This window comes from Vigna unguiculata, chromosome 9 (genome assembly GCF_004118075.2).
Source record: "Vigna unguiculata cultivar IT97K-499-35 chromosome 9, ASM411807v1, whole genome shotgun sequence".
Classification (NCBI taxonomy): domain Eukaryota; kingdom Viridiplantae; phylum Streptophyta; class Magnoliopsida; order Fabales; family Fabaceae; genus Vigna; species Vigna unguiculata.
In genome coordinates, this window is record NC_040287.1 from 13,170,511 (window position 1) to 13,242,599 (window position 72,089).

At 36.2% G+C, this 72,089-nt stretch overlaps 2 protein-coding genes across 2 annotated transcripts; one reads left to right on the forward strand and one right to left on the reverse strand.

Moving 5' to 3' along the window:
• Nucleotides 1-23,919: 23,919 nt before the first annotated feature.
• Nucleotides 23,920-26,727, reverse strand: LOC114163470 (cation/H(+) antiporter 15-like). The gene is made up of 3 exons (XM_028047779.1): nucleotides 26,668-26,727; nucleotides 25,291-26,292; nucleotides 23,920-25,176 (listed from the first exon to the last, which is right to left on the reverse strand). The coding sequence occupies exons 1-3, from the start codon at nucleotides 26,725-26,727 to the stop codon at nucleotides 23,920-23,922; spliced, it is 2,319 nt and encodes a 772-aa protein (XP_027903580.1).
• A 17,418-nt stretch (nucleotides 26,728-44,145) lies between these two features.
• LOC114163471 lies at nucleotides 44,146-44,799 on the forward strand. The gene has a single exon (XM_028047780.1). It carries the CDS (start codon nucleotides 44,146-44,148, stop codon nucleotides 44,797-44,799), a length of 654 nt encoding a protein of 217 aa, XP_027903581.1.
• Nucleotides 44,800-72,089: the final 27,290 nt, after the last annotated feature.

Below are 72,089 nucleotides of genomic sequence, written 5' to 3' on the forward strand. Positions count from 1 at the left end.
TACTGATGATGCATTTTCTTGTAGTGATATATTTGATAAAATTTAGGGTTAAATATGTTTTTGGTCCTTCAAGTTTCAATGAAATTTGTAATTAGTCCATTTTCGAAACTCTAGACCAATTTAATCCTTCATATTTAAAAATACGTAAATTTAGTCATTTTAACCAAATTTTGTTATGTTTATGTGACGTTTAAAACGCGATTTACGATAATATTTGAACTAATATTAAAGAGAAAATGTGTCAACAGGCATAAATATTTCAAATACTAACATGAAATGCGCTTGAAACGTTAGTTTAACTTAACGAAATTTGGTTAAAAGGATGAAATCCACGCATTTTTAAATATGAAAGACTAAATTGGTCTAAAGTTTCAAAGATGGACTAATTCCAAATTTCACTGAAACTTGAGAGACAAAAACATATTTAACCCTAAAATTTATTATATTTGGATTAAAATAATTAAAAACGGTGTTTTGGTGAAAGTAGTTCATTCAAGGAACAATTAGGAAAAAACAATCTATTAAAACAGTAGACAATGAAATTCAACAAAGTGTTTTATTTAAGAACATAAAGAGTCCTATTTTATGTTTGATTTGATTTAGTTTCCTAATGTTTTAGATTTATCTATTTTTAGTTTATGCTTTACATTATTTTGTATGGATTTTGACATTGATAATGCGTTACACAGTTCTTTAAGAGTATTAATATTGATAATTGATATTGTTAATATTATATTAGTGACTAGTAAAAGAAAGAATAGAAAGACTGCAAATGAAAATCAAAATATATAATGGAAACATGTTTTTATTGTGTCTTATAAATTAAATTGAACATAAATACTTGATTTTATTGTAAATTTAGTAAAATATATTCTTAAAAAGTTGGAGTGTGATAACAATATTATGGGATGTGAGAATAGTAACCCTTCCAACATATACCAGCCCACAACCTAAACTGGTCCAATGATCAAACCCGTCTATTTAATAATTGCAAACAATAAACAAAAAAATAAAAGCACATGTGGTTAAATCATATGCTAAATTTTACCACGAGAACATTTTTCTGTCATTTTGATTAGAAAAGTGGTCAAAATAAAAATATTTATTAAATAGTTTTTCTTACAAAAATAAAAAATAATAATATTATAAATGATTCATTATTAAAAGAATATACAATTTCAATATCGAATAATAATAAATAAATTATAATTTATAATAATATAAATTTAAAGTAGATTATAAAATAAACTAAAATATTTTAACAATTTAAACATAAATACACAGTTTTAATTTGTATTCTCATGCTCAATTTAAATAATTAATTGTTATTTGTAGTTAAGCTCACTAGAAATCAATTTAAATATTTTATTTTTCAACATGAGAACTAATTCTAAATATAGCTTTCCCATCTAAGGATCTGCTTAATGGAGAAGATGAAAATAAAAGGAAATACTACCCTCTCAATAGTAATAAACATTTTCATTTCTTAGTACACTCCAAAAAAAACAGCATGTGCTCATTCTTTTTAGTTACATTCTAAAATACTTTCCACAAGGTAAAAAAAGGGGTGAAAAATGATTTTGTTATTGACTGAAATGTATACATGATACTCGGGTTCAAAAATATCATCTTATGTTGTAAAAAGAAATATTATATGAATTTTAAAAGTGATTAAAACATCCTACAAATTAAAGAAAGAAAACTTAATTAAAAGAGAAGTTAAAAAGTGTGAGCATATATAAATAAGAGTGTGATTAGTTCGTGAGGCTAGCTTTTTGTGGCTTTGACTGTCTCTTGGTCGAATTGTAAAAGGTCGCTTTTAACCTTGTAGGTAGATGGACTGGTTTGTCATGTTGGCTTTGGGCAGAACTTGGGGTAATATATATGAAGGAAGTTTCTACATATCCTAGCAGGTATTTTTGAGTGTCGTCAAATGCTTTAGAATGTGTTGTCGAGTTAGGGAGGCTTTAGAATGTGTTAATGAGTTAGGCAAGCTTTAGAATGGGTTGTTGACTTAGGTAGACTTTAGATTGTGTTTTCAAATCAGGCTGACTTTGAGACGTGCTACTGAGCTAGGCAGGCTTTATTGGAATTGTGGAGCATTAATGAAGGGTTTTCTTTTAAAGTGTCACAATGATTGTGTTGTCTCGTTGCATTAAATGTGTTAATCAAGATTTAGCGTGCCAATATAAGAGTGGTTCGTGCTTGGGAAGTGAAGCGTTGAATGTAAGACTCGAAAAAATTAAATAAATAAAAAAATATTTATTTAATTAATGTGAGGGCGGGAATCCCTAAGTTAGTTATTTTGGAGAGTTAAGATAAGCAATAGTACTAGCTCAAGTAATTGAGAGTACTTGGTTGTGTGTTGAGATAACTTGGGTTTGAGTCTTATGTATGCCATTATTGTGTTAATTTAATTGTTTTATTATTTTGCCTGTATGTTTGATCATGAGGTGTGATAATATAATCATAGATGTATAACAAAACATGGATTGGTTGATTGGTTGTACATTGGCTTGGTAATTGTGTGGTTGTTTGTTCAAACCTTGATTGACATTAAATATGTTCTTTTCACCAAATTCCTTTTTGTCTTGAATTTGAAGGTTTAGAAATCCTACCCGAAAGACTGAGAAAAATCATCAAATTTGTTATTTTTAGTAATTAAATTGAATTAAGTGCTGAAAAGTGACGAGAAAATGGGATTTGGTGAAATAGAGAGGGAACAATGAGTGTGGCAACGTAGGGGAATCCTCAAAGTGTTATTTTGGACCTATAAGGAGAATGAATTGCTTGGAAAAGGGCTGCCATTACGAGAGGTCAAGAGTGGACCAAACCTTGGGCAAGAGAAGTCCTAGAAGCACTCTTGGAGCAAGGAAACTAGGTTAGGGGAGCTGTAATTGTATTTTTATCTTTTTCGATGTAATGACATGATGTAAGGATGCATTGGGTGTTTCTTTGCTCTATAAAAATTCTGGTTTCATTGAGTTTATGGAAAATTTTCAGAAACCACCTGACGACAATTAAGGCCCACCAGGTGACTCATGTGATTCAACCCAGAATTGTGGGTTCTGCATAGAACCACTTGGCGACGAGAAAGAACCACCAGGCGACACGAACACGAATGTTTCGGGTTCTGCAGTTTTTGGAGTTTTGTGATGTTTTGATTGCACTAGAAATGCCTATGATCATATGCGAATGATTGTGAATGTAAATTATTGAAAATTTCTACGATGGAGGGTAGTTTGATGATCGAATGCTCTTAGGAGGTTGGGGGTTTTCAACAAAGGTGGGGAATGACTGGTATACATGATTTTGGATTCTAAGGATAGTAATTTGGTAATTTGAAATTGATATGGGTTACATAAGCATGCGATACAATAGGATTGGATGGGTTCTTGTGTTAATTGGATGAGTGAGGTGAAATTTTAAGGATTTAGGGTTTACTCGCAGGTGCAGGAAATTCTGGAAAATGCTAGAATTTGATGCATTACCTAGCGGCATATCCTTATCACCAAGCAACACATGGAAACCAGCAGCTTGTGTTGGTTGTGTGGCCTCCGCGTTGGGAAAATTATTGGGGGATTTAAGTGGAAATTAATTAGGTGGAAATAGGATAAGATTGGATTGTAGGTACCTTGTGAATGTTAAGTAGTAAACAACATTGAAGGACTTGGATCAACTAGGTGTGGAATGGAATAAGAATTGGAACAATAAGGAAAAAAATGGGTTGGTGAAGTGGATGGTGTGGTCTGAGTTATAAAATATTTTAGTGGCTAGTCATGTCTTAGTTGTAAGAATGGTGACTCATTCCCTAGTTCAAACTTGTAAGTATTGGAATTTTATGTATAAGGGCTTGAATAGGTGGGGATATTAAGGTGTGGTTAGTATGTTGTAGAGTGATGTTGATTACACTTGATGTGAACTGGTATCCTTCATAAGTTGAAGCAGAATGCTAATCTTGACTTTTAAGTAAAGGAATAGATGTATTAACATGCATAGAAAGGGAGGCACCAAAGATAGTACGGGTTATTTGAGTTGTAGTGGGTCATACTAAGGAGGATTGATGTTCTGGATGTGTGAAATTGCATAATTGATGTGCCTACAATTTTTGGAGTGCCTAAAACCAATACAGTGCGAGTTACTGGTGTAGCGCTTGTCGGCGAGGTTGGAACCGATAGGCGAGAGCTACAAAGCAGGAGGTAATTGGAACACTTAGCGCCTGGTAGTGGGGCTGATTCCGCCAGGCGACAACTCTGGGAGCAATGGCCATTGGAACGTGTGGCACTTGACGGTGAGGATGCACCCGCTAGGCGATATTTGTGAAATATGAACCTTTGGAAAATGTGTGGTGCCTTGCGGCGTGTGGTGACCGCAAGGCAGTCTGGAACGATGTTTCGCTTGGTGACGCTAGAGTTGCATCAAGCGATTCAACGTATAGAGTGGGGTTGTGTTGGAGGATTTTTTACACCGCTTTGGATGAAGGCCTTGAGGATATTACTTGTTGGTGGCCCATTTATGAGTTGTAGCTTGTAATGGCGAGTTAAACACGTGGCCATTTAGGTTGGAGCTTGATGGTAATGGAATTCTGGTGTGAGTGTGCTCGTTGTGGCTAATATTGATGGCTTACTTGATTGCTCTTCACAATGGGAGTCGGTGAGGCTGAAAGTCTTGTGATGAATACAAATTGTGGTCTGTATTGGGGAGATCCACTCGGTGTTACAGATTGTAGTCTGTAACTGGATAATTTCCATGTGTGATCTATAGGCGGTGGTCGGTAGATGGTGGAACCATGAGTTGGAGCTTGTGGCAACAAGAGTCGTCTTAAGGATATCATCAAAGGGTATAGAGTCAGGATATGCATGGTGGTGGTCGTGGTTACTTAATTCTAAGGATGGGAGTCCTCGGAGGGGTCATTAGTTTAAACTTAATAATCAAGATTTAAGTCTCATTGTATTGTTTATTCTTTCTATTAATTTTAGCTCACCCTATTTGTTTGTGTTTAACGATGATCGTGTAACTTGTTACATGGAGCAGATGGTGTTGCATGTGTGAATGTGGATGCTTAGTGCTGGAGAGAAGGCTAGCGGGGAATTAATTTAAATACTTGTATTTTCTTTTATTTCAATTTCAGTACGATTATGAGATTTGAAATTGTAATATTTTAACAGGTGTATGGTTTTGGATTTAAACGCTCAAAATAATGTTTGAAAATTGTCCCCCGTTTTGGGAAAAAGGTTTACTATATGTTGATTAATTATTAATTTTCTATCTTGATTTATTGAAATTTGTAATATCCGGCTAGGATGTTACATTTGGTATTAGAGCCATGATTTTAAAGGATTTTTGGGTCCTTGGGAAGTGAGCTTATCGCGTTTTGATTGTGAAACTGATGTGTTGTTGTTGATTGTAAATTTTGTTGCTTAGTTGGAATTAAGTTGTTTGATTCATCAGTTGAATATGTGGTGTATCCAAGCAATGACAAACAGAAGGTGAAGAAATAATGCCAAAGTTGACGAGATTGCACACGCAATCCATCGAATAGTAGGCGCGATGCAACCTATTGCAACTCAACTGAGAGTGATGATTTTGCCACCTCAAGCGATTAGGATGGAAGATGTTCTGAAGCATAAGCCGTCTAAGTTCAGTGACGAAGCGCTCCTGACGAAGCAAATGCTTGGCTCAAGGAGGGTGAGAAGATATTCATGGTGTTTACGTGTACTGAGGCGCAACAACTCACTTTTGCCACCTTTCTCCTTATTGGAGATGTTGAGCACTAGTGGACGAGGATGCAACAACAATTGCAGACCCGACAAGAAGAGGTGAACTATGCCAACTTTAGGACGAGATTCTTGGAGAAGTGCTTTCTAGTTACCGCCTAATAGGTGCTGGAAGCTGAGTTTCTCACCCTATAGTAGGGCAACCGGTTTGTTCAGGCCTACGTGGACTGATTTAAGTACCTGGCAAGATTCTACTCGCGGGCGATTGTCGAAGAGTGGCATTGCAAAACGTTTAAGGGAGGCTTGAAGCACGAGCTGCGCAGGTTTTTGGTACCACTGCGGATTAGAGAGTTCCTAGCTTTGGTGGAGAAGGCCAAAACTGTAGAGGAGCTGGAGATGGGACCCAATCTGGTCACAAGGTCGCATAAGAATACATCTGAGACTAGGCAACAAAAGACACCGTACAACCGTTCTCAATCTTTATCTTAGGGGTTGTAGTGCGATAATTGTGAAGGCACTCATCATTGCAGAAACTGTTCCAAGTTTGCCAGTAACTCAAGAGGCAGTTTCAGTATAGTGAAGAGTTAGAGCTTGTGGCAGCAAGAGTCATCTTAAGGATATCATTAGAGGGTGTAGAGTCAGGATGTGCACGGTGGTGGTCGTGGTTACTTAAGTCTAAAGATGGGAGTCCTCATAGGGGTCATTGGTTTAAACTTAATAATCAAGATTTAAGTCTCAGAGTATTGTTTATTCGTTCTATTAATTTTAGCTCATCATGTTTGTTTGTGTTTAGTGATGATCATGTAACTGTAAGATCCGGAAAATTAGAATAAAAAATAATAAATAAATTAGAAATAAGTGTGGGTGGGAAGTACCCTAAGAGAATTTATTGACAAGTCCTAGGTAAGGAATAATACTAGCTCAAATGGTTAAGAGTACTTGTGGTGTTGAGAGGACTTGGGTTCGAGTCTTGTGTGTGCCATTAGCGTGATATTGTAATTATGTTTTATTTTGCCAATATATTATTAATGCGGAAACATGGTTTAAGCTTGTATCTATGTGTGAATTGACATGAATCATGTGATAGTTTGTTTGTTTGCATGTGCTTGATGGTTTGGAAGGATATGGGTTCAAATCTTGGCTAGAGTGAAGTAGGCTCTCTTTATGTTTTAATAGTCATAGTGAACCATCAGAAAAGAGAGTGAAGGAGACTAAGAAACTATGAATTAGGAGAATTGTTGAGCGAGTCATAGTGAACCATCAGAAAAGAGAGTGAAGGAGACTGAGAAACTGTGAATTGGGAGAATTGTTGAGCGCTAAAAGGAAGTAGAGTGGAGACAAGGGTTGAAAGCCTTGGAGACAAGAAGGAATCATTGGGATTGCACTCGGAGCAAGGAAATAAAGTAAGGGGAGTTGAACCTAGTAGCCTAGTCTATCTTTTGTTACTATTGATGTTTGTTGTATGAAATATATCAAATGAGATAAGTGTTGTTTGCATTTTGCTGTGTGTTTTTCTCTACGGGCTGTGATTCCAATTTTGACATTGCACACCACTATTCTCGTGCGTGATGAAGATAGTAATTTGTTTTATGTAGATTTTGTTGTTTTGGTAGTCTTTTTGGACTCACTCGCGTGTAGTGAGATTGTTTATAAATCGTCGAAGGACCATGAGTTTAGCTCCTGGGGATATATAGCTGGTGGTTTAAAATGAAGGTTTATCAAGTGAGGGGGGGGGGGGGAGTGTATGGAATCTTAGGGTTCTGTGATCAAGCTCTTTTGCGATTGTGAATTGTTGTTATAGTTTGTTTTGTCCTTGGTGCGTCAAGAACCCAAACTGCATGTTGTTCGTTTTGCATCAGTAGAATGTTTGGTGCGGTTTCGTTGCCACTAATCATCGAGGAAGTTTCTAGGAGGAGAAAATCCTAAGGTGGCATTGGGCTTTTCCCTTCTTTTTTGCACTGTTGCAGTTTCGTGAACTAGTCATGGTATTGTGCAACACATGAGCACTTTGCTCTCTCATTATTTGTTGGGTGTAGGCCATGTAAAGTGGTATTCCTCTTCCCTTAAGTGGTGCGTTTTGGAAGGAAGCAAGGGTCATTGAACTTATGTTTCTTAGTTTCATTATTATTTTATGTTTTGTGAACTTATGTGATAACATGCATGGCCATGATGGTGATTACGTTTTGCAGCTTTGCTCTTTTTTACCACACGCATTTTGGGAGAGAGAAGGTACCAACCCATTTGCATATATTTAATCATTCCCTATTTTCCTCCTTTAAGCTTTTGGTGGTGTGGTTCTTACATAAGTGCATGACATTGTTTCTTTAGTCACGTCCACACTCCTTATTAGAGAAATGTTTCTTTAGTCGCGGTTCCCACTCCTTTTTAAAGGTAGTATTCCTTCCTTTAGTCAATCACATTACGTGATTTTGGGTGCAACCATTCCTTTCTTTAGTTTTATTTTTTTATTTTTTTATGAAGTGGTTTTAAGAAGTAGGTTCGTAGAGGTTGACTATGGGCGGGGAGGTTCGTAGAGTTGGACCACGAGCGACTAGATTCGTTGAAGCATGATAATCCCTAAGGACCATGGTTGTGAATGGATCTTTCTCATATATGTCATGAGATTGGGGTGGAACTTTATAAAGGAGTCGATGAACTAAAATTGGTTAACATAGTCGGATATGAATCTAGGTGAGAATGTTGATGCTTAGAGATGGAGCGGGGAGAACCACGTGGGTTTCCTTTATGTTTGAATTATAGACATTTTGTAATGGGTGTTATTTATGTTTTATCTTCTATTAAGGACTTTTAACTAGGATGAATTTTACGTGTTTGAACTTTCACGCAATAAGTTTTAAATTTTCTCGCGTTTGGGAACTTTATATATTATTTCAATTCCAAAGAAATTATATGATAATTGATTTATCTAGTAATATCCACCTAGGGTGTTACAGTAACTAGTTACACGGGAGCAGATGGTGTTGTAGGTGAGGATGTGGATGCTTAACGTTGGATAGAGAGCTAGTGGGGAATTGATTTAAAGACTTGTATTTTCTTTTGTTTCAGTTTCAGTACGATTTTTAGATTTGAAATTGTAATATTTTAACTGGTTTATGGTTTTTGATTTAAAAGCTCGAAATAAAGTTTGAAAATTTTCTCGCGTTTTGGAAAAAAAAGGTTTATTAAACGTTGATTAATTATTAATTTTCTATCTTGATCTATTTAAATTAGTAATATTCAGCTAGGATGTTACATTGATGGATTGTGACTGTTCTTGGATCAAAACGACGTCTGTTGAGGCGTTTTGTCTTTTCAAATTCTTCTTATACGTTGGTTCCTCTATGATCGCTTTCGTCTCCATTTCTCTTGCTCATGTTTGCGTTTGTTCTTCTCTGTCCAAGTTTCCATTTCTCTTCTTCGACTTTATTCTGCTTCCATAGGTATGTCTTCTTCTTCTTCCTCTTCTGGCCTTGTTTTTACTGGTCGTCGTTGACAACATCCAATGTTGGAGCAGGAGATCACCCCCAGGAGTGAGGTTTATTCTCTCGATACTCCTTTTGCCTCGAGCGAAGGTGTTTCTTTTGCGGAACCTCTTTCCTTTACTCCTTTTTTCGTGGCTTCTTCCAGGGCTGTTGTTGTAGCCCTCAAAAGGAAGAAGTTGGTCAAGGATAAGGTTGTTACGCCTTCTGTGACTTAGGCTGAGTCGTCTGCCCTTTCGACTCTTAAGTGTGATTGCTTTCCCCTATTATGGATCCTATGTATACATGGATTCTAGACAAGGTGGCCTTTTATGCCTCCGAGTTCGTTACAGAGGTGAACTTAACAGAGTTGATGACTACCTTCAATTTCTACTCTAACGAACTTCTTGCTCTCTTGTGTTCTCTTAGTGATAGGGTTTTCTTCCGGTAAGGGGTAAGACGTTTGTGTGTACGCTTACGAGTATTTTCGAGGCTTTGATGTCTTCTTTCCCTTATCTGACTTTGAGAGTGGCCTTCTACCAGCTCTGTTTGTGGCTTTGATTCAACTTTATCCCAATAGTTGGGGTTTTGTGAAATCATTTGATATTGTCTGTGACCAGCTCGGTCTCACTCATATGCCTCGCATGTTCATGTTTTTGTTACCATAAGTGACCTTGATGCATGGATTTGATGAAGCAAGTGCATGAGATCATGTGTGGTTTATGAAGAATTGATGAAGATTTGTTGGTGAGCAAGCTTCTGATCTGTTGGATCTAGAGTTATGATGAAAATTTTATAGCTTGAAAATTGTATTGTATTTGTAGACTATATGACATGATAAATGTATTTTGTCTTGTGTTTATCCTTTCCAATATGTTAAAAAGGTTTTTAATTAGTTAAAAGACTTGTTGTATATAGTTCTAGTATTAATGTATTCAATTAGTTGAATTGTTATTCAATTGACTGATTTCAATTAAGTCAAGTGAAATCAACAAAGTGTACAAACAAATCAACATGTTGAATGCACTTATGACCAAGCTATATAAGCTTATTTTTTAGATAGTGGAGTAACACTTGAGATTTTTTAGCATGAAAAATAGTGATACAAATTTAGAAAACTCCCTCTCTCTGGATTACACAGTGTGCAACTGGTGTTTCAAGATCTTTTGAATCTTAAAGGAATTTTGCTTGTGTTGAGGCTAGAATAACACGTGTTTTGGTTGGCTAGGGAGAGCGACAACTCAGGTTTGGTTGTTCTTGTGTTTTGTGCATGGTTCCTAGTGTAATTCATAGTCTGTAAGTGGGATCTTACAGTGTAGAGGATAAGATTCTTGTGAGATTCAAGAATCTTGATATTTTGCTTTATTCAAAATTGTAATCTTTGAGTGATTTTGTAAAACTTTTGATATAGTGCATGATTAGGCTCATGTTGTCCTGATAAACTAGATGTACCTCAATTTTGAGTGAACCAGTATAAAAATCTATGTGCTTGTGTATGTATCTTTCCTTCTCTCCTTAGCTCTTAATTTAAAGTTTCAAGAAATTTTTGTTTAGTCTTTTAATGGTTCTTGAGTGATTTGAAGTTATCTAACTCATGTATCTCTATTAATTGTGTTGATTGAAATCAATCTTGATAAGTTTTAAGCATTGTTTCTGAGTTTATCTTTAAATTCGTAATTTTGCAGAATTTCCAGTATTTCAATTAATTGTTTTTGTATTTTGATCTATTGAAATATACCGATGTGTTATTTGTTTAATAAGTCAATATGTTATCCATGTTTTTAATTGATTGAAAGTGTATCGTTCATTAGCAGTTGAATTATGATTTCGTGGTTGGTCTGATTCAATTTAATGGGTTTTAAGAAATTAAAAGTAATTAAAGTTTTCAAAAAAGTCAATTCACCCCCTCTTTCTTGGCTAAATTAGTCATTTCATTACATACAATTGGTATCTACACTACAGAAAAAAAAGATATTTTAGCGGGGGTATTTTAAAGGAGGTTGTAATAACCTCTGATAGACCAACCCGTAATGGGGGGTTTTCTAAACCCGTGATATGTGACAATGGTTTTATAATGAACCGTGTTATCTACCTAAAATTTTTTAATCTTCGTCGTTTAATCAGGAAGAACAATCTCACTCTCTGGTGCTCGCAACTCTTCGTCATCAATCTTGCTCTTGCATCTTTGAATCGAAACATTCAATTAGTAAACGTAAACGATTTCACTACTCTTTTGATTTCTAAATTTCTCATGTCTTAAATCTCAACAGATTTTTTTCTAGTGCATCTTACTTCAATATTTGTGGTGTATTTGGGGTGATATGGTGTCTGTGTCACTTGTTCACGACAACTGCTCTGGTGAAGTTTTCATGGTTTGAAGCTACTTCGAATGCTCACAACGTGTTGCAGGTTCACACCCTTTAAGTGTTCCTAGCCACTTCGCAAGTTCATTGTTGCTTTGAAGGTACGCGACTGCGTCGATGATGATTTACTATTGCTTCAATTTCACGAGTGTGGCTTTCCCTTCTAGAGTCAGGTTGGTCTCTTTTTTGTTTTTCTCTGTATAACTGGATCAAAATGCCTTGTTGTTTCGCCATAAGCCACCTTTCTGGTTCATTGTCAACCATGCCAATCATTAGTCTTTTTATCTGTTCAGTTTGTTCCTGAGTGCTTTGATAAATTGCCAAGTCTTTTAGAATATCATGCAAGATGACAAAACGATTATTGTGGACATGCGTAAAAAATATTAAGTTCTTTAGAGGATTTCATTCACTTTATTGCCAAAATTTGTATACTTTTCTATTTGCCTCTGTAGACATATATCATTTGCTATCACTTTCACATTGGCAATTGTTCTTCAGTTTTCAATGTTTACGATTTCAGAATGCTCTTAATGGGGATGCCAAAGGATTCGCTAGAAAATTTTATTCTCTATGTTCATCCTTTGCTCTTGGAAATATGAATCCTCGCTCTAAATTCATATGACATTAGAACAAGGTTCTTGTCAGTTTTTGCTTAGTTGCAATTTTTTTGGATCCATTATTTTTCTTCTTACTCTACGTTCCGCAGTTATGAGTTATATATTTGTTTTCCTTTTATTCAGTCACATAAATTTTATAAGTTCTAATGACATATCTTTCCCTGCAACAGTGAATATTAAATTTGCATTTCTCTGGTGCAGGATCATAATTGTATAGTTATCAACTGGAAATTGAAAAAAGCACTTGTTATAGTTAGAAGCATGAATGACTTTGTATATTCCCTTCACATTCCTCTCTAAGTAACTTTCCAGTAACCATCTTTTTAGAAGTTCCCCTTCTCTAACTTTTTTCATATCCAGATATTCATAGAATAACAGTTCTTAGTTTCAAAAACATTTTTATTAGTAAAATGTTATTGGCTTTGCATGAATGAATATTCTGATAAATGAGCTAGAAGACTTTTTTACGCTATTTTAACAAGCTTTAGGCCAATAATAGAACTATTATATTAGGACTTTCTCATTTTTTACCAAGTATCACAATACTTATTAAGTTAGTTTTCTTCCTTTCTAAAAATTTCAGGCTAAATAACTCTACCAAGTTGCCTTGTCACAATGTGGTAATGTATTTTATTCCTCCTTAGAGTAACACACACACACGCACGCACACACGCACACGCACACACACACATATGGTTTATATGTTTATGTATAAATGCTAACTTTTTTCTGCTTGAAGAAGCAGATTTAGGGGAGCCTAGTATCGCTACAATAGTGATGAATTTTGAGAACAAGTTTGATCCTTTTAGAGCAATTAGCCCCCCCCCACTTTACCAAACTGCTACTTTTATATAGGTGAAGCTTTGATTTTGTATACTATCTTGTCACAAAAGATCCTATAGCTTGTTTTTTTAATTTATTTATGTAACTTTTGTAATGTCCTAGCCGGAAATTACTTATTTACAGATTAAAATAAGAAAATAATAATAAAATCGCATTTATTAATAAATACTTTCCCAAAAACGCGAGAAATTTAAAACTTTATTTCAACGCGCCAATTTTCAAATCCATACAGCATTCAATTATTACAAATATAAATGGTTCATAAAACCCATTATAAAATATCCCCTAAACATTATTAAGTAAAAATCCCCGATTGGCCCCACTCTACGTCTAAGCCTCCACTTGCTCACCTGCATCAACATCTGCTCCCATCTAACGAGTTACATGATCATCACCAAACACACACATATAGGGTGAGCTCAATTACAATAAAAATTAATACATGCAATAGTAAAACATTTAAAACCATGACTCATGTTAGCACCCCCACTACTCAATCCTCGCTTCCAAACCTTCTTTTGGACGCCTCTTGATTCTACGTCCTTTGATAAGTACACTGATTGATCTTTGTTGCACGAGTGTCTGCTCGCCCCTCTGATTACAGACCACCACCTAATAGTCCACATGCGGGAATAAAATTGCCATGACCACGATCCGCGACACCAAGTAAAATTCCCCAATACGAACCGCATCTGTATTTGTCCCAAGACTACCAACTCAATCAGTTACACTAAAGAGGGCAATCTTCCAGAATCCATCCATACGAGCCATGATCTCGCACACTCCACTGGACTTCCAAAACCATCAGGCTACAACTTCGAGTGGCCACATGTTACCCCAATACAAGTCACACTCGTAACTAGGTCCCACGCAAAGCATCGCATCATGACCTCCATGCAAAGCTATGTAGGAATCCTCCTCGCGATCCAACTTTGCACCCAAAATTGCTTGGCGCACCTCTTGCATCGCTAGGCGGAACTTGGTTCCAGACCACCTGGAGGTCTTCTCCCGTCGCCAGGTGACAAGCCTTCCCCCCCAGTGCCTTTATTAGCCAACTCCGCCTGGCAGAACCTCCCCAGCCGCCAGGCGCTACGCGAATCTAGTGGCCACTGCCACTATTTTGGTTTCTATCGTCTGGTGGCTCGTCCCACGTCACCAGGCGCTATACCAGTAGTGCAATGCTACTGGTTTATGGCATCTTTAGATATGTTCTCTCGAACCTCAAACACGCAACACCAATAACCATGGCACAATTACAAATCATACATAATCACATGTTTGGATTGGAATTTAACATACACATCATGAATACACAAGTTGAACTCAACCCATCTTTTATACCTTCTAAAAATATAGTCCCCATACTTTTACCAAATAAAACATACCACAATGAATTTCATCCCACATTCACTTCAGTACGTTATAACAAAGTTCCATAACAAACCTTATGCACATTTCACTTCATGCAAGCTTACCTTCACACTCTTTGATTACATTCATCCCACAATTATGCATAGACACAATCCTATTATTTGTAAGTACGTTATTCCTATACCTTATTCTTAATTATCTATATTAGACACCAACTACTAGATAAACTCCCCTAGAACGCGAACCACAGATAAAAATTCAAAACATCATGTTGTCTAATGTGTCGCCTAGCGGCAGTTCATGTGCCGCCAAGCGATGCATACATTTCCAGGTTTTGCCTAGATTTTTCTTGCACCGATATGAACGCCAAATCCCCCAATCCTCAATTATGTCATGTAATTTGGCACCCCTTTTGTGTTCAATTAAACTTATAAAATTTGTGCTTACTGAAATTAATATCATTTTCATGGAACCACACTCACATCATAAACATAAAATCATATCTCCTCATTTTCCATGCCAACATGAACCCTAATCCCAAATTCATGCAAAAATACATATCATATCAATGAGAATCTTACTTGCAAGCAATTATCCATAATCAAATTCACACACGCGCACATGATGTATCAACTCAAGCATCTCAATTATAGTAGAAATCATCGCAAACCAAAAACTGCATAAAATAATATGTGTTGCTTGGTGGGTCACATGCAGTCACTAGGCGGTTCATAGGAAATCCCAGAAAACTGGGTTAGACACATGCGTCGCTTGGTGGCAGTTCATCTGCCGCCAGGCGGTTTCTGGAAAAATTCAGAAACGCAAAAAGAACTCGAGAATGGCAAGGACATACACTTCAAGCATTCCATACAATACATATTCATACGATTAAAATCAAAACACGAAGTGGAACTCCCCTAACCTGGATTCCTTGCTCAATTTGCAAAAACCTTGAGTTCTCCCTTGATCCACACTAGTCCCCTTTGTTCTTCCACAATTCTACCCTTCTTCTCACTCCCTCCTCTGTTTTCTATGTAGAATACCTTTTTCTCATAATGCACACTGATGGCAGCCCAAAAATTATGCTCTCTCCCTCACAATAGACCCATTTACCATCCCTTAATGGTGATTAATTGTAGGAAACGAAAATGACAATAAAGTTGAGTATAATTGCCATTCAATGGCTATTTCATGATGGTTTCTAGCCCCCATTTGGCTGTCCTTTATGCCTATTAGATTTTATCAAATCATTCACCTTCCGGCAAAAAAGAATTTGGCATAAAAAGAAAGTTTACTTTGGGTCTACCAAGCTTCAACGCACAACCATGCTATTACCAAATCTAATGCACCACCATTCAACCAATTCCTATTTAGTGATAATCCCTATACATATAGGATTATATTACCACTCGTCGCATTCTAACATTTTCCTAAAATTATATAATAAAAAAATAGCACAATTTGACATACTTAGGACTCAAACCCAAGAGCTTTCAACGCAATCAAGCACTCTCAACCATTTGAGCTAGTACTTTTCTACATCATACCAATTGGAATTAAATGTCATAAAAGCTCCCACTACCCGCCTTTAATAAATAATTATTTATTTAATTATTTAAATTCCCCGGGTCTTACAACTTTGATACTTGTTTGAGTATTTAGTATGTTAAGTTGCCCTATTAAATATCTTTCATTTAACATCTCTATGATATGATAATTGCTAGTTTTAGGAATTTTTTTTACTAGAAGAACTAAAATCAGAAACACGGAACCCAAAAGAAGAAAAGTTCCGTGAAGTATATTGAATACTTATTAACAATTACAACACTGGATTATAATTATGAAAAACTAACTGTCCAGTGAAAATCCATTTGCCATTTATACATGTAAGTGCTTCTTAGAGAATACTTTGATATTCATACTCTAATTTAATGAGAAATCAATATTAATTATGGAATTTCAAAGGAGAAAGGGAATAGATTGAGATTCCTGTGCAAACATAACACGTCATAGTTTAGTATGTTGTTATACCCTCCATTATTTATACTATAGATATTTGTATTTTTTTTTATGAAACACTACTATTGTCTAACACTTGGTAACAGGAGGAAAAATCACTTTTATTGCATAACGTCCTTTTCTCTTGATCTTATTGCTTGGCTAAGACATTTAATCTTGCTTATTAAATATAAATATATCGAGTAATCATTTTAATGTTTCATATATACTTACAAATAATTTTGATGATGTACATATATGACAAAGAAATAAGACTTAAATATTAGAGGTAAAAAGTAAACATGTAGAATGTGAAATACTATATGTATACATCTATAATTATATTATTTAAAGGTATAACTTTTTACTGATTTTGCATATGAAAAGCAAGGAAGTGACAACTCGTTATTATAATGTTGTGTCTAAGTTTTTGCTAGTGGTGATTTAGGTGTAGAAGCCCCCAAATACTTTACTAGCTAACATCCAAAAGATTAAGAAATTAACTCATTTGTCTAGTTCTCTTGAGGTGGGGATAATTTGGAGAACTAACATTTACTTATGAAGACGATGGAATTGATCAATGGTAGAATTGGAATACCTATTGCTATGAAATATTGTTATTTAATACCTCAGGCAGTAGTGAAGGTTTTGGAAAACCCTAGGCAATAGTAGAGGTATCAGAAAAACCTCAGGCAATAGCGGGGGTTTAAGAAAAAACTCAGGTAGTAGCGCGGGTTCAAATACCTCAGGTAATTTATGCTTTACCAAGGGTTGCTAAAAATCCCAAATAATTTGTTAGCCACGCTAGCCCTTCTAAGGGAATTACAAACCCTTGGTAAAGCCATTAGTGGGGGGTTAAAACCCCCAGAAACGCCAAATATAACCCCCATTAAAAACAATTATTTTTTTAGTGCTAGAGCAAGGTTCTTGAAAATTATTCAAGTTGATCCTAAAATTGTTTTGAAATGGCTGAAAACAAGTTTCCTTTTGTAGAAGGTGCCTCTATACATAGACCACCTAAGTTTAGTGGTGTTAATTACCAATTTTGGAAAATTCACATGAAAATTTTAATGAATCAATTGACAAAGGCATTTGGGATGCAAATATGGATGGACCATACACTCCTAAACATGTTGTTAATAACAAGTAGGTTGACACCTCTTCATTGAATATGTGTAAGTTCTTCAGAGTGTCTCAATGCAATACAAAAGACATGTGTGATGTGCTTGAAGTCACTCATGAGGGAACAAATTATGTGAAAAAAGCAAGGAAGCATGCTTTGATAATAGAATATGAGTGGTTCAAGATGCAACAAGGAGAATTAATTAATGAAGTGCAAAAATGATTCACACATATTGGCAACCACCTTACAAGCTTAGGAAAATAGTTTGATAAAGAAGAACTAAAGTGTCTTGATAGAAGTTGGCAATCCAAGGTAACTACCATCTCAAAATCAAAGGGCTCTATCCATTATGACCATAACTGCTTTGTTTGATAAGCTAAGGGAGGACAAAATTGGGATGCATAGGTTAAATGAGCAAGAATAAGTGAGAAAAAGGTGAAAAACATAGCCTTGAAGAGTAGCACCAAAAATAGGGATTCACTATTCCAAAAGACATTTTCACTCTTATTACAACTCAGAAGAAGGAGTTGAAGGAAAACAAGAAGAAGGATTTGAGGGCTTTATTTACTCTTCAACAAGAAGTTGATGGCACAATCTTTCCAAGAATAATAGGTGCCACAAGTGCAAAGTAAGCCTAGAATACAATCTAGGAGAAGTTTCAAGGAAGAGATGAGGTATAAAATGTTAAACTTCATTCTCTAAGAAAAGAGTTTGAATTAATAAGAATGAAAGTATATGGAACATTAAAGACCTATTCTAGAATACAAGAAGTAGTTAGTCAAATGAGAGCCTATGAGTAAAATATTCTTGACAAAAAAATTGTTGAGAAAATTTTAATATCTATTCCCCAAAAAAAGGATGCAATCGCAACTACGATTGAAAAAATAAAAGATTTGGCTATATTGTTAGTAACACAACTAATGGACTCTCTTGAAGCTTATGAACAAAGATTGAAAATATGTGAAGAAGACTCGGTTGAAAATGTCTTTCAATCAAAACTAAAATTACGGTCTCAGAATAAAGAATATGAAGAAAATAAAAGGTGCGATCGAAAAAAAAATAAAAGATTTGGCTATATTGTCAGTAACACAACTAATAGACTTGCTTGTAGCTTATGAACAAAGATTGAAAAGGTGTGAAGAAGACTCGGTCAAAAATGTCTTTCAATCAAAACTAAAATTATGGCCTTAGAATAAACAATATGAAGAAAGTAAAAGTGATGGAGAAATTTCTACAAATAAAGAAAATTCTAAAAGCATTTCTATGACCCATTAAGTAAAATATCCTTCATGTGCCATGTGGAAAAAGACAAGACACTTGGAAAAAGACAATGTCAATACTACAAGAAATTTGGACAATGTTAGTATAATAATAGAAGGTTAGAAATATTTCATGTAAAAATAGAGAAGGGAAATATAATATAAGCTTTAAACCTATAACTAATATTGCCATGAAGGTAGAAGTTGATGAGTCATGGCTTTGGCATAATAGATTTGGCAATTTCAACACACATGCCTTAAAGCTTTTAGATAAAAAAAACATGATAAGAGATATTCTATGCTTAAAGGAGAATAATGAATCATGTGAAGGATGTCTCCTCGACAAACAACACTGATTACCATTCTCAACAGGAAAGCATGGAGAGCAAAAGACTTACTTGAGTTGATCCATACTAATGTTTGTGGACCAATGAGGAGGCCTTCACATCACAACAACAGATATTTCATCCTCTTCATTGATGACTTCTCTAGAATGACATTAGTCTATTTCTTAAAGACAAAGTTAGAAGTCTTTAGAATATTCAAGAAATTCAAGGACCTTATCAAGAAGCAAAGTGGAAAACGGATAAAAGTACTTGTGATCGTGGTAAAGAGTACACATCTCACAAGTTTGACAAATTCTGCAAAGATGAAGGCATAGAGCAACAACTTACAGTCATATATACTTCATAACAAAATGGTGTGTCAGAGAGAAAGAATTGCATAATAATTGAGATGGAAAAATCAATGCTAAAAGAGAAAAGTATGCCTAACACTACAGTTTATATTGTAAATAGATGTCCAACTAAGACAGTCCAAGACAACACTCCTATTGAAGCTTGGAGTGGAAGAAATCCATCAGCTAAACACCTACGAGTATTTGGATCTATCTGCTACATACATATTCTTGATCAAAGGAGGCACAAGCTTGAAGATAAGACAATACAATGAATATTACTGGGATATAGCACACAGTCAAAAAGGCTATCGAGTCTACAACCTACAAAAAAAAGACTCATCGTTAGTCGAGATGTTGAGGTTGATGAAAATGCTTATTGGAATTGGGAAAAAGAAAATGTTGTTAAAGGCAAGATTTTAGTTCCAGTGCAACAATCTCAAGAAAAAACTCAAGAGGCGGAAGATTCAAGTACGCTTTCTCCACCTCCACAACAACAACCAGAAGAAGAAGATTCTTCACCTGAATCCACTATACAAAAATACAAGGCAAGGTTGGTAGCTAAGGGTTATTCACAACGATCAAGAGTAGACTACAATGAGACATTTAGTCTAGTCGCACGACTAAACACAATAAGAGCTCTAATAGCACTTGCAACACAAAAAGGATGGAACATATACCAATTAGACATCAAGTTTACATTCCTCAATGGTGTCATTAAAGAAAAGATCCATATAAAGCAACCACTAGGATTTGTGATTAGGGGCCAAGTTGGCAAACTGTTGAAATTGAAGAAGGATTTATATGGCCTGAAATAAGCTCATTGTGCTTTGTACAAGAGAATCAACCAATATTTCATCGGTCAAGGATTTAGGAGGAGCAATAGTGAGCCTATACTAGACATCAAGACCTATGGTTAACATACTCTCTTACTCTCTCTATATGTAGATGCCCTTATTTACACTAGAACCAACACAAAGATGTTGATGGAGTTTAAAGAAGATATGATGAAGAACTTTGAAATGTCTGATCTCAGCTTGATGAGTTATTTCCTAGGTATATAGGTAAGTCAAAGAAATAATGGCACATTCATCTCACAAAAGAAATATATAGAAGATTCACGGAAGAAATTTAAGATATACGGATGCAAACCTGTAAGCACACCACTAGTGACAAATGAGAAACTACAAAAGGTAGATGGAGCACTAGAAGCTAATGCATCTCGATACATGAGTCTAGTTGGAAGTCTACTTTATTTGACAACTACATAACCAGACATCATGTTCGGTATAAGTCTTTTATCAAGATTCATGCACAACCCAAGTAAAATACTATTAGCATAAGTGACCTTGGTGCAAGGATCATAAGAGGTTGATGAAGAATTCATGAAGATGCATTGATGATCAAGTTTCTTGTTTCCTAAATCTGGAAATGAAGTGAAGATTATGAAGTTTATATATTGTCGTAGACTATATGCCATAGGTTAGATGTCCTTTTAGTCTTGGTGTGCCTTTTTCAATATGTTAAAATGATTTTTAATAAGTTAAAAGGCTTGCTGCATATAGTTTTTATATGAATGTATTCAATCAGTTCAATTGTTTTTCAAACGACTGATTTCACTTAAGTCAAGTGAAATCAACATATGGTACAAACAAATCAACTTGTTGAATTCACTAACGACCAAGCTATATAAGTTGTTTTTTCAGAGAGATGAGTCACAATTTTGAGTTTTTGAGCGCGAAAAACAATCATACACTTATGGAAAACTCCCCATCTCTCCCTCCCTCCCTCTCTCTCTCTCTCTCTCTCTCTCTCTCTCTCTCTATATATATATATATATATATATATATATATATATATATATATATATATATATATATATATATATATATATATATATATATATATATATATATAAATCACACAGTTGAAACTGGAGATTAACGATCTTGGTTGATCTTGGAGGCTTTTTGGCTTGGTTGAAGCTTGAAGAACACGTGTTTGGTTGGCTGGGGAGAGCCTCCATTAAGTTTTGTTGTACTTGTACCTCTATAGTGTTCTTGGCGTTATTCCAAGTATGTAAGTGGGATTCTTACAGTGTTGGGGATAAGATTTTTCTGGGATTCAAAAATATTTGTGTGTGTGTGTGTGTGTGTGCTTTATTAAAAAGTGTAATCTTGTGTGATTTTCGTAAAACTTTTGATAATAGTGGAGAACCAGGTTCAAGTTGTCTTGGTAAACTAGATGTGATATTCTTTCTCTCATCTTGCTCATCACTTAAATCTCAAGAAAACCAAGCAAATCAATCTTTGTTAAATTTGCATGTGTCTTTACGTTTCCTAGTAGTGTAATCAAGTTAGATATATTGATTAGAACGAATCTTGATAAAAAAAAGTGCATGTTATTTGAGTGAGTTTCATGCATTTCGCATTTCTGCATAATTTTCCATAATTTTAGCTGATTGTTTTCATATTTTAATATGTTGATTCATAGTTATGAACAGATTAACCTATTGTTTTTATTTTAATCATTTGAAAGTGTACTGTCCTGCAACTTTTGTTTTCTGATATCGTGGTCGATCTGATTCAAAGAAAAGGGTTCTTAAGTTTTGAAAAAGTTTTATAAAGCCAATTTAACCCCCCCCCCCCCTTCTTGGCTAAACCAACAATTTCATTACTTACAAATACATCTTGGCATAGGCAAAAGAATTTTAAGATATCGACAAGGGACAAAAGAGTACGACATATGATATAAACGAATAGGCAATTCAAGGTTGCTTGATTATATGGATAGTGATTGGGCAATCACGGTAGATGACATGAAGATCACCTCAAGCTATGCTTTCTCACTTGGATCGTGAATGTTCTCTTGGGCGTCAAAGAAGCAAGTCATAGTTGCACAATCAACAGTCGAAGCATAATACATGGTTGTTTTTGAAGCAATGAGTCAAGGTATATGGCTTCGAAAGATACTCAAAGATATGGGAGGAAAAGAAAGTGAACCTACTACAATCAACTATGACAATAAATCAACTATTGTAATGATGAAGAACCTAATGCATCACAGTACAACAAAACACATGACAATTATAAATCTCACGTTTAGGATGCAGATGCCAACAAACATGTTCTTAAGTTTTTAGCCTCGAAGGTCAATATTGTGGAAACTTTGATATGAAAACCCTCGTTATTCTGTTGAGAAGTTTGTTCTAATTGGGTTTGCGGTTGTTAATTTTTTGTTGGGTGTAGACCTTTATCCTTTCTTTTGTGTTTGTTTTACGAGTGTTGTTTTGACTCTCTTGTTGTATATACTAGTATCTTCTTCTTTTTCTTTTTTTTTTTCCTTTTCTTTTTTTTTATAAGGGTTGGGCAATCCTATTGTCCCCTTTTCAATTCATAATTTTTATTGTTGATAAAAATAAATACATATTATGAATTATGTGTTACTTCCATTTGGTCGATTACCTTTGCTGTGGAAGGTATTTGTCACACTTAGCATTTCATCTTTCATCGTGTCCCAAAAATCTTTTATAAACCTAAAGTTAAATCTAGACCTAGACTTTTGTTGCTATCAAAATTCTACACTACTTCCTTAACCTCTTCTTCTGAAAACTATCGTATTAGATTCATATTGTTCTCGTGTGTTATTGTTAGAAACTCTATATTGTCTAGTGTAAGTTCAAGGTCATTCTCCTCCTTCAGTATTCTCATAAAAAACTTTGACCTCCTCCTTTACTTGTAGGTCCTCATTTCATACTTCTGGTATATTGACACCAACAATCTTGTTTCGAACTTCTCCTCCTGTTTATGATTGGGTGAAAATACTTTATCTTTAGATCACTTCTTGTTTAAGTATAGAGATTTTTCTTTGAAACTTATCCTCTTAAATTCACCAAATTTTTTTTTTTCTCTACTGCTTGTTTCATTTAGCTCATTTTCCTCTTAAATTCCAAACCTTTAGGTCCCTCATAAGAGATTTCATTTTCTCCTTCAAACTCACCATACCTCTTTCCTTATGTTCTAAAAGTTTTTTTTTTTTTTATGTCCCTTAAACATACAAGCTACTTATCTATCACTTTACTAAGCACTCTCTTTAAGTTCTTATAAAAATAAAACTTAAATGTTAGTTATAAAATAATAGTAAAAATATTAAAGAACAAATCACTAAATGTTACCCAAAAGTATAACTAATTTACATCTGTTTTAAAAGATTTTGCCATTCTTATGGCATGAAATGAGTTAAAAGTGATGTGCCATAGTTCTAGAAATTTCTATGTTTACAACTAGAAGTACAAACTATCCACACATTTCTCCACAAGATAATTGTTTAGTGAATTGACATGAATATGGGGCATCCAGCCACCTGCATATATATTTGAAGTTTCAGCTTAATTTCTTGCTTAGCTCATGCTGCATGACCCTCTCTTTGCAGTTTCCTTAATCACTTACTGTCCATTCTGTTTGATTTCAAAACCCATATCCATGAAATCTTACTTCACCAAATATATTTGATGCTCTTGACCTTAAAAATTGCTTCAATGTCGTCCTCATTGCTTTCACATGTGGTCTGGTTAATAGCCCTCAAGTGCATCCCTCCAAACCCATATTGTTGCACCACAAGCACCGAAGAGCATGAACCAAAACTATTCGATGCCAGCATGTCCCCCATAACCCCAAGTTCAGGACAATCCGTCCATTCCAACAATTTTGACAGCACCGTAGAGTTCCTTCTTTTTCCATGCCCTAGAACATACAAATCATAGCCCTCTCTTTCCAATTCATCCAGAACCAAAGGAATATCATCAGCAGTGTGCACTTCCTTCTCCGAATAAGTTACGGAATGTTCATTGTTCACTGCCATGAGTCTGAACAAACTCATATACTCCTCATCCAACTCCTTTTCCCTTGCACAGTCCAACATAGGGGACAATATCCCATTGCCTTCATCATTCATTGTTGCACTTGTATCAACTTCAGCAACCTTTCCAAACAGAAGAATATGCACCATCGAGAGATGAATCCCTTTATGCCTCGCCATTCTCCAAGCAATAGCCAAGGCTTCACGGTCATCAGGCCCTCCAATGAACACAATGCATATGGCAACAGGCAAGTTCATCTCCGACAGTAACCTCTTTCCACGATCAACCAAGATTCCCACAGAACATGGTGCATAGCGCATCACATTTCTGTTTATCTCTCTGAACACAGGGTTTGTCTCCTCTAGGGCACCCTCCGCGCTTGAGTGTTTGTGGAACGGAAGGAGAATCAAGGACGTTTGTCTCTCGTCAGCTATGTGGTGGATGTCCTTGTGAATGGTCTCGTAGGAGGACACTGCAGCGAGAGTCTCCACGCTAGCGTTGATGAGCCCTCGTTCTGGTTTGAACTCTGAGAAGATATCTCTGATGCTCTCAGTGTCTGCTTGTGATTGCGGGGAACCACCGCCCTGGTCTATCAGAAAGGCAGTGCCACGCCCTTTCATCTCAATGAGTTGAAGAGCAAACACACGTAGATGGGTCGCATTGCTGCAACTGCATGCTTCAAGAATGCTCATCATTCCTGTCGCATGGCGAGGGTTGTGGACGCACACCATAATTCTGATCTCTGCATCAGCCTTCAAGTTCTGCACAGTCCTCAGTTTGTTTTTCTTAAACTGCTTTCTTGGTTTGTATATGAAGTTGATGGTAGGAGTCACTAGTATAGTCATCACAACACTAGCCACAACCATGACTGTGTAGAAATCCCTACTCAAAATCTGAAAATAATATGCACTTCAAAATAATGTGTGTGTGTATATATATATATAGAGAGAGAGAGAGAAAGAACATAGACAAATGCTTGTTAAGCTATGTGAATCAAATAATAATACCTGTCTGTCGATTGCAATGTTTAGCATTACCAATGGCAAGATGCCTTTGGTGTTCAAAAGTGCACCAAGTGCCACACCGTCTCGAAAAGGCATGCTATAGAACCATGCAGTTATTACAGTGCTCACAATCTTAGTGCAGCATGACATGACAATGATTATGATCACGTTAACAACTTTGTGCAGTTTAAAACTAGAAAAGTCGAATCTTATGCCACAGCCAACAAAGAACAACGGTTCCAGGTACATGGAGACAAGATCATCGGACCTTTCCATCAACATGTCAGCAAATTTTCCACGAGGAAGCATCAATCCATACACCAACGCCCCAACAATGGAATGTGTGCCAAGCATTTCAGTGACATGTGCACAAGCCAAAACACCAACCAGAACATACGATAACTTGTAATTGTCCCACTCATTATTTTCTGTTTTCTTATTCAACAACTTGGTAAGGAATGGGCGCAACACCAAGTAGCAGAAGAGCACAAAGAAAATGGTTAGTATCACTGAGAGAAAGGGTCTTTCGGTACGACATGCAAATGGGATGAGCAACACAAACATTGCCCAATTGTAGAAGTCGCTTATTGTGGCTGCAGTTACAGCCACTCTACCTAGCTCTGTGTAGAGGATCTTAAGATCAGCAAGAATGTTAGCGAGGACAGGGAAGTTTGTGACACTGAGAACCAAAGCCCAGAATAAATATGCACTGGTTGTGTTGTAAAGTGACATGTCAAGGTTAGGACCCTTATAGAGAGATTGAGCCATAGAATATAATGCAGCTCCTAACAACATTGGAATGATGGTGCTAGCCATGGCAATGGTTGTGGCCTTTCTACTTGCTAGCAGGATAGCGTCTAGGTTCATCTCCAAGCCAGTTAGGAAGACATTGTAGATGAGACCGAGATGTGCCATGGTTTCTATACCAAGAAGTGCTTTTGGAGGTGCCACAAATGTAAATGCTATTGTTCCTGCCACCAGTTGTGGACACACCAGTAAACCTGCCTAAATTACCAACAAGTATAAAGATGATAAATTTTGTAGTACCCACAATTGAAAGTATTGGAAAGAAAGAAACAAAATAATCTTAATTTTGTTTCTGAATTTTCATGTGTAGAATCAATTGTAAAATAAAAGAACATGAATGAAAGGAATCGTGGTTGGTAGTTTAAGGTTTTTCATGAAAACATTAACATTATTTAAAAATTTGTAAAATTAAAAGAGAGAAATGAGTGCACTTACAAGAAATTCAGCAACGAAATGTGGTTGATTGAAAGGTCTTAGGATGTAGTGTATAATGCGGGTAAGAGCGATCATGCAAAAAAATAGAAGGGTAAATTGTGGAAGATAAAATCGTAACAAGTTTTCACTTTTCCACACAGGATTGGGATTATCGACAATAAGTTGATACTCTAGGAAGCGTTTTCCAACTTCTGCCATACCTATTATATCTTAAACACCTGTAATGTCAATTACATCTTCTTCCATTTCTTGTTTTCTCCTTCTTCTCTCTGTTCGTTTCGCAAATTATTGACGTATCTATTTGTCACCAACATTATTTATTGATGGATCCATTAATAATAGGAAGGAAGAATAACAAAAGAAATTAGTGGGGGAACCAAAAAATTAAAAACACAACCATGTCTGAGTTATGTTATGTTTTCTTGTCTTCAATCGCGAGCATTTGCTTAACTGATTTCCTATTTTTGTTTGAGGCAAGTACTTCTCAAATTTTTAATTCATTTCTACCATTTTTTTTTATATAATGGAAACATCATAATTAGTTATCATTTTTATAATTGTGCTAAGAGTTTACAATTTAGAAGGATTAATTACTTATATATTACTTTTACAAATTAAAAGGGGAATTATGTAAAAAACATATATTTTAGAATTAGAACATTGAAAAACTGATTATTTTTATGATATTAATCATGTAAACAACATTGTATATTTTTGTTTTCAAAAAAGAAGAAGAACACATTATCTTATAATTTGTTTTACTTTAAACAGCTTTCTCAAGTAAAGCATCGCACTCCATATGTTGTTATTAGAAAGTAAAATGTTGAGTAATGAATGGAAGTGTGCGTAATTTTTCAAATTAAACAAATAGAAATATAAAACATGCTTAATTTATTAATAATTAAAATAATAAAATATGTTTTTTACTCCAGCACACAATATTGTATGCTAACATAACATTTAACATTTTTTTTTTCTAATATAACACTGCTCCAATTTTATATTCCACATAACACATTGTGCACATTATATTTATAGAGATAACACACTTTTATTTTAGGTCAGGTTCGGTTAGAACTGAATCTGGGAGCCGAATTCCGACCTTCAATTGGTCACATTCTTCACTAGATAACCAATCAGAATTAAGTTCCTGGGAAATAATATATCACAAAAACACACAAAATAATTTACACATAAGGTAAAAACTAATAATCGTGGGAAATATTTTTGAAGTTATAAGATATGTATCATTTTTTTTTTGGGAAAATAAACTTATAATTTTAATAAATTATTGAATTTATATACTGTGTGATATACATTTTTTTAAAGAAGTGTAAATGTACAATTTAAGAACAAAGTTATCATGGTGGACATAATTAAAAATAAGAATAATTTTACTTTCCTTAATAATTTGAATAATTTTGATCTATAATCTATAATAATATATACAATTAGGGGTTGAATAATGTACCGTATAAGCTAGATGAAGCTGAATACTCCCTATACCATATAAGCCAGATGAACAAAAAGAATAACAATAAGATAGGTGAGGACCAAGAAACTTAGCTCTTATAGAATCAAATCTCTTAGATACCAAATGATATCCTCCTTCTCAAGTTAGGTTGGGCCAAAGCTTGAAATGGTGACTATGGTGGATGGTGGATGCTCGTCGTGTTGAGAGAAAATAGCTCTCGATTTTGGTGATTTAATGGTGGGATGAAGGTTGTTTGGGTGATCTAAGAAAGGTTAGGCCAACTCTAGAGAAAGGGATGCTAGAGGGACCTCTTGGGATGATTTAGCAAGTGAGTAAGAGAAGAACTATGGCCCAAAAATAATTTTGGCAACATAACATTATCATTCTCAAAGTGAGAAATACATGGGGAGATACCTCTCTTTATAGATTAAGGTGTCTCCAAAATGGTCCAAACCCTAAAATGCTAACATGGACCAAAATCCTAAAAATGCTATCTTGGTGAAAGAGAGTTTGACATATGGCAATCCTCACTCTCACAAAACGACCCACTATGAGTTGTCATGTATAAAGCTACTTTATGAAAATCCTCTCCAATAGGACAATGACACAATTCCACTACCTATGTAAGAGAACTCTCCATTAAAGGTTTTGCCATGTGGCATGTATGGGACATCCCCCACCTTAAGCTAGGGTTAACTTAATTAAACATCAAAGGATTGCTTAAGCTAGGCGCATATGATGCTCTCTACTTAAGCAAGATTATTTTTAAAACCCTACACTACTTGGCCCTTAATACAAGGCCTTCAAAGGAAAGCCTACACTACATGACCCTTACTACAAGGTCTAAAAATGCTCCGTGATGGCCCAGGTGAAAAAGACTTTAGCTCCACCTTGACTAAATATTGTTAACTCTTCTTGAATTTTCTTAGTGATTCTTCTTGTGATTGGCCCCTTGGCTAAAGGTGTGCCATCACTTTTGTATGCACTTGTTCCCTGATGAATCTAACTGAGGTTACGGGTAGGGTAGATCAAGTTGGAGGGGATGTCTAATACCATAAATGTAACATCCTAATTTAATAGAATAATTCTAATAAATAGAATGTTACATGTTTATAGTATAAAATAGAGCACCGACATAAAGTATATTAGAATTAACCTTTTACAGTTATCCCAAATTATACTGGAATGGAAACCCAAAGACATAACACAATGCCATGAATAGAATCTAAACACATTAGATTAAACTGGAAATTTTCTCATAGAGTAAGAAACTACAAAATAACAGTACACAAGAAGAAAGGCTCAACAATGAGCAATAAAGGATTTAGGAAGTCTAACTACATGCAGCCTCCTCGCCAACATCATGATCACCAAGAGTCTCCACATCTACTCACACCAAGGATTTGGTGATTATTGCAAAAAGGAAAAAGTCAAAGAAGAAAACAGACACAAAGAGAAAGGATAAGCTAGAGTAAAAATAATTTTTAATTGGTTAAAATACCTTTTTAGTCCCAACTTTCGTCAAGTTGTTTCAAATAAGTCATAATTTTGGTTGTGTTCAAATAGGTCCCAATTTTCGTCAATTTTGTTCAATTGGGTCATTTTTTGCTAACACCGTTTAAATCATTAACGGCCATGAACAGTGACTGCCACGTGTCACTTCGTGGTTTTTTTAAATTTTTTTTTATTTTTATTTTAATTTTTTTAAAATGTACACGTGTCAACCCAGGAGTGTGCCACGTGTCACTTCGTGGTTTTTTTGAATTTGTTTTGAATTTTTTATTGAATTTTTTTTAAATGTCCACTTGTCAACCCAGTAGTGTGTCATGTGTCAAAGTCAATATTCTATATTCAATTTGGTCCCTATATTTGTTATTTTTGTTCAATTAGGTCCCAATTTTTGTTAACATCAACCAATTTGGTCCCAATCGAATATGTGACCAAATTTAATTTTTATATCAAAGTTATAATGATGTGAATTTAAATATATTATATAAAAATATTTAATAAAAAATGTGAATTTTAATATAAAAATTAAATTTGGTTTTAATTTGGAGAGGGACCAAATTGGTTAATGTTAACAAAAATTGGGACCTAATTGAACAAAAATAACAAATATAGGGACCAAATTGAATTTAAAACATTGACTTTGACAAGTGGCACACTATTAGGTTGACACGTGGACATTTTAAAAAAATTAAAAAAAAATTAAAAAAATTTCAAAAATTTGAAAAAAATTCAAAAGAACCACGAAGTGACACGTGACACACTCCTGGGTTGACACATGTACATTTAAAAACAAATTTAAAAATTTTTTGAAAAAATTCAAAAAAAAATTCAAAAAATTCAAAAAAACCACGAAGTGACACGTGGCCGTCACTGTTCATGGCCGTTAATGATTTAAACGGTGTTAGCAAAAAAGGACCCAATTGAATAAAATTGACGAAAATTGGGACCTATTTGAACACAAAACCAAAATTATGACTAATTTGAAAAAATTTGACGAAAATTGGGACCAAAAAGGTATTTTAACCTTTTTAATTCTTGAAAATGTGCGAGAATAACACGTCGGTCGAGCGACCCTAGTTAATCAATATTTTGTAAACTTGCAAATTTGCAATGTAGTAGTGATGACTAAGGGATCGTCTTGATCAAGGTCATTAATGCAAAAATCCTCATTAGTGAAGGGGATTGATGATAGGTTCATTAGAGGATATTGTCCTACTAAGTTGATGCTTCTTCTGTATCGTTTATGGGCTCCCTAGAGTTTCCTCCTCCAACAAACCCTCTTGCTATAGTGTTGACACTCCTCCGGACGTAGGTCGAGTTTTGATGTTGAGGAGTGGGTTCTGGTTGTTGGGTGATTTGTTGCTGTAGTGGGATACATAGGCGCACCAACGAAGGGACAGGGGGAGCCGTGGCCCCCCCAACTTTTTTGAAATTTTTTTATTTATTTATATGAAAATTGTTTTATTTTTAATTTTTTAAATTATGTATAAGAAAATTTATTTTTTGGAATTTTTTAAATAATAAAAGTATATATTGGAAATTGATAAGAATTAAAATAGGTATCTTTTTATTAATTTTATAAAATATAACATTTAATGCTAATAAATAATAAAACATAAAATTAAATTTAATAAAAAACAAATAAATTTATTAAGATATTTTTTATTTTCTCTCTCACTCTTTTTTGAGTTTCTCACATATTGTATCCACTTTAAACTTTTACTTGTTTTGTTTTGTTTTGTTTATGAAGAAAAAAAAGAAAGTTGAACACAAATTCATTATTTTGTGCTCTCATTTTTTTATGCTTTCTTCTATTATTGAAGAAAAAAGTAATTCTTTTTTTCTTAATTGATAGTGAAATATTAGTTTAATAATTAATATTATTTTTTATCTCACGAGCATTTGGTATATTTATTTTTATAAATATTGAAGAAAAAGCAATTCACTAAGTGTTTTTTAATAACTGGTTTTTAATTGTGAATTGATTATCATATATTTTTCTTTTATTAATTACGTATCGCAATTTTTATTTAGATTATGATAAATTATCTTTCAGTATTTTTTTCTACAATCAAAATTATTAAAATAAGATTGCAAAATAAAACGGAAGATGAATTTTTTTGCTGACAATATGATTATTTACATTAAAAACAAAATATAACTAAAAATTTTAGTATTGATTCAATTATTATTGAGTTCAATAATCTTACGGATCCATAATTAAATATAAATTTTAAGTGCATTTTGACACTCCACAAATACGAGGCTGGTGGGATAGGTTATTGATGTGGAGTTGGTGGATCGGCCTTTGGCATTTGTATCACCAAGTTTGGCTATTTGACCTATCCGCGTCCATTTCCCACGTGTTGTCCTCTATCACGACCTCAATCGCCCTCGTCCCCTTCCTCGACCACCACCATGTCGTTGCACAAACCGACTTAAAGCTCTGGAACGTATGAGTTCCTCTATGTGGTCCTTCAAATACTGGCACCCCTCGGTTGTGTGGTTGATAGTTTAGTGGTAGGAAAATTTCTTTGTTTGAAGGGTGTAGCGGTTGAGGTGTTGGAAGTTGGATGAGTTTTGGATTACAGACCTTCCCAAGGACAACATCTATGTTGGTATTGAGAGGAGAGTGTTGTTCATACCAAGTTACGACCCTTTCGTTGTTTCGACTTTTCTTATTGTTACTTGAACTTATAAGCGATGTATTTTGCGGCTTGCTCTTTTAGAGCATCCATATTCTCGGGCTGTTTTTTAAAGAGCGGGTAAGAGAATGGTTCAAGCTGAAGACCATAAATCAGTGAATGCATGATTAATGTAGGAGTTAGGTTTAGGATGCTGGTTGTGGCGACAGTGAACCTTTTTGTAAACTTTTGTAGGGTTTCATTCTCTCCTTGTTGAACGAACTTCAGGGAGGCATACGTGGTTGGTACCACTTTACGATCAACGAACTGGGCTTTGAACATAGCACCTAGCATATTAAAGGAATCCACCGAGTTTGGAGGAAATACATAATACCAATCCAAGGCATGACAATCTAAGGTAGTAGGGAATAGCCAGCAGTATACCCTTTTATCAGGTGTGAATGTATACTTGAATCAAATAGGGTTTCATGTGTGTGGTTGGGTCAGTGGTACCGTTGTACTTGCAGATATTGATGTTGATGCCTCTTGGGATATTAGCATGAGTTATGTCTGGTATGAAGGGGTGGAATCCTCGTCGTTAGACGAACCTGGGTGTATAAGCATGTTCTGGTAATTCATGTTTATCTCATCTACATGTGAGTTCCTTGGTTCGACTTATCGGTAGGGTGAGTGCCTTCTATGGTTATGTGCTCGGGAAGAACCTTGGGACTTGTCTTGCTTTGAATATCACCAAGTCGGGCTGAGGCTCCTAGAAAGATGTCAAGATTATCTTCTGCTCTCACCTCGTCATTGTAAAACTTTATTAGATTTTAGAAGATATTTATCCAAATTCTAATCATAAATAATAAAATATTTATATAAATATAATTTATAATGTGATATCTAAAGAAAATTACGAATGACCATGCTATTTTGAAAAAGAAAAAATCTCACTATTCATATACACATAGGCAACTATATATATGTAATTTTTTTAGAGTAAAAAAACATAATACATTTTTTTTTCAGATAAATGTTTCTTTACGAATCATATTATTTATTGTTTTCTCAACTTTTTGATAAAAACTATTTGTTTCAAATTATTTTAAGTGATTCTATTTAATATAGTAAAACCAAATTCATGAAAGTAAATTTATGCTTAAAAAAATATAATTTATAGAATTAAAATAATGATATAAGGTATGTTTAGCACATTCAATTATAATTTCAGTTTTTTTTTATCGAGAAAAAGTTAGAAAAGTAATAAGTAAAGCTATTCAAATGTAAAATTATTAAAGGTTCCATTTCTACTGTTCTCCTTTTTAAAAACATATAAAATTGCGTATTTTACTAAATTATTTTCCTTAATATTTAAATTTTTTATTTTGTAACAAATTTTATTAATCAAATATATATATTTGACTTAAATTTTTGTATAATTAAAATTATGTATTTTGTTTTATAAACTTATATATGAAATGAAACATATGAATCTATACAATATATAAATGCAACCATCACAAAGATAAAAAACTTCTTATCAAGCATAAAAAGCAACACTCCAAAAATTAACTAAAATTGAAAAGTTTAAACACTCTATTTATATGACAAGTGGTAGAGTATAGTGCTTACACTTGGTCCCCTCATTCTCCTTGCATGTGATTCTCCTGCATATACAAGAAAACACATTTTTTCTTCTCCAGATTCCAAAAAGTTTTCATTCTCTTCTCCTCTATGGTTCTCTAGCGTTTTTCTTTTTTATATTTGAATTGTTACCCTTAAAACCATAACATCTCACTTCTTTGCTTTCCAGAGACTTTTCCTTTTCCTTATGACCTTGAAAGAACATTTCCATTCCAACCAGAGTTGAAAAACGTTCCTTGTCCATCTCCAGTGTGGTTCTCCAACGTTTTTCTATCTCAATTGTTACCCTTTAAACTGTAACCGCACGCTTCTCTACTTTCCAAAGACTCTTCCTTTTGCTTTCACACCAACAGATTTTTCTTCTGACCATAGTCCCAAAACTTTCCTTTTTCTTCTCACCTTGAAAGCAAGCGTTGTTCTACAGCGTTCTTCCTCTCACATCTAATTCCAAATTTATCTTCTCACTCTTTTTGTTATTTTTATTTTAACCTTTTTTCATTTGTTTTTATTTTCTCACTTCAAACTAGTGGATCGAAGCATTCATTAATTTTAACGTTTGTTAAGTTTTGTTTTATTTCTGCTTTCTGTCAATTTTTCCCTTTTTCGCAACATGGCTGTATGTGCAAAAGGCTTTTTCAATTTTGTGTTCCCATTTTGATTTTTATAAGTTTGATTTTTTACCAATTTTAATTAATAAGTCTGCATATGTGTCAAAATTGTGTGTTTTGTGGTTGAACCTCTTCACGGTTACTTTTTAGATTTTTTTTTTTTTTTAAATGTCGACCAAAGTAGACCATGCATATGGTTTTAGATTTTTGGTTTAATTATGTCTTTGGTCTCCATTTTCGATTCCAAATCTCAAATTGGTACCTGTATTTTTCGAAATCTCAAAATGGTCCCCTTTTAATTTAAAAGTCTCACTTTTGCCCTTTCCGTTAAGTCTGGGTTGACGGCATTTGGTGAACAGTGACATGGCAAGGTTGACCAGTTATTGAACAGTGACTTGGCAGAAAAACAGTGACGTGGAATGGGCAGGTGTAATTAAATTAGGTTTAGTGTAATTTAAAATGTTAAATTAGGGTTTAGGGTTTTTATAATTTAAGGTGGGATAATTATTTTTCAAAAAAATCAGAATTGTGAAATTAGGTTTAGGGTTTTTAAAAAAGAAAGCTCGGGAGAATTTGGGGAAACTGTGGTGGAAGCTGTGTAGTGCGATCTGTCTCGTTTTCCATCGTCATCACGTGTGCAATCTGAGGTTATTGACTTGATATCAGCGTGAATTTGAATGATTAAATGAAAAGATTGGGATTGCAAGCATACAATACACATGCTAATCAAATTCAAACGTGTGTTGTTTTAAATCCTCGTTTTTGTTTTGGTTCAGGTTTTCATTAATATACCATGGTGGTACCTGGCAGTGAATAGGATGATAAGCCTTTTTCTTACTATAAGGACTAAGAGTAAGTTTGTCTTTGCCGGGCCTTCTAAATCAACGGAAACCCTTTTGAGGTGAGGACATAAAGTTTCAAATTTTGCTTTATCTTTGTTATATTTTGGTTTGGTTTATGGTTTTGATGTGTCTGTCTCTTTGCACTTTCAAATACATAGCTCCGGAGCAGCTTCCGGTGAAGTACGGTGGATTAAGCAAAGATGGGGAGTTCGCAAATACAGATGTTGTCACAGAAATCACAGTGAGGCAGGCATCAAAGCATACCGTGGAGTTTCTAGTTACTGAGGTTGGTTTCCCGTTGCTTTTTCTCGGACAGGTTTTTGAGAATTAATACATATTCCCATTGCTTCAATCTTCACATTGCCACCAACCTTTTCTTCATTCTTCACATACCCACAACATTTTTCTTCAATCACAACCGTGCATTGCAAAAATTGACGTTGCTCTTCTACTTTCCTCCAAGATCTGAACTTAAATAGGACCCACAAGACACACAACTGGCTGGATTCATCACAGAAGAAGGGAGAAGATGACAACAAAATTAGGGATTCTACATTTTCTAATGCTGGTGGCTTAAATAAATAAAGATTTCCACACCATTCCACCTGTAATTGACACGTTTCAGTAACAGAAATCCACCTTAGCAACCACAAACGTTGTTTGCCCAGACTTAACGGAAAGGGCAAAAGTGAGACTTTTAAACTAAAAAGGGGACCATTTTGAGATTTCGAAAAATACAGGTACCAATTTGAGATTTGGAGTCGAAAATGGGGACTAAAGGCATAATTAAACCTAGATTTTTTGTATGGTTTGTTGTACTGAATTCAAATTTAAATTCAAATTAAATGAAATTATTATTGTAGGATGATTTTGTTTACAAATACATCCATATGTATGGTTTTAGGTTTGTTGTACCAAAACCAATTTCAAAATATCACTTTTATTTCCATCCCAAACCATCTTCTCTCTTTAAACCCACCTCCCTCTTTATTTTATAACCATCCTAGAACAACCACTGACACCCTAGTCGTTCAACCTTATTTTTATTTTTACATTTCATGTTTTTGGTTCTTCTGTTTTGCATTCATAGAAATGTTTATTTGTTGTTGCTTTTCTTTTCAGACGATGATTTGTCTTCACAAATGATTTCATTAGTTTCCATTTGGTAAGGTCTGAGGGTATTTTTTCCCCTCTTTCTCACATTTCGTAATATCTAAGATTTTTCTTTTTGGTTCTATGATTTTCTTTATAGCTTAATATCTCCATAGATTTACTTTGGATTGGTTTTGAATTTATGTTTTCAGATCAAGATTTCTTTTGGTAAATGAATTTTTCAGTCATCATCGTTAGGTATGAAGCTTTTTTTTTTAATTTCTTCCTCATTTCCATAGATCTTATATTTTCTTTTTTGTAGTTTTCAAGATAAGAGATTGTGTGAAGCATAAATAGTTGAAAAAAACTTCATATTATTTTCTATTATTAACTTAGTTTTTGTTTGGAAACGTAGGATATATTTGAGAATGAGAAGGGAAAGACCGAAGAATTCTTGAAAGACGAAGGCAAAACTCTCAACCAAAAGGACGAAGTTGGTTTTTAAAATGTTTGATTTTTATTATTTTACTATTTTCTTCATCAAACACAATCCTTCCCTCTTCGTGAAATGATATATGGGTTATGGTTTTGGAATTTTATTTAGTTCATTTTTTTTACTCTATTCTTTATTTATGTGCATGTGTTAGTTTTGTTATTTGGCAATTTTTACTTTTTTTTGCAATTTTTGGGTAACCAATTCCAAATAAATAATTCAAATCCAACAGAGCATGACAAACTTGAAAAGAATGTGTTCAACGAGGCCACTAAAGAGACTAAAGAGGAAGGTGTAAAATGGTGTTTGGAGAGCTAAAAGACCAAAAGGTTGGGACCACTATTACTATGTTGACTGATGAATCTTCAAATTTGTGGACTCTTTTTTGTTGGATATAGATGACAAACAATTTGTGGCTTCTGGTTTAGGAGGCTTTTCAAACCTCCTCTTATTCAAAAATATTTTTTAATACAAGGAATAATATGATTAGGTTACGTTTGCACATTTATTTTTCTTATTCTTTCATCTTTTAGTGGTGCTAATTTGTTACTCACAAAATTTTCACAATGTATATGTACTAACTGAAAATTTGAATGATTGCTTTTAGGTGTTGGTGCTATTGAGATGAGTGGAATTGTAGTTGGCCTTGATTTTTACATTTGTTATTTACTATTCTCTTTATGCTCTCAAACTTAGCTCAACAACAAAATCCTCTTTCACCCATTTTCTTTAAATTATTTCGGTTGGCATGTTAAAAACCAAATTAAGTGTTAACAAAACACATACTTCTAATCCTTTCACTTTGTTTTTCTTTGTTTCAATTTGGTCCTTGTTTTTTTTAAAGGATTGAATTTAGTCTTTGCCGTCAATTTTGACCAAACGGTATTAAAATCAACACCACATATCAATTTGTAATTTTTTGGATTTTTTAATTTTTTTAGGGTTAAATATGTTTTTTGTCCCTTAAGTGTCAGTGAATTTTGAAATTAGTCCATTTCGGAACTTTGAACCAATTTAGTCATTCATCTTTTGAAATACGTGGATTTAGTCCTTTTAATCAAAATTTGTTAGGTTTATTTGATGTTTCGTACGCATTTCAGGATTGTATTTGAGTTATTTATAATGTTTGCCACATTTTTGCTTTAATGTTAAGTAAAATACTATTATGAAACGCACTTGAAATGTCAAATAAACTTAACAAAATTTGATTAAAAGGACTAAATCCACGTATTTCGAAAGATGAAGGACTAAATTGATCCAAAGTTTCGAAATGGACTAATTCTAAAATTTACTGAAAGTTAAGGGACCAAAAACATATTTAACCCATTTTTTTAATATTTTTTTGTTTTTTACACATGTCACTTCACAATTATGTCATGTGTCAAAATGATTCAATTTGGTCCCTATATTTGATCCTCCTTAAATTGAAACTCAATTTTTTTGTATAAATCTTATGGTGATATTCTTATTAAAATTAACATTTTTATTAAATATTTATAGAAATATTTTTAAACAAACTTTTTGGTTTTAGTTTTATTATTAAACAAAGTTAAACACCAAACTTAATTTCAATAATTAAACCATTTTGTCATCATGTATAAAGGCATCAAGTGTACCATATTATACAAACTTAGTGAAGATTAAAAATCAAATAACTTGTTACACATAAGTTTAGGAACTAAATTTGAAGGTCAAAACAAAATCAAAGTTTAAAGTTTCGTAGAGAATTTAAAGTTAAGTTAAAAATATTTATAGAAATATTTAATAAAAATGTTAAATTTAGTAAGAATATCACCATAAGATTTATACAAAATGTAAACTGAGTCTTAATTTAAGAAGGGACAATATTGTTCAATTTTTTACAAAAATTGGGACTAAATTGAAACTAAAAACAAATATATGGACCAAATTAAATTACTTTGACATGAGATACAACAATGAAGTGACATGTGTAAAAAATAAAAAAATTCAAAAAAAAATCACAAATTGACATGTGGCGTTGACTTTAATACTGTTGGTTAAATTAATGACAATGACCAGATTAAATCATTTAAATAAGAAGAACCAAAATGAGACAAAAAAACTGAAAGACTAATTTGACACTACTTGATAAATACAAAGACAAAAAAAATAATTTAACCTTTATTTTAATATTTTTTTGCTGATATATTGGTAAAAACACTAAAATATTTATTTATAATTTGTCTTAATAGTTTTTCATAAAATTTATTCTACAGATTTGGAAAACTTGATGCAAATACACTGAAATTAATAAAATAGATTAGACTATAATTGATATATGGGTTTTGATTGCTTTAACTTATCATGGTAGTCTCCTGCGACAAAATACTTTAACTTCCAAAATAATATAAATTTTGCAGTATATTACCTACGAATCCACTTCTACTAATTAGTTTATGAAAAAGCTTAATGGTCCATTTGATGATTTAGAGAGCATTGTCATTTTTCTAGATTGTTGATTGTGGTTACATTTATTTAATCTCATAATTTTATTCATTAATTTATACTAAATTTATTTTATTTTATTTATAATGAAACATTAAACTACAATCTTTCTTATATATTTATAATTTACAATCAATCTCAAAAATAATATCGTATATTGCACGGGCTAAAACAACTAGTAAATAATATATGTGTTGGAACACATAAATATCAAAAATTATTTTTATAAAACAAAATAAGATCATTTAAATTTATTATTTTATGAATATTTTGCAAAAATATTTTTAAAATGTTTATATGATTTTTATACAACTAATTTAACTTAATATATTTTCATTTTATAGCTTGTTTTTGTATTTTTAAAGCCCAATCCCTTTTTAAAGTTCACACTCCATTCATTTTCTTTTCACACCATCCCATTTCCATGCCCTCCTTTTCTCGGACTAGTGGCCCAATGCCTTTAAATGTCAACACACTCATTCTTTACTTTTTGAACCCTCTTAAAATCCTCCCCAATCCCCCAAGAATCCAAACCCACACACAAATCACTTTCAACACCTACTCACAACACAAATTAGAAGTAGAGGAAGAAGGAGAAGCAATCTAGATTTCATAACCCCAACAAATTCTAAGCGTGCACCTTGAGTGTTCTTTTTGATCTTTACTTGCTTCACCCCATATTCACCCCACACACCTCCACTAATTACTCATTACACCACAAGTTTTACTATTTTTTACCTGTGTTGGTTTTATTTTATGTTTGGACGGTTTTAAATCTTGGATCTCTAATTTATTCTTATACACTTGTTCTTTGACTTTCACCTCACTTGCTTTTTAACACCTCACTTTCTCACATACATAATTAAAATACATTTTTAAATATCTGAATGCTCGTGTGACCATTCGCGTCATCCCAGTACTTAATCCTTTTCTTTTCTTCAAAAATACCAAAGCAATTTTCTTTTCAAAATTTGAGTTCTTTTTGATCGTTTGCGTCGCGTGATACTAATTTTTTAAATAATTCAAAAATATCAAAAAATATAAAATTTGAAAAATTAAAAATATCATCATTCTGAAACAATATTCTTAAGAACTATTAGGTCCCTAAATCTTCATTGTTAATGAAGATGCACAGGAACAAGTCAGTCGTTTTTGAATTCATTTCTAAAAAATTAAATCATTTTTTAATTTTTTTTTTACAAAATTACGTAACCTTAATTTTTTATTTTAATTGAAAATACGCAGGAGTAATGTTAATCCTTGTTGGGCCAAAAAAACTAAAAAAATATATTTGTTTCTTTTGTACGTTTTTTTATTTATTTTAAGGGAATTAATAACATTTTTGAAAATCACATCAATTTTGCCCATTTAATTGACAATACTCTTCGGAAGAACGTTGTAGGGTACTGACAACTTCCCTACACGTAAACGATTCCTGAATCTAAAATATGATTTTCGCAAACCATTGTGTTATTTTATGATTTTTTTTATAGTTTTTGTAGAATAAAATATGATGGTGACTCTAATTTTTTTTTTCAAACTCATTTCTTTTTGGTGCACCCTCATGTGATGCTTTAAGTTACGAAAAGTAAATATATTATATAATAAAAATAAAATTGAATAATATAAAAAATAACTATGATATTTTTATTTCTTTTATAAATTTAATTTTATACCTAAAACCAATTATATCTTCTAATTATATATACTACAAATATTATTGATGAGTTGAATATTATTTTATAACATTCACTTAAATGATTAATTTTTTAATTTTTATTGTCAAATAATTTTATTAATATTATTAAGCAATTTAAATACTATTAATTTTAAATTACAAAAGTTCATTACACAAATATAAATAATAATTTTCAAAAATACTATATTACTTATAAAATAAAAAAGCAATTTTTAATTATTAAATTTATTTAAAAAATTAAATTATTTATTATAAATAAATGTTGAATTCTCTATTATAATTATTAAATAATAACTTTTATCATCTAAATTATTTATTTGTTTTCAACGCATAGCATTTATAATAAAAATTATATTATAAAATATTTAATGATAATTTGAATGAATATATATAAATATATCTATGATTTTTCAATGATTTATTTATTATTCATTTATTGTAATGATTATTATTTTAATTTAAAGTATAATGTATAAAATTAATTAGGTCTACAAAATTTAGTTTTTGTTATTAAATATTAAATCTTGTTAAAAAACATACCAGTGACGGATATAAATATTAGTTCAACAACAAAATGTGGTTGATTGAAAGATCTTATGATGTTGTGTATAACACGAGTGAGAGAAATGGTTTACTATATAACACGAGTGAGAGAGATGGCGCAAAAATTGATAAATTTTAGGATAAATTACTCTTTTGATCTCTTTATTTGTCATGAAATTTTAGTTTGATTTTCAAGTTTTTCGTTGTCTCAATTTGGTCCTCATTTTCTTAAAAATGACTCAATTTGGTCATCACCGTTAACTTTGACCAAACGGTGGTCAAAGTCAACGCTACATGTCAATTTCTGGTTTTTTTGAATTTTATTAATTTTTTACATGTGTCACTTCATAGTTGTATCACGTGTCAAAGTGACTTAATTTGGTCTCTATATTTGTTTTTAATTTCAATTTAGTCCCAATTTTTGTAAAAATGAAGTAATATTGTCCTTCCTTAAATTGAAACTAAATTTATTTTTTTTATAAATTTTATGGTGATATTCTTACTAAAATTAACGTTTTTATTAAATATTTCTATAAATATTTTAAATTAACTTTAAATTCTATACAAAACATTAGATTTTGGTTTTGTTTTGAACTTGAAATTTAGTTCATAAACTTATGTGTGACAAGTTATTTGATTTTTAATCTTCAGTAAGTTTGTATAATATGATACACTTGATGCCTTTATATATAATAACAAAATTGTTAAATTTTTTAAATTAAGTTTGGGATTTAACTTTGTTTAATAATAAAACTAAAAAAAAAACTTATTTAAAAATATTTCTACAAATATTTAATAAAATCGTCAATTTTATTAAGAATATCATCATAAGTTGTATACAAAGATTAAATTGAGTGTCAATTTAAGGAGGAACAATATTGCTTCATTTTTACAAAAATTGGGACTAAATTGACACTAAAAACTAATATAGGGACCAAATTGAGTCATTTTGACACGTAGCACAACTGTGAAGTGACACGTGTAAAAAATAAAAAAATGAATTTTTTTTTAAAATATTAAAAAAATTCAGAAAAAGCATAAATTGACACGTGGCGTTGACTTTAACACTGTCTGGTCAAAGTTAACGGTAAGGACCAAATTGAGTCATTTTTAAGAAAATGAGGACCAAATTGAGATAACGAAAAACTTGAGAACCAAATTGAAATTTCATAACAAATAGAGGGAACAAAAGAGTAATTTAACCTAAATTTTAAGAGATATAATTAGGGGTGTCAAGATGAGTCAACTCAGCTCACACCGGTTGATTCATCACAGTTGAGCTAAAAAATAGTTAACTCCAACTCACCTTTTAGTAAGCTAGAAATTTTGCAACCTGGTCCGACCCACCAAGGGTTGGTAGGTTAGTGGGTTGACTCATTAACAAATGTTTTTCTTTTGTAATTTATTTTATATATTTATTGTATTACAGTGAGAATGTATTGACTTGATTTATTTTTTATAATAATGGAATCAAAGTGCTCACTCTTAATTCTCGAAATATTATTATAAATACTAAAGACAGTAGTTAAAGATTAAAATATCAACGTACATAAATTGGCAAACAAATAAATTAAACATTCAAACTATTCAAATATTATTGAACAACATTCTAGTATTTAAAAATATCAAATTGTGAACATGAATAATTAAAAATAATAAATAATTATAATAAAAAAAATCTAAAAGAATTGTAAAAAAAAACTAATAGTGTAGGTAGCATTTTTCAACTTCTGTCGTAGCTATAAATATGCTACTTGTATCTTAAAAACTTGTAATGTCCACATTTTCTTCCCATTTTATTTCTCTCCTTCTCTATTTTAGTTTCACAAATTATTGACCTGTATATTTGTTGCCAACATTATTTATTTGATTAATTCATTAATGATAGGAAGGAAGAATAACAAAGTTGATAAGTGGGCACAAAAAAAAATTAAAAACACAACCATGTCGAAGTTATGGAGTTATGTTTTCTTGTCTTCCATCACTAGCACCTGCTTAACTGATTTATTATTTTTTTCAAGAGAAGTAGTTCATAAAATTTTAATTAATTTTTGCTATCTTTTTTTACTAGGGACATCTTATTAGAAAAGAAGTCCCACATCATGAAAACTTACCTTGTGGCTTACCTTTCATGTTATAAAAGAAACCTAATGTTTCCTAAGGACTACATCCCAAAGTCCTTTCCTTTTCATTCCTTTTACTTTATTGCTTAAGAGAATAATTAAGAGAGAAAAATAGTTTCTCCTTTAAGGTTCTTCTTGTATTTGTTTTTCCTATTTCCAAGAGAGAGGGGTTGTTATTATTTTCTCCTTGGGACTAGAGAGAATAATATGTAATTTTTCTTTCATTAATAAAATTACATTCTTTGCCTATTATCTGTTTTGTTCCTTTTATTTTCATCTTTTATTTTATTTGTGAGTACTTGCGTTATTACTTTGATACCCAACAAGGTATTAGAGCCACTGATTCATGTGATTATATTTCGTTGTTATTATCATTAGAATAGTGTTGTGATAGTGGATATGGTGTGGTAGTGTGAAAGTACATGTATAAGAAAGTTCTTGCTAGGAAAGTACATTGGTGGAGTTCACGTATAATAATAGTTACCATTCCAGCATCGGGATGACACCATACGAGGCATTGTATGGTCAGAGATGTAGGACTCCTTTATGTTGGCAACAAGATGGGGAGTCAGTCGTACTTGGACCAGAATTCTTACAGCAAACCATTGAGAAGGTGAAGATGATACAGGATCGGATGCGTGCAACTCATAGTCGGCAGAAATCCTATGCAGATAAGAGGAGGAGGTCGCTAGAGTTTGAGGCAGGTGACCACGTATTCCGCAGGGTTACACCTACAACAGGAATTGGGAGAGCTCTCAAGTCGAGGAAGTTGACTCCTAGGTTCATCGGGCCGTACCAGATCATGAGGAGGATTGGACCAGCGCCGTACGAGATTGCTTTGCCACCTCATCTGGCAAACCTGCACAATGTCTTCCACGTATCACAGTTGAGGAAGTACGTTATAGATCCTACCCATTTACTGGAGCAGGATGATGTCCAAGTGCGCGAGGATCTGACCATTGGAGTTGGACCGGTGAGAATCCTGAATTCTCAAGTCAAACAACTCAAAGGGAAGGAGATTCGAACTGTGAAGGTCCTCTGGGACGAGGCAACCCAGGAGATGACGTGGGAGATGGAGGATCTCATGAGGAATTCTTATCCTCACATGTTTCCTAGTAAGTCCTATTTTCGAGGACGAAAATTTTTAAGGTAGGAGAAATGTAAGACCCGTGAAAATTAATTAATTAAATAATTAATTAATCAATAAATGCGGGTAGTGGGAGCCTTTATGGCATTTAATTTTTACTTGTATGACGTGAAAAAGTACTAGTTCAAGTGGTTGAGAGTACTTAATTATGTGAGAGGACTTGGGTTTAGGTCCTATGTATGTCATTTGTGTGTTATTTGATTTATTATTATTTTTGATAATATGCTTGATCATGTTGAGTGATAATATAATCATAGAATTATATTAGTCATCACGAAATATGAATTGGTTAAATGGTTGTGTATTGAGTTGACATTGGCATGGTAGTGGGTTTGAACTTTAGGTAACCTAAGCTAAACTATCTTTTTGCTAAAATTAGTTTTGGAATGAATGTGAAAAGGCATAGGAACCCTAGCTGGCCAAAGAGCAGTCAAGAGCGGCAGAAAAATAGTCCATAATGAACCATTGAATGGAAATTAAAATCACCATTAAGCTTCATTTTCGTTTTTGGATAATTAACACTCATTAAAACCTAATTAAAAGGCCAATTAGAGGTAAGGATGAAGGTTTTCTGAGTCTACCATTGTACTGCACGTTAGGGAGAGAAATTCAGAGAGAAACGTGAGGTTGAGTGCAACAAAGGAGCTGAATTGGGTGAGAGACAAGGGAGGTCATTGGTGACCAAAGAAGAACCTTCAAATTTCAAGTTAAGCTAAGGAATCTAGGTTAGGGGTGCTATCATCGCGTTTAAGTGTTAAATTATTGCATGAATTGTGTAATGCATGTATATTGATCATGTACCCTCTGATTTTCTTTAGATTTCACATGAACAGCCGCTAGGTGACGCATCAATTCCTGCATAATACTGGGTTCCTGAAGAGGAACCGCCTCGTAGTAAGGTCCCGATCACCTGGCGATGCGTGACTAATTCACCCAGTTTTTGGGTTTCGTTGAACTGCCTGGCAGTGATGAACACCCGCCAGGCGACACGAGGAAATTTTGTCTCGTTTCTTGATGTTTTGGGGTTCTGGGATGATCTTGTTTGGGGAAAAGGAAAGCCCTAACTATATATAAATGATTAGATGTCATGTATCTCTGAATTACATCTGAATGGAGGTTAAATTGGTTAAAATTGGATTTGAATGCTATTATAGGGTTGGAATTTTGGGTTGAAATGTCACTAGAATAATTGATGTTTAAATTAATTTGGAAAAGGATAATGGTTGCTTTTAGATTACGAATTATTAAAAAGGAAAGCGAGATCGCGTGAGAATTGATGGAAAGATGCAAGTAAGGAAAAACTAGAAAACAATTGGGGTTTCGTAGGTGCAAGAATTTTTGGAAATTCTCCAGAATTCTATGCACCGCCTAGCGGCACTTGCATGGCCGCCAAACGACTAGTGAAGATCAGGGGATGTTTTAGTTGAGTTGGCAGCGAGAGGAGTTTCAGTGAGTGGTCAATTGGTGGTAGGCAACAACATAATTAAGATCTGTTGGTTATATTATTAGGAACAGTGAATGATTAATGGAATGAGATGAGAATTAAGGAATGGATTATAAATCTGTATTGTAATGGTATTATAATGGTATTGCGTCTCAAGTATAAAATATTGCAGTGGTTGGAATGGGTTACTCATAAGCATAGGTAGTTGGGTTGAGAGGGACTAAAACTAAACTGAATAGATTGGCATAGGTAGTTGGGTTGACAGGCGATTTGGAAGTTGGCAGTGCCTGGCGCCTCAGAAGCAGTGCCAGGCGATGATGCAGCACATTTGGTTTGTGCTTACTTTGATGTGCGTGGTCTACAATGCTTCTATGATACCTTAAAGGTCAACTTGTTGGTGTTCCTTGAGTTGTGGCTCGGAACGTATCCCTTGAGTTGTGACTTGGGATAGGGGTTAAGCACGTGACATTCCTTAAGTTGTGGCTCAGAATGACATCTCTTGAGTTATGGCTCGAGATGAAGGATGAACACGAGGAACTCTTGAGTTGTGGCTCGAGTTGGCGAGTGTTGCCGGTGTGAGTGTGCACGTAGCGGCGTGTACGGATGGGTCCAGTGAGATTGCCCTCCTCAGTAATAACTGACGAGTTTGGTAGTCTTGGGACATATGAATGTTATTCGTATTGGGAACTCCACCTGGCGTTATGATGTATGATCCGTAGCATTGTTTCCTGCACGTGCTCTATCGGTTGTGACCGATAGGTGTAGCAGCAAGACATCTTGAGATATTCATCAGAAGACCTAGAACACGGTGAACATGGTTGTGTCCATGTTGTATGGTATCAAAGGATGGAATTCTTTTGGTGTGGTTGTGATATATGTATCCGTTGTATATATATATATATATATATATATATATATATATATATATATATATGTTTATTCTATTAGCTCACCCTATCTACTTGTGTTTGGCAATGATCATATACGCGGTATACGTGAGCAGATGATGTTGCAGGTAGATTTGGTGAGGCGTAGAGCTGGAGCGGGGCTAGTCTTGGGAGATTTTATCATACTTTAATTTTATAATGGATAATTACCCATTTTGGGTTTCAGTTATTGTTATGGTGAAATAAAGTTTGAAATTTCCTGCGTTTTTGAAAAATGGATTTATAATTAATGAACTTTCATCTTTCTTATTTTATTTTATTATTAAATTCGTAATATCCGAATAGGATGTTACAAGGATAGTACTAGTTTTTGTTCCAATTCAAGCATAGTTTCTCACACACCAACCCATCTTTGCCACTCATCTGAAGTGCCACAATCCTAATTCATTACTGTCAACACCATTTCCAATTATCATAAGTCATCTTATGTACATTAATCCACTATATGCTATCACTCATGCAAAATCTCAAGTGTTCACACTTATGCTTTCATTATTAATTGATACAAGCTGCCCTCTCCTTTTCAACATAACCCAACACCGATTCAACCTTACTAATTTCTCTCTTAATCTCTTGCCACATTATATCACATTCTAACACTTAAATTGAACCATCTCCAACTTGGCCACCCAAAGGTACCACAATTTCCTCAGTCTCGTGCCACAACCACTTCATTCCTAATACTGTTTTAGTTGCTATTATGTACCAATTTTCATTTAACAATTTCCCCAATTTACCATTCTGATCACGATTAATTCATATTAACTATCATGTATTTCCCTTCAACCCCAAGGTATTCGTGACCCATCATCGCCCTAATTTATTCGTATTATTCTCTCTAGAAAGCACTGTTGATTTCTCCATATGCCCCTCACGTTAAGAAACCAAATTACCACTTTGACCTGCATTGTCGCCTAGCGGCAGATTACGTCCTGCTAGGCAGCACATCAGTTTCTAAGGAACCATATTCTGTTGCACCTGCCACAGAAACCCTAAAATACCAAAATTCCTACTTCTGCTTAATTCTACAATCTAAACATGCAATCATGCTTTCAAGGCTATAATTATCACCTTAAGAGTGTACATAAAACTTCGTCATAAACTTTCTTTATTAATTAATTTGTAACATCAAAGCCCCAATTTTCCAAACCCTAAATGAGCGTTCATACAATTTTTCTCTAATCAACACCAAATAATAGTGTATTCCTAACAATTCTTAATACTCAATAATCAACCTATATCTAAACTCCCTTCTTCCCTTATTGGAATTATTACAGAACATCAAAACATCAAAAATTGAGTTAGTATAACTCGCGTCACCTGGCAGGTGTTCATCATCGCCTGATCGTTCATATAAAACCCAAAAAACTGGGTGAATCAGGCATGCGTCGCTTGGCGGTCCAGTGCATGCTGTCAAGCGGTCCCTCATAGGAATCCAGAAAACCTACAAAAAAAGCATGAGTCGCCTGGCACCTTTGAAGGCCTGCCAGGTGGTTTCTAGAAAATTTATAAAGAAGTTGCAAAATTTGATATAACTATACAAAATGACCAACAACAATTCATGTAGTGTAAAAAATTACTATAAACACAGTCAAATTTTAAGTTCAACTCCCCTAACTTTGATTCCTTGCTACACTTCAAGAATTCTAGAATTCCTTCTTGGTCAACAATGGCCTCCCTTGCTTTTCCCTCCGTTTAGCTCCTTATCTCACTCATTAATACAATGTTTACTCTAAAACCTCTCTGCTATCAGTATGCACCGATGGCAGCCCAACAAACCACTCTCTCACCCTTAATTGATCACTTAACTATGCTTTGATTAACCTTAATGACAGTAAAACGAAAATTCCATTAAAATTAGCTTAATGGTCATTCAATATTGATTCTATGGTGGTTTCACAATCCCCTTCTTCCCTCTTAGACGACTAGGGTTTCTACTCTTGCACAATCATGCCAAAAAGAATTTTGGCAAAAAGAAAGTTTAATTTGTGTTTATCAAGGTTCAAACCCACAACCTTGCCAATGTCAAGTCAATGTGTAAGACCCGTGAAATTTAATTAATTAAATAAATAAATAATTAATAAATGCGAGTAGTGGGAGCCTTTATGGCAGTAAATTCTAATTTGTATGACATGGAAAAGTATTAGCTCAAGTGATTGAGAGTACTTAATTGTTTGAAAAGACTTGGGTTTAAGTCTTATGTATGTCAATTATGTGCTATTTAATTTATAATCATTTTTATAATTATGCTTGACCATGTGGAGTGGTAATATAATTATAGAATTATAAGAATTATTGTGAAACATGAATTGGTTGAATGGTTGTGCATTTAATTGAACATTGGATGCTTATGGGTTCGAACCTTGGTGAATCCAAACTAAATTTTCTTTTTGCCAAAATTACTTTGGCATGAATATGAAAAGCCAGAAACCCTAGCCTCCGAGGGAGGGTTGGAAAACCATCATAAGACAACCATTGAATGGCAATTAACCTTAGATTAATGCTATTTTTGTTTTGCATCAATTAACCCACATTAAGACACCATTTAGTGGCCAATTAAGGGGAAAAGAGAGACAGGTTTTGTGGCTGGCATATTGTGGGATATGCATAGGAATACGAAAATTAGTGTATGCATGCTTATGGTTTCTATTGTATTGAGTACTTTATGTGACTCAATCACTACTATGATTCTTCTTTTTTTGACTTGCTGCGATGTTTAGAGTTTTTCTCCTAAATGCGCCACAATTATTATTATAATTATTATTTATTATTATAATTATTATTATTATAATTATTATGATTTATATATTATTATTACTAGTTACTATTATTATTATTATTATTTTAATATTACTATTATTATTATTATTATTATTATTATTATTATTATTATTAGTAATATTTTATTGTTATTATTATTATTATTTTTATAATTATTGTTATTATTATTTTTATAATAACTATTTATTATTTTTTATTATTTTATTTTTATTACTATTATTATTATTATATTATTATTATTATTCTTATTCTTATTATTTTATTTTACTATTATTATTAATATTTTATTATTATTATTATTATTATTTTACTTATTATTTTTATTATTATTCCTATTATTATTATTTTATTTTACTATTATTGTAGTTTTATTATTATTATTACTATTATTATAATTATTATTTATTATTATACTTATTACTATTATTATTATAATTATAATTATTTTTATTTATATATTATTATTACTAGTTATTATTATTATTCGTATTATTAATATTTTATTTGCTATTATTATTATTATTAATATTTTATTATTACTATTATTATTATTATTATTACTTTTATTATTATTTTTACTATTATTGTTATTATTATTATTATTATTTTTATTATTGTTATTTATATTATTATTATTTATATATTATTATTAGTTGTTATTATTATTAATATTTTTATTATTATTATTATTATTATTATTATTATTTTATTTTGCTATTATTATTAATATTTTGTTATTATTTTATTTTATTATTCTCATCATTTTTATTTTTATTTTTATTATTATTCTTATTATTTTATTTTGTTTTAACTCATTAGTATTATTGTTTTATTATGATTATTTCATTATATTTTATTATTATTTTCATTACTATTATTTTTATTTTTATTTTTTTTTGTTTTATTTTTATTATTATTGTTGTTGTTATTTTTATTATTATCATTATTATTGTTTTATTGCCCATGCGATATTTTGGGACAATGGTTATGTATTCTTCCTGCTTTTCTATATTGTTTGGTTGTTCAGGATTGTGTTAGACTATGATCCAATCATGTGATTATGATTGGATAAACATATTTCATGTTATGGATTGTATGTATAGTGCTTGGGGTTCTTTGGAACTTGCTTCAAAGTGCCAAAAACTAGTAGCAGTGACGCTACTGGTGTGGCGCTTATCGGCTTGGGGTGTGCTGCCATGTGATAAGGGAAAACTAGAGAAGCTTGGAACGCATGGCGCCTAGCGAAAAATGTGATCCCGTAAGGCGAAAAAGATCTGGTAGAGGCTTTGGAAAGAATATGGCGCCTAGCGGCGTAAGGTGTACACCAGGCGGTTTGGAAGCGTGGTGCGCCTGGCGACTCGTGAGTAGCACCAGGCGATGTTGCTGAGGCAAAGATGTTTGGCTTGTTTTGGATATGCGTGGTATACAAGGCTTCTATGATACCTTAAAGGTCGGCTTGTTGGTGTTCCTTGAGTTGTGGCTCGGAACGTATCCCTTGAGTTGTTCCTCGTGTTCATCCGCCATCCCGAGCTCAACTGGAGGGATGCCATTCCCAGCTCAACTCGAGGAATGCCACGTGCTTAACCCTTATCCCGAACTCAACTCACGGGATACGTTCCGAGCTCAACTCAAGGAACACCAGCAAGCCGACCTTTAAGGCATCACTAAAGCTTTGTAGATCACGCACGTCAAGAGTAAGAAACCCAATACCACTACAGTACAATCGTCTGGTGGGGGACATGTACCACTAGGCATTGCGCACTTCCAGATCACCTGGAAGGTATGATGAGTCGAACCTTGGCTCACATTCAATAATTAAATTTTTGGGAATTTAATATTATTTTTGCGCTTAAAAATTGTATTTAGTTGCATACTATATTATTGGATACTCTTGAGCTTAACAATGCACTGTAATTTAAGTCCTTAAGAGTATAAATAGTGAATATTTTAATTCATAAATTAAGTCCCAAAATAAAATTTTTGGAGAGGAATAGTTCAAGTACTAAATACACCCCTAATTCTCATGTTTACACTCCCCTTTTTCAATTGGATTATCTATTTCTGAAAAAGGATGTTTCTGGAGCTAACTGCACCCCCCCTGTTTTTCGGTTTACACCCCCTTCTGTAAATGAACTTTCAGTTTCTGATATGCACCCTTCCTTTTAACTAAGCTACACCTCTAATGTCAATTAAACTTTAGTCCACCAGATTTTGTCACGTGGCAATCTTCCACTTACTAAATTAACCAATGCAGTTTGCCACATCATCAATCCTCCACTAACTCAAATCACCAATCAATGTTTGCCACGTCATCGTCTCCTTCCTAAAACAAACCCTAACCCTAGTCTCCTTCTCCCTCTCTTCCGCACCAACCCACTCCGCAGCCGCCACCTCCATGGCCGCCACGATCACGTCCGGCCACCGCTGCACTCGCTGGAAAGCAGTCGCCCATCGTGCCCTCGTCGAAAACCCATCATCGCTGGTGCACTGGTGGTCAGCGACGTCTTCGTCTTCTCCACGCGTCTTGCAGCCACCACCATCGTTCTCCCGCCTGAAACACCATCCTTTCGCGCGAATCTGCCATACTCCACGCGAAAAGTGCAGTCACCATCATCACGCTTATGCCGGGACGTCGCCACTGTCGTGCTCTAGGAGCTCGAACATGCCACTCCCGGGCCGTCGTCGAGGTGCATCTCGTCCACGGGCCGCCTAGCCGGAAAATGCACCAACACGCAACCATCGTTGCGACCTCAACGTGCAAGCACATGCACTGCGCACTAGATCGGAGAAGAAGAAAGAAAGCAGCACCTCTAACGCTGCATCACCTGCACTTCTTCACGCTGAGGGCAGTTCGAATCTACAACTACCGTGTCACCGTTCTACGTCTTCTCCATCGTGGCGACTCTTCTGGCAGGAGAAAATGCTAAGTCCTTACGAGCACGTGGCAGCCTCTCACTGGACAATCAAAGAGTCAACATTGGTCAACCAGTCAACTCTGGGGAAGGGCGGTCAACGTTGGTCAAACATGTTATTTTTACACTATTTTTGGCAGGTGGTTCCTCTGCAGAAACCCTAAATGGCCTAGCAAGAAAAAGATAGTCTAGCAGCAGTTCACCACCAACCAGACTAATTTTGGAAATTTCCCAGAACCACAAACTTTAAAAATGGAATATACAATTCATACATAATCATACCATACTTAGCATGCCAATCAGACTTAAAATAGTCAACACATGAAATTACCATATTTAGCATGCCAATCACATTTAAAATAAGGTTAACGTATGGTACTCTAATTATCATACCAATCAGAATTAAACATAAACTTAACGTGTAAAGCTCCCCTAACCTGATTTCCTTACTTAAACGCAAATGCTAGAGCTCCCCCTTTGATCACCAATGGTCTCCTTAGCACCACCTCATTTTAGCTCCTCTAATTCACTTGCTAATCATTATTTTTCCTTAATTTTGTGCACCTTGTTGTCTGATCTTCAACATCAGAAAAGATTTGGTTTCTATTTTTCTTCTTGGGGATCTCAGTTTAGAGAAGTAGTGGGAGCTTTGGTCAAAAGCCGCAGCAGGAGCTTTGGTCAAAGGCAGCAAGAGCTTTGGTCAAAAGCCGCAGCAGGAGCTTTGGTCAAAAGCCGCAGCAGGAGCTTTGGTCAAAGGCAACAGGAGCTTTGGTCAAAAGCCGCAGCAGGAGCTTTGGTCAAAGGCAGCAGGAGCTTTGGTCAAAGCAGCAAGAGCAATGGCATTGGAATAAGGGAAGGTGAGGATTGAGAAGTTTGATGGTAGTGACTTCGGGTTCTGGAAGATGCAGATAGAGGACTACCTGTATCAAAAGAAGTTGTATCTACCCTTAACAGGGCAGAAGCCAACCGACATGGAGCAGGCATAATGGGATTTGTTAGATTGGCAGACACTCGGTGTGATCCGGTTGACATTAGCCAAGAATGTTGCGTTCAACATCATGAACGAGAACACAACCGTAGATTTGATGAAGGCATTGTCAAATATTTATGAGAAGCCATCTGCAGCCAATAAAGTGTATTTGATTCGCAGACTAGTCAACCTAAAAATGGGTGAAGGTAACTCGATTACTAATCATATTAGTGAATTCAATACAATTATTGTGCAGTTGACATCAGTGCAGATAACATTTGATGATGAGGTGAAAGCATTAATTTTATTATCATCTCTTCCGGAAAGTTGGAGTGCAACACTTACTGCAGTTAGTAATTCTGCAAGTAATAGTAAGTTGAAGCTTGATAACATCCGTGACTTGATCTTAAGCGAAGATGTTCGCAGGAAAAGTTTAGGGGAATCTTCCAGTTCTAGTTCCGGTTCAACATTGAGTACTGAAACTAGAGGAAGAAGTAGCCAGAAAGGTCGTAATCAAGGCTGGGGCAGATCAAAGTCTAGAGAGAAATCAAAACCAAAATTCCGGATTGATATCACTTGTTGGAATTGTCACAAAAGGGGTCACTTTACAAATCAATGTAGGGCTCCAAGGAAGAACAAGAACAAGAGGCAAGATGATGATCAATCATCAAATGCAGCAACTGATGAAATTAAAGATGCACTATTATGTAGTCTAGATAGTTCTATTGACTCATGGATTATGGACTCAGGTGCGTCATTTCATACTACACCTTCCTTAGAACTATTTTCTAACTATGTTCCAAGAAAGTTTGGGAAGGTCTACCTTGCAGATGGGAAATCTCTTGATATTATAGGAAGATGTGATATCAATATCAGAACCTCTAATGGAAGTGTGTGGACTTTGAATAATGTCAGACATATTCATGCCTTAAAGAGAAACTTAATATCTATAGGGCAGTTGGATGATGAAGGTCATTACACCACCTTTGGAGATGGACACTGGAAAGTAATGAAAGGTAATCTTGTTGTTGCTCGTGGAAAGAAGCGAGGATCTCTTTACATGATTGCAGATGAGGATATGATATCAGTTGCAGAAGTTGGCAACAGTTCCTCTTTGTGGCATCAGAGGCTTGGGCATATGAGTGAGAAAGGAATGAAGCTCATGGTCTCAAAAGGTAAAATACCTAACTTGAAGCATGTTGACGTTGGACCTTGCGAACATTGTATCTTTGGAAAGCAGAAAAAGGTTAGCTTCTCCAAAACAAGTAAGTCGTCTAAAGTTGAAAGACTAGCACTAGTGTATACAGATGTTTGGGGGCCAGCTCCAGTGAAATCTCTTGGAGGTTCACAGTATTACGTAACCTTCATTGATGACTCTACAAGAAAGGTATGGGTTTATTTTCTTAAAAATAAATCTGATGTGTTTTCTGTGTTTAAAAGGTGGAAATAGGAGGTTGAGACTCAAACAGGTTTAAAGATTAAATGTTTGAAGTCTGATAATGGTGAAGAATATGACAGTAATCAATTCAAGGAGTTTTGTTCAGAGAATGGGATCAGAATGATCAAGACGGTTCAAGGAACACCAGAACAAAACGGTGTGGCAGAAAGAATGAATAGAACCTTGAATGAGAGAGCAAGATGTATGAGAATCCAGTCAGGATTACCCAAGGTATTTTGGGCAGATGCAATAAGCACAACAGCCTATCTCATAAACAGAGGACCATCAGTTCCTTTAGGCTATCAATTACCTGAAGAAGTATGGTCTGGAAATGAGGTAAACCTTTCACATCTGAAAGTTTTTGGTTATGCTTCATATCTTTTGTTGAACTCTAATAGTAGAGATAAATTGGACCCTAAGGCAAAGCGATGATATTTCATTGGCTATGGATCTGACATGCATGGCTACAGGTTTTGGGATGACCAAAACAAGAAAATTATCAGAAGTAGAAATGTTACTTTTAATGAAAACATGTTCTATAAGGACAGGACTGCAGAATTTGCAAATGCAAATAAAAAGCCAGAGCAGGTATCATTAGAAGAAATTTCAGAAAGTGATGTAGCCAACAGAAGGCAGAATACAGAAGTAGAGCCTGAGTTAGAGCCCGAGTCAGAGTTTGGGTTAGAACCTGAACAGATAGTAGAGTCAGTAACTCCTGAATTACCGACTAGAAGGTCTAGCAGAACAATTGTAGCACCACAAAGGTACTCTCCTTCATTGCATTACTTGTTGTTGACTGATGCTGGTGAGCCAGAGCATTTTGCTGAGGCTATGCAGGGAGATGAATCTATTAAGTGGGAGCTAGCAATGGAAGATGAGATAAAGTCTCTTCAGAAGAATAAGACATGGTCTTTAACCAAGCTTCCAAAAGGAAAGAAGGTTTTGCAAAACAGGTGGGTCTATCGGTTAAAAGAAGAACCAGATGGCAGCAAACGATATAAGGCCAGACTCGTAGTGAAAGGGTTCCAACAGAGATAAGGAATTGACTTCACAGAAATTTTCTCTCCTGTTGTCAAGATGACTACCATCAGAGTTATCTTGAGTATAGTAGCTGCAAAAAATCTTCATCTAGAGCAGTTAGATGTGAAAACTGCATTCCTACATGGAGATCTTGAGGAAGAAATCTTTATGGCACAACCAAAAGGTTTTGAAGTACAAGGCAAAGAGAATCTTGTATGCAAGCTTCATAAAAGTTTGTATGGGTTGAAACAAGCACCGCGACAATGGTATAAGAAGTTTAATGAGTTTATGAGAAACTCAGGATTTCACAGATGTGAAGAAGATCATTGTTGTTACGTGAAGAAATATGTTGATAGTTATATCATTCTTGCCTTATATGTTGATGACATGTTGATTGCTGATGCTAATATGACAGAAATTGACAGGTTGAAGAAACAATTGTCAGAAAATTTTGAAATGAAGGATCTTGGTCCAGCCAAGCAAATTCTTGGTATGAGAATTTCCAGGGATAGATCTAAAGGTATTCTAAACTTATCTCAGGAAAAATATATAGAAAAATTGCTTAGCAGGTTCAATGTTGGAAATGCTAAAACCAGGAATACACATTTGGGAACTCACTTAAAGTTCTCAAAAAGGCAATCTTCTCAGACAGAGGGAGAAGAAAATCACATGTCTAAAGTGCCATATGCATCTGCAGTAGGGAGCTTGATGTATGTTATGGTTTGCACCAGACCTAATATAGCACATGTAGTGGGAGTTGTGAGCAGGTTTCTATCCAATCCCGGAAAGGAGCATTGGGAAGGCGTGAAGTGGATATTGAGATATTTGAAGGGCACTTCAAAGATGCATTTGTCCTTTAAAATAAGTAATCTCACTTTACAGGGTTTTCTGATGCAGATTTGGGAGGTGATTTGGATGGTAGAAAGAGCACAACAGGTTATATTTTTACGTTGGGTGGCACAACTATCAGTTGGAAATCCAAACTTCAAGGAAGAGTCTCCCTTTCAACCACTAAAGCTGAATATATAGCTATCTCAGAAGCAGCAAAAGAGATGATATGGTTGAAGAATCTTCTAAAAGAATTAGGAAAAGGGCAAGATGAACCTTCATTGTTCAGTGACAGTCAAAGTGCCATTTGTCTTGCTAAAAATCCAATTCTTCACTCCAGATGCAAACACATTGAATTGAAGTATCATTTTATCAGAAACTTGATAAATGATGGAGATTTGATTTTGTTGAAGATTCCAGGTGCATAGAATCCAGCTGATATGTTGACCAAGACTGTCACAACAACTAAGTTGAGGCTTTGCATTGCCTCAACTGGCCTTTGAGAAAATTGATGATGAAGGCACTACACTAGGTGGTAATGTAAATCAAACCCCAAAATTGTTAGTATTATGGTGCTCACATCGCTTAGAATAGTGAGATGTGGTTCACTCTATGTAAAGCTTTAAGATACACCAAAAATACAAATACTTTCTAGTGTAGTCGTGTAAGTAGGCATACACATTGTATACTTTCCTTTATTGCCTTGTTCCTAACAATAGGTTGTTCATTCATCTAGGGTTTTCTCCACCTTTTCACCTTCATGCCAAAATTAATTTTAGGAAAAAGGAAGTTTAATTTAGAATTACCAAGGTTCGAACCCATGACCATGCCAATTCAATGCACAACCATTCAACCAATTCATGTTTCATGACATTTAATATAATTCTATGATTATATTATCACTCAACATGATCAAGCATATTATTAAAAATAATAAATTAAATAACACACAATTGGCATACATAGGACTTGAACCCAAGTCCTCTCACACAATCAAGTACTCTCAACCATTTAAGCTAGTACTTTTCCACATCATATAAATCAATAATTAATGCCTTAAGGGCTTCCACTACCCGCATTTATTAATTATTTAATTATTTAATTATTTAATTTTCACGGGTCTTACATTCTCCCCACCTTAAAAATTTTTGTCCTAGAAAATTGAGCTCACCTAGGAAAAAATGTAGATAGGACTGCCTCAACTTCCTTTATCTTGAAATTGTCCCTTCCTGGTCCCTACCCTTTTATTTTATCCTTCACCTCATATGTTTCCCCATTTTTCCTTCCGACCTTATCCCTATATTAAGTTGTAGTATCAATTTAACTCTTCCACTCTACTGCACACACATGCGCTGACACCTCTCCTTTTTCTAACTTTTAAATTCAATTCCTCTTACCAAACTTGTAGTGTTAGCTCCAAGAACTTATCCTTGAAAATCCCTCCGCCAAACGTATTGATTATGAGTTTCGACTTCACTTCTTAGGCTTAAACAAACCAACTTATTTTTCCTTGCCCACCTAGTTATCCTTATGCGTACTCACATCTTTGATCAGGAGATTTTCTCAAAGGTCCTACCCAACCCTTGCAAAACAACAGATCAAGTTTGACCCTTATTCTGTAGTCATCCACTACAGATAACACACACATATCACAAAACAAACGCAAACCTAACCAAAAAGGTATAGGAGACAAACTCAACCTATCACCTTTCTCTCTTTTACCAAAACCTTTAGAATTAAGAAAGGAAACTATCTCAGATATAATCATGAGTGTGCACCCTCATCACTCTACCAAGACATTTTCTATTCTTAATACTTCCAGTTCACAAGTTCCTTTCCTGCGCACCAACGCTTCTTGGAAAGAACCTCTCCCTTTGCGCACCAACGCATCGGAAAAGACAAGTAATACCCCTTACCTGCTTGCCAAAACCTGGTAACAGAATTACCTTCCTTAGGTCTTATAAGCAACTACCTTTGCCTGCTCACCAAAACCCAACAAGAGTACCGCTCTTACCTGCTCACCAAAACCCAGTAAGAGTGCTACTTCTACTAAGACCCGTAAGCAACAACTCTTGCCTACTCACCAAAACCCAACAAGAGTATAACCCTTACCTGCTCACCAAAACCTGGTAAGAACGTTGCCTACCCTGAGATTCACAAACAACAACCCTTGCCTCCTATCAAAACTCGGCAAGAGCCCACCCCTTACCTACTCACCCAAACCCGGTAAGAGTGTTGTTTTCCTTGAGCCTCACAAGCACAACTCTTCTCTGTTCAACAAAACCCGATAAGAGCCCCATCCTTACCTGTTCACCAAAACCTGGTAAGAGTGTCACTTTTTCCTAAGCCTCGCAAGCAACATTCCTTGCCTACTCAACAAAACCCAGCAAGGACACTGTTACTAAGCTTAGACATATAGAGTTAAGCACTAGAACTTAACTACACCACACAAGTTACAATCGAAACGCGCCAAGCTCACTCCCTAAGGCCCAAAAATCTTTTGAAAACTGTTGCTCTAATACCAAATGTAACATCCCGACCGGATATTATGGGTTTAAATAATAAAATAAAGAAGTAAATAATAAAACTTCATTTATTATAACTGATATTCCCAAAACGCAGGAAAATTAAAATCTTTTATAACTTTCACAATAAACAAAAATTCACAAGTATAAATAAGATTGTAATTGTTCCTGCAGAGAACAAACAAGATATGTCAGACACAAGTATTACCTTACCCTGGTCCACCATCTCTTTAGTAGGCTTCTTCTCGGTTGATATATGGCATTTATAGATATCTCAAAGTGGTCGGCTTGGAACCGGGAGGGGTTACCTGCAAAAGGGGCTCCGAAGCTCAAGTCAGCAAAATCTCTCAAAAAGTCAAATCTGGTGATTAGGGAAGTAATGAATGCGTACATTTAATTCGTGGGGTCCATGCATATTTATAATTATTAATTATGTTTGGCCATGTCATGGGCTGGGCCTTGGTTTGGGCCATAGGTGGGCCTGGGCCTTAGCCTAGGCCCTTAGTTTGATTATTGTGGGCTTGCTTAATCTTAGAAGTGCTTTGATTTCGTTAAGTTTCCTAGAGTGGCTGGTCTAAATTGGCTACTCTTTTAGCGGCTTATGCCGCTACTATTCGCCTATCGTCTTAGGCTGGCTATTCTTTTAGCGGTTTGGGCCGGTTAGGCTTAGGTCAGCTTAGGTCGGCTACTTTATTTGTTTTGCGTATAGATATGATGGTCGTTTATTATTACTATTTGGTTGGACCGGCTAGGTGTGGTACACCAGTCCCCCAGCCTTTGCCGATATATACATGGCGGTGAAGGATGATATGTGCTGACGTGTTAGCGAGGCCGGCTAGGTGTGGTACACCAGTCCCCCAGCCTTTAAGTGTGATGAATAGTGTTAAGGATAAAAGTGTATAGTTTTGTGGCAGGTGAAGGGGTTCGTGGCAGGCGAAGGGGTGTCAGAAGTCTAATCTAGAGAGGTTTTGCATCGTCATTTTGATGCTTCGTGACTTTTGGTGTGCCTTGTGACAAATTGGATGGGTTGTGAGTTTTGGTGGGAAGGAGTTGTGACGTTTGGAATTCATGTCTATAAATGAAGATGTTACTGGTAATGCGCCCGTATTACTTCATTTGCAAAAAAACCTGAGAGTAGTTACTTCGTGTGTGTTAGAGCTGTCTGATATCTTCTTTATCTCCTCTGTCATCCTAAAAATAATCAGGTATGTCTAGTAGTAATGATAGGGTTTCCTTGTCGAGTTTGATTAGTGAGAGGTCTGGAGGTAACAGGAGTAGTTGAGCTGATAGTAGTGATAGGGAGGAATCAAGAAACATAGGGAGGATCCCCATGGAAAGGGTAGTTGAGGTTAGGGAAGATCCACCTGAGGAGTTGGCGGACAGTAGCTGGCCGGCGAAGGCCAGGTACAAATTAGTTGCGGTAGATGTGCGAACACAGCAATTGCTATTTTGGTGGTTGCGATTACTGAAGTTGTGGTTGAACTGTAAGCCAATCTTTGAGAAAGGTGCCCGAAGGGACATAGTGGTGCCGAAGAGGGTAACTGTTGTGGAATGTGTCTGCCATGGCCGGGAAGGAGCTGCCGAGGAGTTTTTTTATATGTACATGTGTCACTTCTCACAACTACACATTCGGCTGTCGTTCGATGAGTTCACCATGGGAGTGTTACGGTTGTTGAATGTTGCTCCTACCTAGCTCCATCCGAATAGCTGGGCATACTTGCAGGCATTCTGGTTGTTGTGTATGGCTTTGTATTTGCAACCGTCTCCACGGGTGTTCCTGTACTTCTTTATTACGAGGCCAAGAAGTCCGACGACGTGGTTGTTGCTCATAAGTCGACCTAGTTTTAATAGACTAGATGCTTTTACCCAATCCTTTAAACACTTTAGATGCTTCGAGGTGGTGGTAAAGCAAGCTGGTCGGTCACATTTCTATACTACTGATGGCAATAGTAAGTTTCCGTTCTTCTAGACCGGCAACCCTTGGAGGTATAAGGTGATTTTGAGGGAGGATTTGTCGGTGGTCGAGAAGGAGGTGGTGGATACCTTGATGCGGTTTAGCGATAAGATGCCCACTAAGGGCTTAGTTAGGGTTTATAATTCAGTTCACCCGATTATAGATATTGAAGGTATCTTTCTGTAATTTTGAGTGTTATTTTATGTTTGAGCATTCTGATGGTTTGTGTGTTGTCAGTTGCAGGACATATGGCACTGATGGGCAAGAAAAACTTGACACTTTTCCAAGCCTTGCGGAAGGAAAAAGCGGCAAAGGCTAGCACTGTTGGGAGCATTGAGGTTCCCAACCTACAAGAATCGTTGGTAGACGTGCATGTGCACGGTGGAACTAAGAGAGAGGCGGAGTTACCGGTCAGACCCAGCAAAAAAAAGGACGTGAAGAAGGTGTTGGCTGCCTTGATGGGGCCGGGATCATCAAGTGGAGGGAAGGGACTGGAGGCTGGACTGATTGAGCTTCCAGAGACGATTGTGCGAAAGGATATCGAGATCAACATGGCAGAATCGATGATCGATTTGATTGATAACATGGAGCTGAACACTTTGGTGAAGGCTATGGTTGAATTCAACAACAAAACTTTGATATTGAGCCAGCATTTTGGATCTTTATATCAGAGAGAGCTAAAGGAGGGGAGTCGGATGAAGGTTGAAGAACTTCAGGAAAAGGTGGACAAGCATGCGGAAGAAAAAAAAGCCTGGAAGAAGAAGAAGGAATAGTGGGAAGAGGAAAGGAAGAGGCTGGCTACCTAGAGAGTGCGCTGCCTAGACTCAGAGGAGAAGTTGAAGGGCCGGATTGCAGATCCTTTGGCCGACTATGTTGAGATGAAGGAAAAACATGGCGGGTTAGAGGTGGAAATGGAGGATTTAAAGAGTTGTATTATCCAGGAGCACATTAATGGCTTTCAAAAGGGTGTGCAGCAAGCGACCTTCTTCTATGAGAATGTGATGGGAATGACACAAGGTTTGATGTAAATAAGGATGTGGTGGATGGTGTTCTTGTGGATGAAGCTGAATCTAGTCCCGAGGGGGATGCGGGAAAGGGGGTGGAGGATGCCGATGTGAACGTTGATGGTGTGGTGGCGAAGGATGCCGACCAAGAGGTGACTTAGAACCATTATTTTAATATTTCCAATTTGCTAATGATTCTAAGTTTGTAATAAACCGTACACTAATTACTTTTATGCTAATATGACGAATGCTTTGTGTATGCTATGTTGTTTGTTTGATGCTGATAACTTGTGTGATAGTGATTTGTTAGTGGTATAGTATGATTGTGAGTGGGTGTATGTAATGTTTGCGAATGCGATTTTTTATTAAGGGTGTTCGACCCGGGCCGCTTACTTGTGGTAAGGATGGGGAATTTAAACGAATTAAACATCAAGTTAAGAGTGTTCGACCCAGGCTGCTTACTTGTGGGAAGGGTGGGGAACTTAAACGAATTAAACATCAAGTTAAGGGTGTTCGACCCAGACCGCTTACTTGTGGTAAGGGTGGGGGAACTTAAACGAATTAAACATCAAGTTAAGGGTGTTCGACCCAGGCCACTTACTTGTGGTAAGGGTGGGGAACTTAAACGAATTAAACATCAAGTTAAGGGTGTTCAACTCAGGGCGCTTACTTGTGGTAAGGGTGGGGAACTTAAACGAATTAAACATCAAGTTAAGGGTGTTCGACCCAGGCTGCTTACTTGTGGTAAGGGTGGGGAACTTAAACGAATTAAACATCAAGTTAAGGGTGTTCGACCTAGGCCGCTTACTTGTGATAAGGGTGAGGAACTAAAAACGTGTTAAACATCAAGTTAAGGGTGTTCGACCCAGGCCGCTTACTTGTGGTAAGGGTGGGGAACTTAAACGAATTAAACTTCAAGTTAAGGGTGTTCGACCCAAGCAGCTTACTTGTGGTAAGGATGGAGAACTAAAAACGTGTTAGAAGCAAGGTAAGGAGTAGTCGTGAGGTTAAGTACCCTTTGTTTATTCATGAAATTTGATGTGCCTCATTAAAAACTCCCTGGCCAAAACCCTCCGTAGGGAAAAAAGACCAGGTGAGGGAAAAGAGTACACCCAGGGTTACAAGTGTTTGGTGCAATACAATACATGTTTTTAACAAAAATAAAACTTGAGATGGGACACATTTCATGTATTGGGTATTTCTTCCCCTAACAATTGCTCAAGCCGATATGCTCCTCCTCCAGCGTCTTCACGTATTCGGTATGGGCCGTCCCAATTCGCGGAGAACTTGCCATCCTTCTTTCTTGCACTGTTGGCCATTCTCTAAACTAAGTCTCCTTTTGCGAACGATCTCAGGCACATGTTCACGTTATACTTTCTGGCCGCTCTCTGTTTGGCAGCTAAGTTGCATATTTGAGCTTTTTCTCTTAACTCAGGCAGGAGGTCAAGGTGGGTGGTCATGTTTTGATGATTTTGGGCTGAGTCATATAGTTCTCGGCATAGAGATGGTTCATAAATTTCAACGGGTATCATGACGCCTGCGCTGTATACTAGGCTGAATGGAGACTCATTTGTTGTTGATTGAGGGGTACATTTGTAAGCCCACTAGTATAACCTTGTTTGCCGCCTCGGCCTGTCCGTTGATCTGTGGGTGTTCAACAGAGCTGGTTACATGTTTGATGCCTAGACCGGTGTAGAATTTAGCGAGTTCTTTGTCTATAAATTGTCGGCCATTGTTGGTGATGATTGTTTGTGGGACACCATACCGGCATATAATATCCTTCCAAACAAATTGTTGGACTTGCTGGGCTGTAATGGTGGCTAGTGATTTGGCCTCTATCCATTTGGTAAAGTAGTCGACGACTACTATCAACAATTTTACTTGGCCTTTGCCGGGGGAGAAAAGGCCAAGGAAGTCCATTCCCCACTTTGCGAAGGGCAACGGGAATAGTATAGAATGAAGCTATTCTTGTTTCTGGTGAATAAGGTTGCCATGTTTCTGGCATGGTTTGCATTTTTTGACGAAGTATTGGCAGTCTGCCTCCATTGTTGGGCAGACGTAACCGGCGAAAAGGATTCTGGTAGTCATGGTGCGTGCGCCGAAATGATAGCTGCATATGCCTTCGTGTAATTCTTTAATGATGTACTGGGCTTGTTCTATAGTGACGCATTTGAGAAGTGGTTGGCTGTATCCGCGTTTGTACAAATCATCGCCTATCATCGTATACCTGGCGACTTTAGTTATCCAAGTTTTGTCAGCGTTAGGTGGAGAGTTACCGGTTTGGAGGTACTGGATGTAAGGAGTTGTCTAGTTGTCGGCTTGGTGTTGGGTTAGGTTATGGCAAGTATTTGTCATGGAAGGGGCAGATAGTATTTGCTGCAATAGTGATCGGTGGCAACTTTTTAACTTGGTGTTGGCTAGTTTGGATAATATGTCGGCTCTAACGTTTTCGGATCTAAGAATGTGTTGGATGCGGACTTGTTCGAAGGCAGACTGGACGACTTTCCGGACCAAATGGTAATATTGCAGGAGGGTGGGGTCTTTGATCTGAAACTCGTCATTTAGATTGCCTATAGTAAGCTTGGAATCGGTTTTGCATGTTAATGACTTGACACCAACCTCGCGGGCCAGGGATAAGTCGGCGATGATGACTTCGTATTCGGCTTGGTTGTTAGATGTCTTGAAGGCGAAATGGAGGGATTTTTCGATGAGGATATCGTTGGGGCTTTGTAACACGATGCCAGCACCTGCCCCCTTCGGATTTGATGAACCATCAATATAAAGTGTCCATTGGTCCTTTGCAGGTGTTTGTTAGAGATCGTTGGCAAAGTCTAGAAGACATTAAGCTTTGATGCTGCCGTGAGGTTCGTAACGGATGTTGAATTCAGATAACTCAACGACCCAGGACGACATCCATCCTACAAGGACTGGTTTCTACAATATCTTCTGAATTGGGTAGTCGGTTTCGACGATGATGTTGGAAGTATGGGCATAGGCGGCGGGCTGTGTGTACCAGGGATAGGAACTTTTCCACCATCTAGTATCTAGTTTCGGGGTCTTGTAGGGTTCTGCTGACGAAGTAAACAGGATGCTGGGTGCCGCCGATATCTTGAACCAGCGCGGCGCTGACAGTGTGATCAGTGGCGGTGATATAGACCAATAGGGGTTGATGAGTATCCGATTTGTGGAGGATGGATGGTGAGGTGAGGGTGGTTTTTAGCTTTTGGAATATTTGTTCACAATCATCATTCCACGTGAACTTAGCGGATTTTTTTAGCAGCTGTATGATGGGTTGGGTTTGTTCGGCTAATTTGGGAAGGAAGCGGGAAATGGCCGTGAATCGGCCTATGAGGCGTTGTACTTCTTTGATGCTAGTTGGGCTTCGCATCTCAATGATCGCGTTGCACTTTTCAGGGTTAGCCTCTATGTCGCGCTGGGTTAGTATGAATCCAAGGAACTTGCCACGGTCGACACAGAAAACGCATTTGTCGGGGTTGAGGCAGAGGTTGTATTGCCTTAAAGTAGAGAAGATTGCCGATAAGTCCTGAGCGTGCTGGTGATGGCTGGGGGATTTGACAACCATGCCGTCAACGTATACTTCGACACATTTGCCCATTAACTGGATGAAGACTTTATCCATCAGTCGTTGGTAGGTTGCTCCTACATTTTTAAGGCCAAACGGCATGACTTTGTAGAAGTAGTTGGCATCGTCTGTGATGAAGGCGGTTTTGTTCATGTCGGATGCGAACATGGGAATTTGGTTATAACCGGAATATGCATCAAGAAAGCTAAGAACCTTGTTACCGGTGGCACTGTCGACAAGTCGGTCAATATTGGGTAATGGGTAGGCATCTCTAGGACAGGCTTTGTTGAGATCCGTATAATCAACACACATCCACCACTTGCCATTGACTTTCTTGACCAGGACCACGTTAGAGAGCCAAGTGGTATAGTGAGCTTCTTCGATAAACCTCGCACTTAGTAATTTATCGACCTTGGCCTTGGCCGCTACGTGTCGCTCTTTGCCAAGTTTGCGTTTTTTCTGGGAGATATATCAGACCTCCTTGTAAATGGATAACTTGTGGGATGCCACTTGAGGGTCAACTCCAGGTAAGTCAGCAGCTGACCAAGCGAAGAGGTTTGAGTTGTCGATAATGGTGGGTGTTATGATGTCACGTTGTTCAGACTCGAGCCTAGTACCGAGTTTGATGGTGCAGCCATTAGGGAGCTCTAGGGGGGTGGTTTCTTCAACAGGTTCAAGGCGAACATCCCGGCTTACTCTGGGGTCTAGATCGTCACCAGACAAAGCGATCTCAGAGCCAGGTGGTCGTTCTATGTGATTGGTTTATAGGATGGGGAGCTGTGGGCGTAGGCTGGCCATGTAGCATTCGCGTGCAAGGCGTTGGTCGCCATTAATGGTGAGGATGTCTTCCGTTGGGGAGGGAAACTTCATGGCCAGATGAGGTGTGGAGACAACAGCGCCAAGGGTGTTGAGTGAAGGGCGACCAAGGAGGACATTATAAGATGTAGGTGCGTCGACGATGAGGAAGCGGATAGGAATTGTCTTTGTTTGGGCGCCATCACGGAAGACGGTATGGAGGTCAATGTAGCTGCAGGTGGAAACTTTTTCCCCAGAAAAGCCATAAATTGGTTCATCATATGGGACCATGGTGGTGTTTGGGAGTTGAAGTTTCTAGTACGTAGCCCAATAAAGGATGTCAACGGAGCTGCCTTGATCGACGAGGACTTTCTTGACTGCGTAGTTTTCTACTTCAACGGTGATGACCATAGGGTCATCTTACTGGTGATCAAGGCCTTGAAAATCGTCGTCCGTGAAGGTTATGGGGGCATGCGACGTTTGTGGTGAGAATGGGTTATGTGGTTGATGGATTGGATATGGCGGAGGTGTTTCTTTCTGGCAGAGGAGGTGGATCCTCCACTAGCAAAATCTCCATAGATGGTGTTGATAGTGCCACATAGGAGAGGGTCAGCGGGGGTGACATTGGTGTAAGCTGGTTGGGGGTCAGGGTTTGTGGGTTGGTTTGGGCGTTTATCGTGGCGAGGGTCGCGGGGAAGGCGTTAGTGGTCAGAACGAGGATGGTGTTGGGATCGAGAGGAGTGGTCATCTTTTCAGACAAAGTAGCGGAAATGGCCAGCACGAACCAGTTCTTCAATTTTATCCTGGAATGCTTTACATTCCTCTATGGTATGACCGTGGTTTCGGTGATAGCGGCAATATTTAGTCATGTCCGCGTTTGGGGGAGTAGTTATTTTGCGTGGTGGTGGGATGAGATCGGCTTGTAAGGCTTCATCAAGGAGGCGGGATCTAGGAACATATAGAGGGGTGTATCTAGTGAAGCGGGCTTGTCGGGGTTCCTGAGGTCTCGGATCAGGGCGGGGAGGTTGTGGAGTGGGGTTGGCAGTAGATGAGGCATAATCATTGCAAAATTTTGTATGGAGAGTTTGCATTTCTTCCATATGGACGTAATCGGCCGCATGCAATTTCAACTCATGCATGGAGGAAGGTGGGTGCAGGTAGACGTTGTTGGCGAAGGGGCCGGGTTGGAGAGTGAGGGCCATGCACTAAAGAATCATTTCTTGGTTGAGGTGTGGTGTGCGAAGGGCAGCCTTGCTGAAACGATCAATGAATGCCCGGAGCGTGTCGTCTCTTTCCTGTCTGACGCCGAGTAGTGAGATTGTTCTAGTTTGATGCGGGCGGCTACCGGCGAAGTGAGTGGTAAACATGTGGGAGAGGGTGTCGAAGTTGTCGATAGAGTACGGTGGGAGGGTGGTAAACCATTCGAGGGCAATGCCTTTGAGAGTGGTAGGAAAGGCTTTGCAAAAAATGGCATCATGGGAAGTGTAGAGGGCGACGTGGGTGATGTAGAACTTGAGGTGTTCATCAGGGTCGGTTTTGCCAGTGTAACGCTCTAGCGTGAAGGGTTCCCACTGGGTGGGAAGGGGGGGTGTTGGCGATGAAGTCGGTGAAAGGGTGACAGTGCCTGGGTTGGTAAGATGGGAGCGGGTGAGGGGGATGGGATGGTGGACGAGAGTGGGAAAAGTGGAGGTGAAGTTGTGAGGAGGGATATGGGTAGTAGGGAGGTTGTGATATGGGTGGTGTGTAGTAGGGTGGGATATTTGTGGTGGTGTGTAGAGTGGTGGGCATGTTGTAGGGTGGGATATTTGTGGTGGGCAGGGTGGCGGCGTTGATGGGAGCTGTAGTATTTCCTGGGAGGGTGGAGTGGAAGTGAGTGGGATGGGTTGAGAGGATGGGAGTTTTCCTCTTCAGTAGGTATGTGGGGTAGGGTTGTACTCGCTTTCCTCTTCAGTAGGCTGGAAAGTTGGGGACCCTGCGGCATTAGATGTTTCTTTGGCCTTCCCCTTTTGAGTGGGATCGGCTTCGATCTTTCGCCTTAGGCGAGAATTCTCCTATTGCAGTGCTTCCATCTCATCAGCACTACGCTTCTTCAAGTCAGCCAGCTCCTGTTGCATCTTGGCTTGACCGTCTAGGATGGCGGCCAAATCCGAAGTGATGTTAAGGGGTCTTGAGGGCCCTACTTCAACTTGCTTGTTAACTCCTACTCTACTGCGGGTAGAAACCATTTTCGGAGGAAGTGGGTGGTAAAGTACTATCTCGTGCCCCACGGTGGGCGCCAATTGTTCCTGCAGAGAACAAACAAGATATGTCAGATACAAGTATTACCTTACCATGGTCCGCCATCTCTTCAATAGGCTTCTTTCCAGTTGATATATGTCGTTTATAGATATCTTGGAGTGGTCAGCTTGGACCCAGTAGGGGTTACCTGCAGAAGGGGCTCTGAAGTCTCTCAAAAAGTCAAATCTGGTGATTAAGGAAGTAATGAATGCGTACCTTTAATTCGTGGGGTCCATGCATATTTATAGATTCTTAATTATGTTTGGCCATGTCATGTGCTGGGCCCTGGTTTGGGTCATATGTGGGCCTGGACCTTAGCCCAGGCCCTTAGTTTGATTATTGTGGGCTTGTTGAAACTTAGAAGTGCTTTGATTTCGTTAAGTTTCCAAGAGTGGCCAGTCTAAATCGGCTACTCTTTTAGCGGCTTATGTCGCTACTATTCGCCTGTCGTCTTAGGCTGGCTATTCTTTTAGCGGTTTAGGTCGGTTAGGCTTAGGTCAGCTTAGGCCGGCTACTTTATTTGTTTTACGTATAGATATGATGGTCGTTTATTATTACTATTTGGTTGGACCGGCTAGGTGTGGTACACCAGTCCCCCAACCTTTGTCGATATATACATGGCGGTGAAGGATGATATGTGCTGACGTGTTAGCGAGGCTGGCTAAGTGTGGTACAGTAATTATCCAAAAGTCCAGAATATTCATAATTATAATTTATTTGAAAGCATAAAAAAATCTTCATAAAAGTTCAGATAAAATCTTCTCCCAATACTAGTCCCGCTCTGTCTCTAGGCCTCACCAGATCCACCTACAATATCATATGCTCCCTTGTACCGCGTACACGATCATCACTAAACACAAGCAGATAGGGTGAGCTACTAATTACACATATATATAAATATTGCACATTTATATATATCACACAATCACACCATGATAATCGTGTTCTACGTCTTATAGCGATTACCTCAAGATGTCTTGCTGCCATACCTATCGGCCACAACCGATAGAGCACGTGCAGAAAACCATGCTATGGATCACACACTGCAACACCAAGTGGAGTTCCCAATTACGAACAAAGGTCATAACGTCCTAAGACTACCAAACTCGTCAGTTAATCACTGAAGAGGGCATTCTATCTGGACCCATCCGTACTGGCCACAACCAGCACACTCACACTCGAGGGATGCCATTCCGAGCTCAACTCGAGGAATGCCATGTGCTTAACCCCTATCCCGAGCTCAACTCAATGGATACGTTCCGAGCTCAACTCAAGGAACACCAGCAAGCCGATCTTTAAGGCATCACTAAAGTTTTGTAGATCACACACGTCAAGAGTAAGAAACCCAATACCGTTACAGTACAATCGTCTGGTGGGGGACACGTACCACCAAGCGTTGCGCGCTTCGAGACCGCCTGGAAGGTATGATGAGTCGAACCTTGGCTCACGTTCAATAATTAAATTTTTGGGAATTTAATATTATTTTTGCGCTTAAAAATTGTATTTAGTTGCATACTATATTATTGGATATTCTTGAGTTTAATAATGCACTGTAATTTAATTTAAGTCCTTAAGAGTGCAAATAATGAATATTTTAATTCATAAATTAAGTCCCAAAATAAGAATTTTGGAGAGGAATAGTTTGGTACTAAATACACCCCCAATTCTCATGTTTACACCCTCTTTCTCAATTGGATTATCTATTTCTAAAAAAGGATGTTTCTGGAGCTAACTGCACCCCCTATTTTCAGGTTTACACCCTCTTCTGTAAATAGACTTTCAATTTCTGTTCTACACCCCTCTTTTTTACTAAGCTGCACCCCTAATGTCACTTAAACTCTGGTCCACCAGATGTCGTCACGTGGCAATCCTCCACTTACTAAATTAACCAATGATAATTTGTTACATCATCAATCCTCCACTAACTCAAATCACCAATCAATGTTTGCCACATCATCGTCTCCTTCCCAACACAAACCCTAACCCTAGTCTCCTTTGCTCTCTCTTCCGCACCAACCCACTCCGCAGCCGCCACCTCCATGGCCGCCACTACCACATCCGACCACTGCTGCACTCGTCAGAAAGTAGTCGCGCATTGCGCCCTCGTCGGAAACCCCATCACCGTTGCTGCACCGGTGGTCCGTGTAACATTCCGTCAGGATATTACTGATTTATAAATAAATAAAATAAATAAATTAAAACCTTGCGCATTTAATAATACCTCACTTTCCCGAAACGCGGGAAAGTTTAAAACTTTATTAAACCATCGAATAAAGTCTATGAATACCAACACCATAACGTTATAAAATTACCCATCAGGGTTTACAACTGTTTTCAAAGGCAATAAAGAAAACATAAGCATTTCCCCAAGTATAACCCCTCTCCGCGGCTAAGCGTCACCTGAGCCACCTGCATCAACAGAATCTGCTCCCGTGTACCGCGTACACGATCATCGCCACACACACGCAGATAGGGTGAGCTTAACAATTAAATCACATATGTAAAGTTACAGAAATATAATCATATAAACACAAGCGACCATACATAACATAAATATCTCACATTGCCCTATTCTTTAATTCCTACCATCTGACCCCCAATCAGATTATTTGTGCTCTACAACGTCTAAGGATTTCTTCAAGGTGACTTGCTGCCATACCTATCGGCCACAACCGATAGAGCACGTGCGAGAAAACATGCTACGGATCATACACCGCAACGCCAGGTAGAGTTCCCATATACGAACAAAGCCCGTATCGTCCCAAGACAACCAAACTCGTCAACCAACAACTGAGGAGGGCAATCTATCTGGACCCAT

Bases quoted from the DNA above. Each gene is read 5' to 3' on its own strand.
- LOC114163470 (XM_028047779.1), bottom strand. From the start codon at position 26,727: ATGGCAGAAGTTGGAAAACGCTTCCTAGAGTATCAACTTATTGTCGAT. The intron at 26,293-26,667 runs GTGTGGAAAAGT...TTGGTAATTTAG, and splicing joins TTGTCGATAATCCCAATCCT to GCAGGTTTACTGGTGTGTCC. The intron at 25,177-25,290 runs GTATTATTATTT...TATTATTTTCAG, and splicing joins ACATTGCAATCGACAGACAG to ATTTTGAGTAGGGATTTCTA.
- LOC114163471 (XM_028047780.1), top strand. From the start codon at position 44,146: ATGACACCATACGAGGCATTGTATGGTCAGAGATGTAGGACTCCTTTA.